The following is a 70,289-nucleotide window of genomic DNA, read 5'->3' as shown; positions in this document are numbered from 1 at the left end:
GTGTTGATAAGAATTATCAACGTTGAAAAGAGTGCAATGGTGGTGGTGTAAATGACCATAATTAGGCCTGGACAAAAAACCGGATCCGATATCCAAACCAAAAAAACTGGGTTGGGGCGGGTTACGGTATTCGGAAATTACCTCATTGGGTAGAGTATTGGTCAACCCATGGGTATCGGTTCGGATCGGGATTACCCGTTACCCATATAGGGTACCCATAAACCCAAAACTGAAGACATATGTGTTTATATACGTATATAGATATAGTCATATAGTCTTATATAATGGTGGAAGATGAGCTTATGAGAGATATTTTTCCAGTCATCACCCATCTATCAACTTCCAACAAGGCTACAATCCTACTTCTAATTCTATCTAGTTCAATGTTTTTGATATTTGGATAATCGGATTTATGTTTTCATATTCATATTCGGGTTTCTCTACTCTTAACTCTTAAGTATTAATCATTGTGACTTTGGATTGGATTTAGATGTCATGTTTATGTTCTATTCTCTTTATTTGATGTTTTGTGCATGTAAAATGGTTTAAAATTTTGGGTAATGGAGAAATATTTCGGGTTTATGGGTAATTTTACCCATTTAGACCCGAACCCAATGGAGACCCTAATTTTTTGGGGTTTTTTCGGTTCTCATACTTATTACTCAGACCGACCCGAACCCAACGATACCCGAACTGGACTGGAACCGAATATTTAGAAATACCCGAATGGGTCGTAAATTCATTACCCATTTAACCCGAACCTGAACATGTTTTACCCGAACCCGAACGGGTTACCCATATGTCCAGGCCTAACCATAATGGTGGCAATTATGTAGCAAGTTTAGTGTTGAAAATTATCAACAGAGTTGATTAATTTTGAGTGGCCACATGGAACACACTGATTGGTTGCTTAGATTGTTGTTCTTTTTCTTTTTACCTCTATTATTTAACATAAATTATATTTTAATAATAATATATTATATATGTAATTGTTCCAAAAAAAAAAAAAAATCCTCAAAAAAGTATATTTACCCCAAAAAAGAATATTCTTTGAGGGCTGTAAACCTAGAAACTTGTACTATATATGCGTCGTTTTTACAAGTCCCAAAGTTGTACAATTGTCATATCCCATCTTGCTCTTAATCTCGCAGCGCAGTGACGGAGACGACTCGAGACATGGACAAGGTAAAGCCGAGATCTCCTCCACTCTGTTTCTGATGTTGAATCTTTCCCTTATCTGTTTAATCATTTTCTTTGCTTGATTTTCTCGATTTTGGTTAAACATGGACTCTAGCTTTTCTTTGTTTAATTGTTTCTTTGCCATCTTGTTTACTTTAATAATAAATAGTTATTAAAAATAGTCGATTATGAAGCTTGAGATACTCAAAGATCGAAATAGAATCTGGAGATCCCGAGATCTCTAGCAGAGATCTGAAGAATGAGGGATTTGTTCTTTGGTGAAACCCTATTGAAGTATTTTTTTTCTTCTGAGGAGAAGCCTTAACTTATTCGTTATGTTCTTTTTCCTTTACATGCCTGATAAAGAGCTTAGATTAGTCCAGTTTTAATGATTTTGTACATTCTAATATAACTGTTTTCTGAAGCATTGCATCATTGAGTTTGATGGAGCTTCGAAAGGAAACCCAGGAAGAGCTGGTTCAGGAGCTGTTCTGCGTGATTCAGATGGAACTGTCATCGCCTCCTACCGTGAAGGATTAGGCACTGCAACAAGCAACCAGGCGGAATATCGAGGTCTGAACCGTGGTTTGGAGGCTGCTCGCGAAAAAGGGTATACACACGTGAAGGCCTATGGGGACTCTGAGCTTGTCGTTAAGCAGGTCAGTTGCCTTACAAGTATCTATCTTCTGTTTACTCTCTCGAAGACCTTCTGATAGCTATCTTGAAACAGACGCGGGGTGAATGGCAAGTCAGACACCCGAGAATGGCAGAGCAGTGGAAGCAGACGAACGAGCTTAAGAGCCAATTCAAGTCATTCGATATCACGCATGTTCCCAGGGTATGGTATTATTGCACAGATCCTTTCATGTTTTGAACAATCGACAACCGCTTGTCTAATTTCCAAACTGCAGGAATACAACTCTGAAGCTGATAGCCATGCAAACAGCGGGACCTATCTCCAAGGTGACTGATTTTTCGCTTGCAATCTGAATTCAATTATATTTCCCAGGGGAATTTAGTTAAGTTTGATCTTGTTTCTGCTCCTCTTTGATGCCCTCTTAGATGGCCAGGTCCAAGAGATTCCAGGCAAGAAGAGCTACTACTGAAGTAGAGAGAGATCTTCATCTTCCACATGCTTTGAATAACATGCTTTTCCTTTTCTTCTTCACTTCAGATAAACATGTTTTCAATCTCCCTTTAGAATTACAAAACAATGTTTTTTTTTTTTTGAAATTATTAGCTAAAATTTACTGCTTTTCTTGGTGGTCACTGGTCAAGAATTATATGATTCACACACACTACAAATTCAAGGAACAAAAGAAAGTAGTCAGAAAGAATTTAGATTCTTGAATCCAAACCCACAAGTGAAATTAGAATATTATGAACAGTGCTTTCACCTTTCTCCTGGTCTTTGGTCCTGTATGGCCAACAATGTTTTCTTCTCACCTGTTCCAGGAGAACCATAAATACAAATCTTTTCTTCTCACCTGTTCCAATGTTTAGCCCAAGAGCCCTTCGCCTCTCATCTAAAAGCATTCCTTTAGCCCATTTCCTCATTGTGTCTTCAGCTCGCGTAAACCAACAATATTTGATAACTCGTCCATCTTGGCTTTTGTCTTACCACATTGCTCAAACGCACTTCTTTTCCTCTGCTCTTGGAGAAACCAGCGCAACAATTCCCGTAACTTCTCACCCCACAAAGATGGATTAAAGGAAACGAGTAGGAAGGAATTTGACCAAAGAAAATCAGCAATTTTGACAAGTCCAAGATCAGAGAAAATCACCTGATTCTTGATCGTATCGAAGAATTGAGCTATTGGTAAAGGCTTCTTTCGTATTATAATGATACTTTAAAATTTGTTTATGTAGATTCATTTTAGTTTTAAGTTTACATTGAAAAAATCATATGATATGTAATATTTTAATAAAGAAAACATGATACTATAAATTGTTAAACTATATAACTTTTTTCATTGTAATTTATATTTATAAAATTTATTTTAGTTATTTATTAATAGTCTATAAAAAAAAATTTATTCCATACTTAGTTGTAAAAATTAAGTTTTAACTTAATTGGCTTCTTCATATTTTGCAGCTTTGGTGTTCTTTTTATAAGTTGTTTTAGGATTATTTTTTTTTGTAGGTTGTACATCTTCAAACGTTTTTTTGTTAATTAAATGTATTTTGAAGTCGATAGCTTATATTCTAATTCAATTCTTTAATTTGGAAAGCCTGCGTAAGAACAGAAGATTTTATGTTTTTCTTAATGGTTTCTGTTGCTACTAAAGTCATTTATATTTGAACATTATGACACACTTTCAAATACATTATTTGAGAAACCATACCTTTTTAAAATACAAAGTAAAAAAAAAACTCAGACATCACATATCTAACAACTTACAATTAGTAACTCCTAATCAAGCCATACCTCACTTAGGCCTCTCACCATCTTATTTATTTGCATACTTATATGCTTTAGATGTAAATATTCTAAAATAACTTTACTATGTAGGAGTCAAACATATGTCAATATAAAGCATAGAAATCCAAACCGATCGACGTTCGAACTTCGAAGTATGTAGGAAAATAACCCCCATGATTGGACACATTTTGTAGTAAGTTCCATGTCCATGGAAAATTTATATTTGATGTTTTTGGCATGACATTACAAAGTTAAGAGTAATGGATACTTATATGCTTTAGATGTAAATATTCTAAAATAATTTTACTATGTAGGAGTCAAACATATGTCAATATAAAGCATAGAAATCCAAACCGATCGACGTTCGAACTTCGAAGTATGTAGGAAAATAACCCCCATGATTGGACACATTTTGTAGTAAGTTCCATGTCCATAGAAAATTTATATTTGATGTTTTTGGCATGACATTACAAAGTTAAAAGTAATGGACCATATATTTTGTACTCAAACGTAATCCACATTCTAATATTGTCAAGTGTCAACACCAATATTTCTTGATGATAGCCAACGTCGATGTTACGCAGGGCAACGATAGGGATTCTCAGGAAAAAGTACATGAAATGGTTTCTCCACTTGATCCATTTACCTACAAAAAAGAAAGATAAGTTAGTGAGATATTAAAGAAATTAGCATTCAACTAACTTGTTAACCACGTGGGTATATGTATGTTTACTGAATCTTTTGGTGGCCTCTTCCACACCCTTCTCTGTTGATGACACATGAATAGAAGTTACTCCCCATGGGTTATCAATATCAAATGTGCATGCTTGATACACCGTTAAAGAGAAAAGTATAAACCAATGTTACATTCTTCACTCCAAAGGATGTATAAAAGTCATAGCTTCCCTAAAGATCATAGGCTCTCGTGTGATTGCAAACCTCCCAGAGCAATCTGAATAAGACTTCTTCTTTGCAAAAAGTGTTGGATAATTGAGGGAGATTGAAGAACAGAGTAAGAGATAATATCTCTTCTCTTTTGAAGAAGACAAGAACGAAATAGAAAACTTTTTATTAAACTGAAACTTGTTGTTTTGTTAAGACAAGACATACACACTTATATACATGTTTACATAACTACTCCACTTAACCGTTGGTAACAGTTGTAACTTCTCCGACAAGTTACGTCTCTTACTCACACCCGTTCGTGGTAAGTCACATGTAACACATTAGATCCGTTGCCTTTACATACAAACTAACACATATGATATTAGAAGATTTAATCATGGACTCAATTCTAACACTCCCTCTTGAGTCCTTTGATTAAATCCCTAGTTTCAATCTAGGGATTTCAATCCCATAGTTTCTTCTTCGCCTCTGGTGCCACTTCTCTGGTCAAATCCCTTTCACGAAGATGGCATAGTTTACTAGTAAGCTTTCCTTGTGTCTCCCTCTTGATCGCATGCTTCATTCATCGGTTTTCCTCTTTCTTTTCTGCAGATGCTGTGAAGTTGAATCTCTATATCCTTTGGATATCATTTTAAAAACACTCAACAGATTTCTCGCTAAACCCGGAATTAGAAACACCTCTTTGATGATCTTCTCTTCTTGGCTTGTCATCACTTGGATATTTCCCTTTTCCATGTCTCATCATTCACGTTTGATGATGATCTTTCTTCAACTGCACTAAACAGTATATGACCCTCATCATCTGTTTCTTCTAGGCTTAGGTACGCTCTCTCGGCCTTCCTAACCTTTCTTCACCACGTGCCCTGGCTTGTTACGTGCAGAGCACCTTCTTTGCTACTTGTATTTGACGTTCCACACTGTTGAGATTTCTCTTTCCCACAAGGCTTCTCCTTTGTCACCTTCAAAATTTTTTTTTTTTGTGATCCTTTGTCACTTTTTCGTCGGCTGTCCTTGCAACATTCTTTCACTCCCTTTCTCTTAGGTGAGCTTTCTTTTTATTCCCTTTTTGTGTCCTCTTGATCACCAAATATGTGATCCTTTGATCACCATCACGTCTCTGTAACTTCTTGTGCGTGAATCTTCTCCACGTCTTCTTCGATTGTCTCTACAACAACCCAATGCTTCCTTTCCCTCTTAGGTAAGCATCTCTCCTTTTTGCTTGGTGTCTTCCTTTGATCACCATCACGTCACGTAGACGTCTTGTGCGTGAACATCGTCACGTCTTCTTCGGTGTCTTCTTTTGATCACCATAACGTCTCCATGACGTCTTGTGCGTGAATCTTCTTCACGTCGTCTTCGGTTTACTCTTCAACCGACTTATGCTCCATTTTTCTCCGAGGTAAGCATCCTCTTGTGCTCCATTTTTCTCCGAGGTAAGCATCCTCTTATGGTGTCCTCTTTTGATCACCATCACGTCTCGATGACGTCTCATCAGTTCCCTTGAACCTTTTTGCTGAGTAGCCTTGCACTGTTCTCCCAACAGAAGCTTACTCCGTGTTGCAGTGTTCTTTACAATTCAACAACACCTTTTGATACTAAGCCTTGCTCTGTTTCTTACACAGGCGGCTTCCTCCGTCTTGTTTCAGTTGACTCCTACTTCGGATTCTCAACTTCATCAAGTGATGTCTTCTTTGCATCCTTGAACTTCACCAAGACCTTGTTGAACAAAGTTTCAGAATTCTCCTTCCACAACTCCAAATCCACATCCGTTTTCTCCGTTGCCTTTAGAAAAGATTTCCTATCTTCTTCATCGCTTTTGGAGCCTTCTTCTTGAAGGAAATGCTTGTGAATACGTTTGTGAAGGTTGATGGTACCCTCTCTTGTCACCATCAATTTTTTTCTTCCTTCCCTGTTTCTTCTTCTTCTCCTTTTTTTTTCTTTTCGGTTTCTCACCGTTAATTTGTTGTCTCCATCTTTCTCTTCTTCTCGCAGCGGAATTTTTTCTTATCTTTGTTTTACTTGGACAGGCTCCAAGACCAAATAAGCTCTGATACCATGTTGGATAATTGAGGGAGATTGAAGAACAGAGTAAGAGATAATATCTCTTCTCTTTTGAAGAAGACAAGAACGAAATAGAAAACTTTTTATTAAACTGAAACTTGTTGTTTTGTTAAGACAAGACATACACACTTATATACATGTTTACATAACTACTCCACTTAACCGTTGGTAACAGTTGTAACTTCTCCGACAAGGTACGTCTCTTACTCACACCCGTTCGTGGTAAGTCACATGTAACACATTAGATCCGTTGCCTTTACATACAAACTAACACATATGATATTAGAAGATTTAATCATGGACTCAATTCTAACAAAAAGCACTTAAAGATCATCGAAAGTTTTTCCGTCCAGTATTTTGGCAGGTACGAAGGTAGGCAAAGCTGTCATGGTTAGTTTTCTGAGTGGCTTAACAACGATTTGGTGGTGACGGTTGTATTACGGAGACGCAGTCACGCATATTTTATAGGATCTGGGAGGAGGGGTTATCAATGATAATAGAGTGGCCATTTAAATCAAGGAAAAGTGGGCAATTAAGAAAATTAAGTGGTAACGGGGGTGCTTAATTTCAGATATGGGGAAGGCGAAGCGGTTTAGGTTCTTCAATGGCGATGTAGGTTTAGACGTTAAAGAAGAAGAAGAGTCTTGTTGTGTCTTATGCTCTAGTTGGGTTTTGTTTGTTTGAGCTTTTGAGTTTTTTGGGCTATTTTTTTTGAGTCATTAGTTCAGCCCATTAATAATAATATATGTCTTTATTAACTATTTTTTGCGTGCTATTAAGGATCTCAAAGAGAGATTTCGTGAAGTAGTCGCTGACGTGGCAGATTGTGGGAAAATTTCATTTTGCTGATGTGGCTAGGCTGAGAAGCCTCAATGAAATAATTGTTTCAGACTATGCTAATTGACCGGAAAAACTAATTCGAGAACGGAAAAATAAATTAATTTATCGATATATTAATTAATTGAATATTAATTTATAGAAGTTATATTTTAAAGCTAATTTTTACCATTTTGTAACTAGTAACCACTAACCATACTAATGGTTTAATCCCTACAACAACGATAATTGAATACCATTCACATCTAAAGTGATTGTTTTATTAGCAACATGAACGAACCGATTATTTTTTTCCATAATGCAAAATGAGAAAATTTATAACACCGACAGCAACACAACATATATCCGCGTCCAGCTTTACCTTTTCGTTCTATTTGGCTCCACATGTGTAACAAAACGAATATCCACATCTATCCATCAACCATTAACACATTATTACAATTTTGGAATATAACGATCACTCCCAAAATCATTTTTCTATTGGCATTTGGCAACATGAACGATATATGCAAACGCAATTACTTATATATTATATTCAACATGATAAAAGGTCTTCTAATTAATTGGTAATACAAAATGGTACAAAAATTTTAGTTATTAAATTACGCCATAAGCCCATAAGCCATAAGGATTAGTAGAGAGGCAATTATCAAAACGAGTACAATGCAAATTCCACAATTGATCAGCCCGTGCGTCACTCGATGAGTGCAACCTCCTTCCTTCCATTCGGCTCCACATTTATAGCAAAACTTATATCCGCATCTATCCATCAAACCAAAGCAAATTAAATTACTATCTTAATTAGGCCAAAAAAAAAAAACATAATCATATTCCAAAATTATAATAGCTAGAGAATGGGAGGATGATGATACCTGCAGATTACTACGTTGCATCCTTCGATACGTGCAATCATGTGTTGGCACTTTCCACATTGACGCCACTTTTGCTGATTTGCCAAAACTTTTAGCTTTATATCATTTTTTGTAGGATTTGGACCCAATCTCTTGTAATCATCGCATGACAAGTTACTATGCCACGGAACTTTGCAGTTGATGCAAAAGGGTTCACCGCATTTGACACAACAACTCCTACTACCTCCATCTTCTTCAGTTGAGGTAGAAAGCTCGGTTTTCGACATTAATCCCGCGCACGTCGGTTTTGGACAATAAACTCTATCCGGCACAGGAATCAATTCCTCTTCGATCCTTTGTTCTCATATCGCTTTTAGTTTAGGTGTTAAAAGATTGTCACAACTTCTAAGAGTTAGCTTAGACTCGCATTGATAATGAAGACATGTCGGTACACTTCCCTCGACTCTGTTTACCACTGTCAATCTCCGTTCTTCAATCATCGTTTCGGTATTGTTGATTTTTGATACTTGTTCTATGTTAATTGCTTTACAAATATTAGATTGTGCCCCTGTTCAAATATTCAGGTCCTACAAAAAATGGGTTGCGTTAGCTAGAAGCAGACGGTATCTGTGACGCATGATCGATTACTCTCAGGCGTCTTCAAGGAAAATGAGAGACTTGTTCAAAGAAAATTCCTGGGATTCTTTTTTTTTTTTTTTTTTTTGTAAGGGATGAAAAAAAGAAGTGACGATGCATATGACGATGAGAACGAAAGAGTGAAAGAACGATTTCTTCTTTTTTTTGTGATTTTTTTTATAAAAACAAATTCTTCCAAATACCACCTCTCATGGTGTGATTTTTTCAATTGGATTTCTTATGTTAAAATGTATAGTCTCCTAAAATCAGTGTTGTAGTTTTCTTCAAAAAAAAATATTATGTTTTGAATAACAGGTGATTTGGTATAAGTTTTACAAATTATTGTTTGAATAACAAGAGATTGTGAGTGATTTTATAGAAATTGCAATTTCAATAACATTGGATTTAGGATGGGATTTAAAACTCACAAGTTCAATAACAGAGGATTTTAATAAAAAAACAAAACCTTCCAAAATCCTAGTTACAATACACCCCCCTTAATGTTTCTTTGGAATTCTCTGCGGGATATGATGGATTCGAGTTTTATTGACCAAATAATCAAAAATACTTGAAAAATCTATAAAAATAGTAAAAATACTCAAAAATTACCGAAAAATATCCAAAAATATTCGAAAATACTCAAAAATAACCGAAATATCCGAAAATATCCTAAGCAAAATAACCGAATGGATACTAAATTTTAAAACCGAAAGAACCGGAACCAAACCGAAACCGAACCGAAATTTCAAAATATCCGAATGTATGCTGCAAGTCGCAGGCATATGTATGCTGATCTCCGAAGCTACTGTTTCTATTGCAAGCGTATAAGCACAGCGAATTTGATCTCTAGTCACCAGAATAGGAGTACTATATGTCAATTGTTGTCTCATGCGTTGAACATCATTCATTAGCAGGGCAATGCTATCTTGTTCCGGGACAGATCTCCCCATGACCTAATACCATTCAACGAAGAAAAAAATCAATTATGTAAAGACATGTGAGAAACTTAAAAGCCAAGGAAAGACTTACCAATTCGTAAATATGATTATGATCGCAACAGATTGAGATCTGATCAAGACCCAACTTCAAAGTTGCGGTTAGTCCTCGTTTCAATGCCGTAAGCTCAGCTTCCACAACCGTAATGTCCGAGCCATGAATTGGTCCCTTCATCTGAAACAAGAGATTATCGTCTTGGTCGCAAATTGCAACCCCAAATCCCGCCAATAACTGCGACGTTTCGTCGCTTACTAAACCTTTAAAGTAAAGCCTGTACATGTCACGGGATGGTACTAAAGTGCCTTCCTCGTCCATAGATTTGTTGTGAAGTTTCTTCTATATCATAGTGTATAATGTATATATAGAGAAAACAGAAACAGAGGACATGCTTTACTCGTAACTCATGAGAAGAGGACAAAGTTCCAAATCCAATTAGGATTATGTCTTCTAGATAACTAATATGAGCCAAAGGTTTTAAAACAAAACCTTCTTTTAACCCAAATCTCTTTCTAGAAAATTAGGTTAATTGTTGGCGGTTGGTTTCTTATTAATCTATAGAAACCTTTGTATAGGTCTTCATACAACTTAATCATTACTCTAATGCATAAAAAAAAATTTTTTAACATAAAAGAAGAAATTATGAAAACCAAAATCATAAAGTAAAACACCAAAACTAGTTAATTAAACCGTCATAACCGTGGCCTAATCAACCTAACCATAGTCACGTATCAATAACTTTTCCTACACGTTTTCACTTCACATATATATCCAAAAATTTTTACTTGGTTTGGATATAACAAGAATCAAAGGTAATACTAATAACTTTGCAAATTACAGTTTAGGAGAGACAAAATCTGCCATTGGTAGGCATAGGCTACTTCTTTGGCATTGACAGAAAATAAAAGAATATTGTCATAGTTTGTGGTTCAATTAGAAAAATAAAACTGGTTTTCTTCGTGAAATTTATATATACTAAATTCATAACAACATAGTTTATTTAAAATTAAAATTTTATGTTATTGTTTTAAATTATGAATTTTGCGATAGATATAAAATAATGTATGATAATTTAATAAGTTTAACCTTCTTTTTTTGTAGGTTTCGTTCATTAATCAAATTTTCCATTTATATATATATATATCTTTACCCATAAAATTAATTAATTTATTTTAAATAAATCTATCTAAAACATAGAAAGAATAAAAAAAATATAAATAAGAGGTGATAATCAATCTTCTCGTTTTTTTATGACAAGAGAATATGACAAATGAAGTAAATCGGTAAAAATATTTAGCTACAAACAACTTTTTTAAAAAGGCTAATTACTGAAATATTTGTGGAAAAAAAAAGAATTTAATAACTAGCGTTGCTTGTTGAGTTCTTGGTTTATCTTCTCGAGACTTATATTTCTTGGCTCAACTCCGACGCTTAGGGGGGTGTATTGGAGTAAAGATTTGGGAGGATTTGGTGGAATTTAGAAAATTTTGGATTTTGAGATAGTTAAGTGAGTGTTTTTTTTTTTCCACTGAGATAGATTGATATGAGAAATGAAGAGGTACAAAGTTGCAGAACGAAAATGAGAACAATAATTAAACAACCCAAAGAAAAAGAAATAAACCCAATAAGAGTTAACCAATGGAACGACGATCTTTGTCGATACGATCTTGAAGCCATGAAGGTCCTCCTAGTGCCAAATAGGAGGTGAGGCGTCCGTCTCTGGTGACACTGCAGGCTATCTCCCTAGCCAATGAATTGGCTTTCGGTGAAGAGAGCTTGAAAGACACCTCCCCCATCACCCGTACAACCTGCAAAATTCTTCCAAGGACAAAACGATATTTTGGCCATTCATGTGGATTCTCCAGGCCGGAAATTGCAGCCGCGCAATCAGTCCACACCTCACAGTAAGAGATATGAAGATCATGAAGGCTTTGTAGAGTCCATAAGATACAGTGGAGCTCCGCTGCAATTCTGTTGAAAAAAGGTAAAAAAGCATCCCGTGCATGGAACAGAGCATCACCCGTATGTGTTCTTATGATCCAAGCCCCTCCACAAAAGCTATCCTCATTTATCCAAGACGAATGTAAGTTACACTTAAGAACTCCAATAGCTGGTTTAGTCCAGAACCGATGGACTCGGCTACGGTTCCTTGAATCCCACTCCCGCTCATGCGAAGTTTGTTGATTCTGTTGTAACCATTCCTCTGCTTCTTCTAACGCGGTAGCGATGACAAAGTGGTGATCCGGAGTTCTGGCTGAGTATAAGACAGCATTCCGAGCCTTCCAAATCTCCCATAAAAGCCATGGTAGTGCAGATCGAAAACGCGGGTCTAACTCTGTTTTTCCAATCAGTCCAAACACATATTCCAGATTCTACGAAACAGATTTAGAGAAGCCTTGGCTTGGTACTGGGACATTGAAACCAGACCACACCTTCGCAACCATAGAACAGGTGAATAGTACATGAGACACTGTCTCCTCTCCTCTGTTACATATTGCACACATGGGTTGGATGTTGAGACCATGCTTCCTTAAACACTCCCCTACAGCTAGAGCCCCAGAAAGAGCACGCCATAGGAACAACTTGATTTTAGGAGCTGTTATGATAGACCAAATCTTTTCCTTTAGCTTATTTAAGCTCTGTATATTTGCCGGGACCAGCTCCATGGCTGTTGCTTCTCTTCCCAAAACCCAGTTCCCGCTTTTTACAGAGTATCGTCCATCTTTAGTGTAAGCCCACACAAATCTATCCTTTAGAGCCGGGGCTGGGGAAAATGAACTGATCTGAGTAACGTCACAAGGAGGAAAAAGCTCCCTTAACCGGTTTAAGTTCCAACCGCCCTGTGATGTAATCAAAGATGAGACCCTGAGGTTAAGATCCATCATCAACTCTTTATTAATTGGTCGTCGTGGGAAGTCATCTTTGATCCACTTATCTGCCCAAATACTTGTGTCCTCTCCATCCCCAATCGATTTCATGAGCCCTCTCTCTAGCAATTCCCGACCAAACATTATGCTTCTCCAAGCATATGACGGTCTATATCCAATTTTTGCCTCCAAAAATTTTTTCGTAGCAAAGTATTTAGCTTTATAAACATGGGAAACCAAGGATTCCGGGGCGTCTAGGAGTCGCCAAGCTTGTTTCGCAAGTAAGGCTTGGTTAAATCTACCAATGTCTCTAAAACCCAAACCCCCTTGTGATTTAGACTTACATAGCTTCTCCCATGAAACCCAATGCATTTTGTGCTTGTCTGCACATGCATTCCACCAAAAGCTGGACATGGCGCTTGTGATTTGTTGGCATTGATGCTTTGTCAAACGGAAACACGACATTGCATACACCGGTAACGCCATAGCCACTGATTATAAAAGAACTTCCTTCCCTCCCAAGGACAATGACTTTTAATACCAGCCTCCTAGTCTCACTTTAAGACGATCCGTAATGAAACCAAGAAGCTCACGCTTAGAACCGCTAAAACATTCTGGGAGTCCTAGATACTTACCCGCACCACCTTCTTGGTCGATGCCCGTGAATAAACCAAGTAGTCTTCGCATGTAAGGATCAAGCCGCTTACCAAAAGTAATTGACGACTTCTGGAAGTTGATTTCCTGGCCCGATGCCTTACCATACAAGTGAAGACATTGCAAAAATTCCGAGCATTCTTTAAAGTTGGCTTTACACATGAACAAGCTGTCGTCTGCAAAAAGGAGATGTTGAATCGATGGGCAGCTCTCTGTCAAGCGTAAACCGGTGAGTCTGCCTTCAATCTCCGCCTTATTCATAATATGCACCAATGCTTCAGCACATAATATGAAAAGGAAGGGTGACAATGGATCACCTTGTCGTATACCTCTTTCCGGTTTAATAAAACCATAAGATCCACCATTCATTATAACAGAATATGAGACGGATCTCACACAACTCATTATCCAAAGAACCACCTTAATATTAAAACCAAGCTTAAGAAGTAATTCCTCAAGGAAATTCCACTCCACTCTATCATATGCTTTTGACATATCAGTTTTAATCGCTAGGAAGTCTTCATCGCATCGTGGATTGGTACGCAACGCATGAACCATTTCATGTGCTAGGAGGATGTTATCGGAGATTAGGCGTCTTGAGACAAAGGCACCTTGAGTGTCCAACACGATCAAGGGTAAAAACTTCTTAATCCGAGAACACAGTACCTTAGAGACGATTTTATACATGATAGAACAGAGACTTATGGGCCTTAAATCCGTCATCTTGGAGGCATTAGGTTTTTTGGGAAGTAGACAAATCTGAGTGAAATTCCATTCCGAAGGAAGAACACCCGATTCAAAAAACTGTTGAACCTCTTGGATCACTTGAGGTCCTACAATATCCCAATACTTTTGATAAAAATGTCCAGACATACCATCCGCTCCAGGTGTACTATCTCCTTTGATACTAAAGACTGCCATACGGATTTCCTCACCAGTTACCGGTCTAGTGAGGTCAACATTCATTTGATCTGTTACTCGTGGAAGCATCCCCTCTAAGGATTCCGCCACAGAGGAGGGGTTCGATGTAGAGAACATTTTACAGAAGTATTCCACCGCAATCTCTCCCTTTGAACCCTCTGAGAATTGTTCAAGCCCGTTGTCGTCGAAAAGTGAAACGATCTGGTTCTGAATTCTTCTCTGTTGTACACTTCCATGAAAAAAACTTGTGTTGCGGTCTCCATCCCGCATCCATTTTTCTTTACTTTTTTGACGCCAATAGAGTTCTTCCTCTCGATAGGCCTCAGCCAATTCCCACTTTAGATCGCGTAAGAGTGATAAATTTGGGATAACCTTATTGCCTTCATGTTCAAGCTTATCCCGAAGGACTGTTATACGCTCCTTGGAATTCTGATTAGTTGCTTTTTTCCATTGCAATATGAAACGGCGGCAGTCTGATATTCTTTGCATGATAGAAGTCTGTCCCGACAGCTCAACTTTGGCCCAGCCCGCTTTTATAACTTCTGCAAACTCTGCTTTGGATGTCCACCGTTTGTTAAACATGAATCTTCCGGTGCGGGACATGTTTTCATTAACAAATCTAAGTAGAAGCGGCCGATGATCAGAACCAATTCTTTCTAGATATTCAGCTTGAGCTCGTGGAAAGAGTTGAAACCATGTTTCATTACCAAGAACTCTATCAAGACGACATTGTATCCACATCTTATTACGCTCTCCAGCCCATGAAAACTTGTTACCAATGCTTGGGACCTCCCGTAGATGACAATCATGTATCATGTTCCTAAAAGGATAGAACGATGATTCCACCCGAGCCGGGCCACCAAGCTTTTCTGAATTATTCATGATTTCGTTGAGGTCTCCCAAAACTAACCATGGGTCATTCCTTAAGATGCTAATGTCAATCAATTTGTCCCAGACAATTTGTCTTAGATGGGTCACCGGATCACCATAAACACAAGAAATGTAGAAAATGAGTGAACCAAGTTTGACTTTAGCATCAATGATTCTTGAATCTGAAAATAGAATGTCTACATTGTATGAATCTTTCCAAAATAAAGCTAAACCCCCACTTAAACCTTCAGGATCGACGATATGCGCATTCTTATATCCCATCCAACGTTGTACCTTCAACACGTGACTACTGGAGTTTTTAGTCTCCATGAGGAACAAAAAATCCGGGAAATGTTCACGACGCATTCCTTTCAACGTGGGAATTGTCAAGGTGCCCCCCAACCCTTGACAATTCCAGCTCATAAAACTCATACTTGGCTCGGCGGTTCCTCATACGAAACCACCTTTCCATCATCGCAATTAGCGATTTTTGATGAGATTATAGCTTCATCAGCAGCTTTTCTTTTACTGGGTACACCATCTTCCCCTGCCTTTGATGTAACCAGTTGGCTTGTAACTGTTCCTTCTTTTATTTTCTGTGCAGCTTGTGCTTTCCTCTTCCACTGATTAGGACGCCGGCGTTTCTTCAGTGACTTGGAGTTGTTCCCGGTCAGTCCAGCTGAAAAGCTTTCCTGCATTACCGTAGGATGCAAGTCATTCTGAGAAGCCGTAGCGTACGAAGCAGAGGAAGATTGCCTTGTCATGGCTGCACCTTCTTTGTTAATTGATGTAGCATGTGAATCTCCTGTTTGCGAGTCAGAGCTAGAGGCCTGAAAATCCATCACTACACCTTTCCCTTTATTAACATCCGCTGTAAACTGAACCGGAGCTTCCAGTTGTAATAATGTTTTCCGGCCCTGCGAATCTCCATCTAGATCCCATACTGATCTACGGACCCTCTCGATACGAACTTTCCTCTCCTGCGGATCAATCACCGAGAGATACTGTCGCATTTCATCTAGTACTGGTTTTGCGATTTTTGGTCTACCAGTATCATCAAGGCCAACATCATCATCTGTTAACACACCAAACAAAGGGTCATCTTTGCTTATTTTAGGGATTAAGCGAGATGGAACAGCAGGTCCAATCTTTCCCCTTCCCGTAGCAACAGGTTGCCGGTTTAAAGGGTTGAAAGGGCACCTTTCTTTGTCATGAGTCAACCTTAAGCATTGATAGCATCTTTTACGAATCCGCTCGTACTCAATTCCAATGTCAACCACTTCCCCTGTGTGAAGCTGAAGTGCTCTGCTATTCTTCAATGGTTTGTGAATATCAAATAAAATTCGGACCCGCGTATACCCTTTACTCTGCGGCTTAAAAGGGTCAAAAGCTACATGTGTGACGCGCCCAATATGGTCTGCAATCTCCCGGGCTGTTTCTGCAGTATTATGATTCACCGGGATGTTACGTAGACGGATCCAAATTGGTATCACTTTCAAATAGTCTGCCGGCGGATTCTCCACCCACCTTTCGAGTGCGAGACTCCAATCATTAAAAGTCCAAGCACCGGTCTCCAGAACCCGCAATAGATCTGTCTCAGAATCAAAGATGAACTGAAACTTATCATTCGGGAGAGCAATCCCTCTTGCTCTGCTAAACACTCTCCAGGACTTTGGCATCTCATGAATCAGACTAGACATCTTTTGATTTTCCGGGCAAAGTAATCTTCCTATGATGCTGCAGCCATTCCTTTCGCACGAGCTGAATTTGGGATGGTTTTGTAGCATAATCGGCTTATCATCTTCCAAGGACATCTCTTCAAGGGCTTTGTCGAGTGCGTACTCCATTCTCTGCGTCTTCTCTTGAAATCGAATACCACAGTTTTGACGGCGCTCAAGAGGAGGAAGAACTAGGTTAAAACTTTTCTAAAAACTTCAAAGATTTTGTCAATATCTTGCTCAAAAACAGTCAAATCTTTCTCAAATCCGGCGAAAAAAGGATATTTCCCGGTTTTACAACGCTTCCTTATTAGAGTTGAAACCCTCTAATACAGAAAGAGGTACCTAAGCCCACTCTTGGGGTTGATCAACCATCCAAATAAAAATATTTTGTTATGATTTTTCAGTTCGTTAAGTGAGTGTTTAGAATACTTTTTGTGGAATTGTTAGAATTTTCATTTTAAAAAGGAAAACTAGTTTGTTATTTGGTGAGATTTTAAAGAAATAATATTGGATGATTTGGTGAGATTTTTAAAACAAAAATAGGAAAAATTGGATTTACAAAAAAGCTGACTTATTGGCTAAATTTTTTTGGATTCTCTTTGCAACGTTTCTTTACAGAAAATTGAAAAATTGGATTCTCTCTGCAACGTCGTCTCACGTCTGTGTATTGAATTTGTTATGAATTAAATATTAGAAAGACGAAGATGTTTTGATCGTGAATTTGTGCGTGGACCACATAACAATCACCGGCACCAACGATTCACGGACAAGACGTCATGCTGATCAAAGGACGTCACCGAAGGAAATACAGAGGCTAAGACATCTGTGTATTATTTGTCCCTGTTACCACCTATCCTCCAACTTGGGATCTTTTTTCCTCATGGATTGTTGCACAGTTTTGATCGTAACGTCCAACAACCTTCGAGAATTTCAGTCTTCTTCATAGTCTGGACAAAAGTAATTTTGTAAGGTCATCTTTTGCTCTTGAACCAATCATAAAAATAGAGTATTTTGGTAAAACATTTTAGAGAAACGAACAAACACAGTTATAAGACAAGCTGAAGATGTAGCTGTAGTCTGATGAAGTTGTTGAATGAGTTAAGAAGTAATACAAGTTTTTGTCTGATGGAGTTCCTGAATGATTCAAGAAGTAAGTCAAGATGCGACTGTTTTTGTGTGTGTGTCGGTTTCTAGAAGGTTTGATAAGATATGTTTGGAGCGTGTTTAGAGGATGAATCACAAAGGAAAAAGGACTTAAAGAGATTTGGAAGACTTGATGAAAGTGGAGTTTGATGAGAAAAAGGAAAAGTATAAAAGGAAATTTACTTTTTCTTATGGAAATTGGAAATCTTCTCCTATGGTGATTAGGAAATCGTTTTGGCTATATAAGGAGGAGCTGAGGACGTCTTTGAGAAGCAAGAGAGCTGAGGCATAGAGGCAAATCATTGAGAGCTTTCGGAGGGTGTGTGCGACATAGTTTCGCGGTTTTGTGCAACTTAGTTTTGCGGGTTTTGTGCTTGTGTGATCAAGTGGTTTTGTTTTGAAGTCTAGGCTCAAGGGGAGTTTAGCTCAGGGTTAGGTTATCCTGATTAAATCTAGACTCAAGGGGAGTTTAGTTAAGGGTAGAGATTATCCTTAAGGTTTCACATTATAGAAGGGAGCGGTAAATCAAGAGGGTTGGGCTTGTTTTACGCGTTTGCGAATTGGTTTTAATTTGCTTTCTTGTTCTAGTGAAATCAAAATCTGGACTTGGTCCCGGGGAGTAGGAAAAACCGAACCTCGTTAACAAATTTCTTGTCTCGTTTACTTTCTACAATTGATCTTACCTCATCCGCACTTACAATTGGTATCAGAGCGGGTTCTCGATAGAGATTTAGTCTTGTTTCGGGTAGATCAGGGTGAGGTTCAGGAGATTGTTCAGAAGATTGTTCAGGAGATCGTTCAGAAAGTAAGACAGAGCTGAGAATCGTATGAGATGGAGTCATACAAGGAAGGTACGTCTATGACAAGACCACCACTTCTTGATTCAACAAATTATGGATATTGGAAGGTTCGTATGCAAGCTTTTATTAGTAATCTTGATGAAGATTGTTGGAATTCAATTGAACTTGGTTGGGAGGCTCCTAAAGTTACGGATGATGATGGAGTTGTAAGTCTCAAGCCAAGAGATAAGTGGACTGCTGCAGAGAAAAAGCTATCAAGTTGCAATTCTAAGGCTAAGACTGCGATTTACAATGCTATTGATTCAAGTCGCTTTAAGTTGATTTCTCAATGTGCATCAGCTCAAAAAGCATGGAAGACATTGGAGAATATGTTTGAAGGTACTACAAGCGTTAAGAGAACGAAATTGGATATGTTGGCTTCGCAATTTGAGAATCTAAGGATGGAAGAAGAGGAAACTGTGGCTGATTTTAGTGCAAAGTTATGTGACATATTTAATGAATCGTTTGCTCTTGGAAAGGTCTACAAGGACAAAAAGCTAGTGAAAAAGTTGAAGAGATCATTGCCTGCAAAATTTGAGTCAAAGATTTCTGCAGTTGAAGAAGCTCATAATCTAGATGAGATGGCTTTTGATGAGTTTGTTGGAATTCTTCAAGCTTTTGAGTTAAGCAAAGCATATGAAGCTAAAGGAAAGATGAAGAAGGTAGATGAAGTGAAGAAGGAAGTTGACATTGGAGTTGCTCTTAAAGGATCATCAACTGAAGATTCAATGGCTATGTTGTCAAGACAGTTTACTAAATATCTGAAGCGAAAGGGAAAAGATAAGAAGGATAGAATTGATGAAGAGTTAAGAAGTTCATCAAAGAATGTGCAATGTTTTGAATGCAAAGGATATGGACATGTTCGTTCGGAATGCGCCAATCTACAAAAGCATAAGAAGAAGGCCATGAATGTTGTCACTAGTGATTCTGAAACTGATTCAGATGAAGAAGAAGAAGATCTGAAGAATTTTGTGGCTTTGACAACTTTCAATTCTAGTTCAGATATAGATTCTGCGTCAGTCTCTGAATTAATGTCTGCATCAGTGTCTGCAACAGGGTCTGCATCAGCATCTGCAACAGGGTCTGCATCAGCATCTGCAACAGGGTCTGCATCAGCATCTGCAACAGGGTCTGCATCAGCATCTGCAACAGGACCTGTAATTAAAAGTGAAAACGATGAATGTGATAGTGATGCAGAGAGTGTTGATGATGAAGAATTTGCTGAGAATTATAGAGCCTTATATGAGCATTGGCTTAAAATGGTTGAAGAGAATTCAGTGTTAACTAAGGAGAAACTCAAGTTAGAGGCTAAAGTCATTGAAGTACAGAAATATGCTGCAGAAAAAGAAGAAGAAGCATCACAAGCCAAAGTACAACTTGAAGAAACTCAAAAGAATTTGAGGATGCTTAATAATGGCACAAAGAAGTTGGATCATATTCTGAATATTGGCAAGATTGATAAGTGTGGCCTTGGATTTGAAGGAAAACTTTCAAAATCAGATCCAGTGTTTGTTTATGGTGGAAAAATCACGTCTGGATCAGGAAGTGTGTCAGAAACTGCAACTATGGCAGAGACTGCATCCGGTACAAGAACTACTACGAGAACTGGTACAAAGTCTGATACAGGAAAAGTTAAAGAACTGCAGAGTGCACCTCAACGAGTTTTTCGACCTGTTTGCCATCATTGTGGTATTGTTGGGCATATTAGGCCAAGGTGTTTCAGATTGTTGAGGGAGAGAAATCGAATGGAGAATGCTTAAGATAAGAGATTTCATGGTCCTACTTTTAATCATTGTGGAGTTCAAGGGCATATTAAGAGGAATTGTTTCAGATTCATTCGAGAATCCAGTCATGAAGGCTTAAGGCGCAGGAAGATTTGGGTTAGGAAAGATGATTTCTATGGAGGTGGTGTACTAGGCTATCAACCTCATATTGCAAAGCGGGGAGAATTTTCCAAGTAGTTTTGACCATGTTGTGACTCATTCAGGGGGAGAATGATGATGTGTTTCGTGTTGTTGTTTTGGAGTTAGAACTGATGAGTTCACAAACATAGTCAAAAAGGGGGAGAATGAAGATGTAGCTGTAGTCTGATGAAGTTGTTGAATGAGTTAAGAAGTAATACAAGTTTTTGTCTGATGGAGTTCCTGAATGATTCAAGAAGTAAGTCAAGATGCGACTATTTTTGTGTGTGTGTCGGTTTCTAGAAGGTTTGATAAGATATGTTTGGAGCGTGTTTAGAGGATGAATCACAAAGGAAAAAGGACTTAAAGAGATTTGGAAGACTTGATGAAAGTGGAGTTTGATGAGAAAAAGGAAAAGTATAAAAGGAAATTTACTTTTTCTTATGGAAATTGGAAATCTTCTCCTATGGTGATTAGGAAATCATTTTGGCTATATAAGGAGGAGCTGAGGACGTCTTTGAGAAGCAAGAGAGCTGAGGCATAGAGGCAAATCATTGAGAGCTTTCGGAGGGTGTGTGCGACATAGTTTCGCGGTTTTGTGCAACTTAGTTTTGCGGGTTTTGTGCTTGTGTGATCAAGTGGTTTTGTTTTGAAGTCTAGGCTCAAGGGGAGTTTAGCTCAGGGTTAGGTTATCCTGATTAAATCTAGACTCAAGGGGAGTTTAGTTAAGGGTAGAGATTATCCTTAAGGTTTCACGTTATAGAAGGGAGCGGTAAATCAAGAGGGTTGGGCTTGTTTTACGCGTTTGCGAATTGGTTTTAATTTGCTTTCTTGTTCTAGTGAAATCAAAATCTGGACTTGGTTTCGGGGAGTAGGAAAAACCGAACCTCGTTAACAAATTTCTCGTTTACTTTCTACAATTTATCTTACCTCATCCGCACTTACACAAGCCTCTGAATAAATATATGCAAACCCAAAGACAAAGAATTTAATAACAAGTTCAGTCTTAGAACAGATCAAGACTAGGGTAGAAGGAAACACGCATCATCTACAGACTATGAAGATGTTACGAAGTAATCGGAATTCTGTAAAAAATGTTGGAACTTGTTTTTGACAAAAATGGTTTTGACCATTGTTACGGTGGAGTTTCCGGTGAAGACGTTCATCGGAATGACCGGTTCTTGGGCACGATGGAATCGTTGCTGCGAGCACTACGTGGTGGTGTATTAGAATGTCAAAAACGGAGTTCGTTTGAATGAGAAATGGTGGTCTAAAGTGGCTAGCTTGGAAAGCTTAAAATTTGACTAAGGGTCAAATATCGCACTTTGGAAATTAAGAGAAGAAACCCAAACCGCACATGTTATTGTGTCGAACCGTGTCGTACCGAACTAGACCGGATTTGGGAATTGAGATTTGAGATTTGAGTAATGGGCTTACAACCCAAATAACTATCCATAGTTGCTCAAATTTGTGTAAGTCATTTGTTTGACTAATTCAACAAATATCTACTTTAAAAGTTGATTTTTGTAACGACACAATCTCAATGAATCACAATTAATGTTGAATATCAATTCTCATCCAATTGTCATTAACGTGAGATTCTCCTCTTGATTACGTCATTGAAGGCTTTGGCTTTATAAGCAAAGTTTCTTCACCTCATTTGATGTAGGTTCAAACACAACACAATCTCCTTCCTCTCCTTCTCTTTTCTAGTTCTAGTCTGAGAGTACAACACAAGGCTAGTGTTCGTTCAGCTTTTGATTTGAGTGTTGCAATCAAAAGAAGAAACAGTTTTATCCTGGGACTCTAATTGTCATCAAACCGGCACACTACGGGGCGATTTTTGAGTTAAGGAGAGAGATCATCAAAGTTCTCGACTCTGTTTACCACTGTCAATCTCCGTTCTTCAATCATCGTTTCGGTATTGTTGATTTTTGATACTTGTACTATGTTAATTGCTTTACAAATATTAGATTGTGCCCCTGTTCAAATATTCAGGTCCTACAAAAAATGGGTTGCGTTAGCGAGAAGCAGACGGTATCTGTGACGCATGATCGATTACTCTCAGGCGTCTTCAAGGAAAATGAGAGACTTGTTCAAAGAAAATTCCTGGGATTCTTTTTTTTTTTTTTTTTTTGTAAGGGATGAAAAAAAGAAGTGACGATGCATATGACGATGAGAACGAAAGAGTGAAAGAAGGATTTCTTCTTTTTTTTGTGATTTTTTTTATAAAAACAAATTCTTCCAAATACCACCTCTCATGGTGTGATTTTTTCAATTGGATTTCTTATGTTAAAATGTATAGTCTCCTAAAATCAGTGTTGTAGTTTTCTTCAAAAAAAAATATTATGTTTTGAATAACAGGTGATTTGGTATAAGTTTTACAAATTATTGTTTGAATAACAAGAGATTGTGAGTGATTTTATAGAAATTGCAATTTCAATAACATTGGATTTAGGATGGGATTTAAAACTCACAAGTTCAATAACAGAGGATTTTAATAAAAAAACAAAACCTTCCAAAATCCTAGTTACAATACACCCCCCTTAATGTTTCTTTGGAATTCTCTGCGGGATATGATGGATTCGAGTTTTATTGACCAAATAATCAAAAATACTTGAAAAATCTATAAAAATAGTAAAAATACTCAAAAATTACCGAAAAATATCCAAAAATATTCGAAAATACTCAAAAATAACCGAAATATCCGAAAATATCCTAAGCAAAATAACCGAATGGATACTAAATTTTAAAACCGAAAGAACCGGAACCAAACCGAAACCGAACCGAAATTTCAAAATATCCGAATGGATACTAAATTTTAAAACCGAAAGAACCGAAAACCGAATAGACCCAACCGATAACCGAACGGATAACCGAAAGTCCAGGCCTAAGCAAGGACTCGAACTCCCTAAACTATAGATTGATTTAACCACTAGAGTAAGGGAAATATTTATTGCCGATTAAATACTTAATAGTATGAGGGCCGCAAGCCTAGGCTTGTCTTGCTTGGCCTCATGGGGGGCACTGTCTACAAAACCGATTATTTTTTACCATAATGCAAAATGAGAAAAATTATAACACCGACAATTGAAATTGTTAGCAAAACGAGAATACTAACACATGTTGTAACAAAACGACATATATCCGCGTCCAGCTTTTTCTGATGAGGGCAACCTTTTTCGTTCCATTCGGCTCCGCATGTGTAGCAAAACGAATATCCACATCTACCACATTAACCATAAACATTACAATGTTAATTAGGCGAAAACATAATCAAATTCAAAAGGATTAGATAATGTGATTAAGATATGGTGATGATACCTGCAAGTTACATGGATGCATCCTTTCGAAAGTTCGATCATGTGTTTGCACTTTTCACATTGACGCCACATTTTCTGATTTGCTAGAACTTTTAGTTTTTCATCATTTGTTGTAGGATTCAGACCTAATCTCTTGTAATCATCGCATGACAAGTTACTATGCCACGGAACTTTGCAGTTGATGCAAAAGGGTTCACCGCATTTGACACAACAACTCCTACTACCTTCATCTTCTTCAGTTGAGGTAGAAAGCTCGGTTTTCGACATTAATCCCGCGCACGTCGGTTTTGGACAATAAACTCTATCCGGCACAGGAATCAATTCCTCTTCGATCCTTTGTTCCCATATCGCTTTTAGTTTAGGTGTTAAAAGATTGTCACAACTTCTAAGAGTTAGCTTAGACTCGCATTGATAATGAAGACATGTCGGTACACTTCCCTCGAGTAGCCTCACTTCTATATGTCGTCTCACGCACTCGACACAGAATTGATGACCGCATAAGGGAACAGAATACATCTGCTCAGCTTCCAAATCATCATTGAAACAGATGCTGCAAGTCGCAGGCATACGTATGCTGATATCCGAAGCTACTGTTTCCATTGCAAGCTTATAAGCAAAGCTAATTTGATCTCTAGTCACCAGAATGGGATTACTAGATGACAATTGTTGTCTCATGCGTTGCACATCATTCATTAGCATGGCAATGTTATCTTGCTCCGGGACGGATCTCCCCATGACCTAATACCATTCAAGGGGAAAAAAAAATCAATTATGTAAAGACATGTGAGAAACTTAAAAGCCAAGGAAACACTTACCAATTCGTAAATATGATTATGATCGCAACAGATTGAGATATGATCTAGACCCAACTTCACGGTTGCGGTTAGTCCTCGTTTCAATGCCGTAAGCTCAGCTTCCAAAACCGTAATGTCCGAGCCATGAATTGGTCCCTTCATCTGAAACAAGAGCTTATCGTCTTGGTCGCAAATTGCAACCCCAAATCCCGCCAATAACTGCGACGTTTCCTCGCTTACTAAACCCTTAAAGTAAAGCCTGTACATGTCGCCGGATGGTACTAAAGTGCCTTCCTCCTCCATAGATTTGCTGTGAAGTTTCTTCTATATCATAGTGTATATATAGAGAAAACAGAGGACATGCTTTACTCGTGAGAATAGGACAGAGTTCCAAATCCAGTTAGGATTATATCTTACTCGTGAGAAAGAAGACGAGTTCTTAAGACTTGTTTGAGAAGAAATTCTCTTTTATTAATCAAAAACCGCCGTTCAACATTACATGAATAAAGATACTTATACTAATCTTAAAAGTAAAAACCCTAGGTTATTAAACCTTGTCGGCAAAGCAACGTAATTAAAAGAAATACCCAACGACATAACAAAAGCCCAATAGAAATAAAAACCAGCAAGCATAAACTAGAATATGGTAAGAGTAGAGAAACGGTGCTACATCAAATTCTCATTTCAACTTTTTCTACCAATACATTGCAAGTTACTGTCTCTCAAACCTTTCATATATTTAACATGAAACAAGGCGCTATATAGATTTACAAACACTTGGTACAGAGTTCTTACAAGGTCACCCCCATTCTTCTTCTAGGGTTCTTCAACTTCTTTTTAAGTGCAATTGGTGTCGTAGCTCGCAAGACCTAGTAGTTCTGGTCCCTCCAATCTCAGGTTGTTCTCAAAGCTGTAGCAATGGGCTTTGTGTTAGAAAACAAGTTTTGTGTTAAGGGAAAATGTTGGTCATAAAACAAAGGAAACAAAAACAGAACTTACTTTTGCATAGGAATGTGTTCAAAAGGTCCTTCTACTGGGATCGTTCCACACAAATCATTGCCGGAGACATCACTGCCAAAACAAAAAGACAAAGAAAGCGTATCTATATCAGGTGAACGAAAAGACTTGTAGACTTGTGTGGCACAGTAATTAGCAAACAGAAGCGATACATTGCTGGAAGTAGTTGAACTTACACAACTTTGAGGCATGAGATAGCCGTGAGTTCTCTAGGAATTGGACCGGTCAATCGGTTTTCGTTAAGCCGTCTGTGTCATGTCAAGCAATTACTTAGAATGTCATAACACAGAGAGAAAGCAAAAGCAAGTAACACCTACTCAACTACTGATACAAAACTCCATATCCTTTCCCCAAAACTTACAGAAAGACAAGTGACTTCAATTTTCCCAAAGACGATGGAATTTTCCCGGTGAGATTGTTGTTGTACAGATCCAAACTGATCAGACTCTTCAGATTTCCAAGCTCAGAAGGTATAGTTCCTTGAATCTCGTTTTTGTAGAGTTCACTATATGAATCAAAGCAAAATAAAACAGTTAATGATTAGTCACATAATGGGAACTTTTGGTTGGTAATCGAAAAGTAAGTTTTCAGATAATCAAAAGGCAAAAGAGTGATGATTCCATACAGATATTGTAAATGTTCAAGCTTCCCAAGTTCAGGTACTAGATGTCCAGATAAGTTTGAATTCCCCAAATCCCTGCCAATAAAGAAGGTAGAATCAAGATCGATATCGAGAACATACTAACAAATCGTTATATCGAAAAGTAACAAGACAATTCCAATCCAAATAGGTCACATAATTGAGAAAAATTAAGAAGAAACTGTTTTTTTTTTTCTTCTTGTTTGTGGTAATTTGATTCTGTAGCTGTCACAAATATCATGTCATGACGAATCTTAAAGAAACCAGATTTGATTTCGAATACATTATAAAATCAAGAACCCTAATTTAAGGGCACAACAGAGACTAGTGTTGAATCAGATAAGTAAATGAAGTTCCAGAGTTTCTCAAAAGGAAGCATTTTTGTCTCTTCTCTATATCAAACAATCAAATCCAGATTACAGTGATAGATTCCAATTGAAATTGAACAACTTGTACAAGAAGCGAAATCAAGAACCATCAAATCAAACGAGTACAAGGAAGAGGATCTTACAGTCGAGTGACTTGGTTGTGTTGATTACAAGTAACATGAAACCAAGTACAAGGATTAACAAGAGTTGGATCCCAACTCTGAAGAACATTGTCTGGATCTGATAAGCTCCGGCGAAGAGCGTGAAGAGCGTCGCCTTCGGAGTTTGCTTCTGTTAGACGAATTAGAGCTAAGGTTAGGATTAGAGAAGCTGCTAGAAGCTCCCGTCGACTGTTTTGCGCCACCATAGTTGTTGCCGGAGGTTAATCGGAGAGAGAATTAGGGTTTCGTAATCTCACTTTTTCAAACCCTTTTACAAGTTTGGTCTGAAGAAGAAGAATAAAGGACCAGGCTCTGGTCTGAAATGTACCTTCCTTTTCTACTTTTTTTAATTGAGTTATTGTTTTGTCTTTTTTGTTTTTTTTCGGTTTTTAAATGTAAGAAATAATCATTTTGATTTCTGATTTTTCTCAGTGTTCAAATTTGAAAAATTTGAAATTACTTGTGGGAAAAAGGTATAAATACATACAATAGGTTTGCAGTATTTTATGAAAATACCAGACGACAGTGGCATTGATAATTTTAAACAAAAATAAATATAATAATTTCTGTCAAAAAAAAAAAAAATTGATTTAAATTTTCAAACTGACATGTCAAATACGTTACTTTCTCTTGGTCAAACAGAAGACTTTGACTTCCACATATAGTTACATAATAAATAATTATTAAATTTTAAAAATCACTACGTTTAAAAAATAAATCACGGAACGTGTTAAGAAATTACATGACGAGTTATATTTCAGAACGGGGTTATATGACAGAAAGGTTTGAATCAATATTTATAAAATTTTAAAATATCATTAACATACCGCTTTAATACGGGTCAAATCCTCGGTTTATTAACAATTATCCCATTGACTCGTACTTAATAACAATTGTAAACTATAAAATATAAATATCCTTATAAATAGATACAATTTGCAAACTTTTATATATACTAACTTTAAAAAATAAATTATCCCGCTTTATACCGCAGATTAAAAGCTAGTATAGTACTATTTGATTAAAACTTTATAGCCTTAAATTAAAAAAAAAAAACTTATGAGAGTAAAGTTCTTAGCTCACTTATTAAGCTTTTCTATATATAAGAAAAAATAAACTTGTTGAAAAAATTAAAAATAATCTATAAAATAATAACAACCCGAATAAAAGTTTTGTAATTGTGAACAGTTACGACTTTTTTTCTTGAATAATAGTTTCGCACGACTCCAGCTCCAACCTCAAAAGTTCATGATTTTTGTCCATTTGAGTTTTCAGGCCTTCATTGCTCTCCTTAAGCTTTGCGTATATGTTTTCTTCTAGTTGATTAATTGATTTATCCACTTATGCTTGTTTAGCAACATAAGCAACAACTCTCTCAATATCAGTTGCCACTTTCTTTCCTATAGTTGGACCAATAGTATTGAGCCTATCTTGTACAACTTTCTGAAGCCTTTTATCAAAATCATTGTAAAAGAATTCTTTTACAGCCTTTAGGTTCTCCTCCGAATTGGTGAATTTGTCCCTCATCTTCTGCATAAACTTCTATACTTTTTCATCGAGGTTGTTGTGAAAATGCAGCAACTGATTCATTTGTTCTTTCATCTCTAAACTGGTGGATTTTTCCTTCATCTGATATCTCCTAAAATGTGAGGAAGTGAATTGTGCTCTCTTGGTTATTTTTTGGCGGAACAATTCTTGGGTTCACCCCTAGGGGTGAACCTCTCTTAGTCACCCCCTTTTAATTAGTCAATCAAAATCTACCATATAATCTAATTAAACAAACTAAAACAACCAATATTATCTAAATAAATAAAAATTAATTCATTAAAACCCTTTAAATCGAATTTACTGTAAAATATAAACCCTAACAATTTTTTTATAAACCTAAACCGACATATATTTCCATTTAATTCACTACAAAAAAAGTCCACATTGATAGCACTAGACGATAGCGCATTTTCCCGAACTGCTATAATAGATGAGTTCGTGATTTTGGTTACCTTTTAATAGCACCTGATAAATGCTAAGACCGAAAATACTTAAGCGGGAAACAAAATTGACCTATACCGCCAACACTTAGAAAAAATTTATTCACTTAAGCGCCTTTTGTCTTTTATTTTCCCTCACACTTCGCGAAACAGAACAAAATCGCCTTTGGTCAGTCTTCTGAGTTTAACTCTCAGATCCACGAGTTCCTTCGAATCCCAGTGAATTCTGTCAAAACAAAATCGATTCCAAGCCTAGCCAAAACTACTGACCTTGTCGCCGGCCATAAAATCGTGCTCCTCCGCAGACACATTCTTCAGCTCCGCCGCCAGTGAGCTAAAATCGAAGGCAAGTGTTTCTTCCCTACTCTAATTTCCTTCTTACTCTCTTTTCCATGTGATTTTGAATTGCTCTTTGCGATTTTAGGGTTTAGATGTGATTGCATTGTTTCAAATTATCGATTTTAGCTAGGGTTCATATGCAATGATATGTTTCTTTTTTTTTTAATTCTTCTTTGCGATTTTAGGGTTTATATGCATTGATCTGTTTCTCAAGCTAATGAATTGGATTTTGATTGAAAATAGGGTTTCGGGTAATTGAGAAGTTTATAGACACTACAAAAAAAATCCACATTGATAGCATACGAGGATAGCTCATTTTTCCCAATTGCTATTGAAAATAAGTTCATAATTTTTGTTATTGTATAATAGCGTTTAATAAACGCTAAAATAAAAATAGCTTTTAGTTAATGCTAAGATAGAAAATCTCTAAGCGGGAATGTAAAATCACTTATGCCGCTCAACATTTAGCTAAAAATTAAAAAAAAAAAAAACTTCACTTGTGCCCGCAAACATTTAACACTTTAACCAAATATTACACTTTTTTACCTCCAACACTTAATAAAAATCACAAAACCCACTTCGACCTAATTACAAACCATTCTTGCTTCTCTCCCGGCTTGACCCGTCGTCTCCAATGGCTCCGCCGCTCCGGTGAAGAAGAAGAACAAGAAGCCTCTAGATAAGGCAAAAAAGTTGGCGAAGAAATCGAAGAGGAAACCCAGGAGAATCAACGAAATTCCTTTGGATCCGGAGGCTATCGACTGGTGGGATACTTTCTGGCTCTGAAACTCTTCTCTCTCAGGTTCTCTTCTGTTTTATTTTAGTTTAATTCCTCTTCTTCTCAATTACCACAAGTCAATGTCGTTGCTAATGCTTTACTAGATTGTTACAGCGTCGGAAGCCAAAGCAGCGGCAAATCCAGCGTTCTCGTAGCACTCGTCGGCTGTGATTTTCTCCCTCGTGAGAATGAAGGCGAGAAACCCAGATTCTGATAGATCTAGTAATGGTGAAGATGAGACAATTAAGAACGGAGAAGATGATTGGGTGACAAAGTTTTAGAGATTGTAAAGAGGTTTTTGTGATTTGGTCATTACTTTTCTCTTTGCTTCTCATTTACGTTTTTTTTTTGAATTGAATTAGATGTTGGGTTTGTTTTTTTTATTTGTCTTCCTCTTGATCAGATCTGCTATGAATTGAATTAAAGGAGTTTCGATTTGACAGAACAAATGGAGTTGCGACGGTCATATGCGGAAGATGCCGAATAAGAAGGAGAAGCTGAGAGGCGGGTAAGCAGATCTTCGTGATGGTCTTTTATATTCTCTGAAACTAGGATTCATAGGACTAGAGTAGTGGATTGTGAAAGTAGAACTCAAGAAATAAATCAAGTAACATAGAAGACTTGAGATTACCATCGTGCTGTTCATGTTTGGATTTTTGTGGAGACTACTCAACAACTACTTCTCCAACTCTGATCTGATGATAAAGATTCATGGCCTGGACAATGGGACATCTCTAGTGCTGGCCATATATCAGATGGTGATCCATCGCTTTTATCCGCAAAGTAAGTAAATCCCATTCTACTTTTGTTAGTTCTTCTATCTGTTTACTTAAGGTTTCATGATAATTTGTGTAGGCGGGAGCTCCAGGAAGAGCTTGGCGTCAAACTCCCAAATGATGCATTGAAAAGATATTCGTTTTTCTGCAGGAATGGTTTGTTTCTTGGCCAAAAGTAAAATCTCCCTTCTTATCATCAACGTTTATTTTTTCTTAAATAATAATTCAAGAATCCATTTCATCTTTGTTCTGTTTTTAAACAACATGGGTGTTAACGTTGCCTGTGGGAATGAAAGACGAGACAAAAGGAAGCATGGTTCTTCTCATAAGAATGTGTGTCACATTGTATTTTTTCTCTGGTAAGTATAGATCAATCGAATCCCATTTGCAAAGATGGAAAACAGGTTAATGCTGCAAGGTATGCTTATCTCATACGAGAGCAGCGCAAGGTAATTCATATTTCCTTCTTCTCTAATCTATGGTCTTAGTTTTGCAAAACTGATTTAGTCTGATGCTAGGTCGTACTATGTTAGTTGTTTTCTACTCTTGTTGTTATGATCTTGGTGATGTATAGTTCTTTTGTTAAGGGGGTAACACATATACGTTTGACCTGATATGATAGTGCTAGTGTTATGGGACTGAAACTATCTTGGTTTAGTGTTAGATGCTTCTCCTTTCATATAATTTCCAAGCTTATCTTCAACTCCTCCAACAATCTCAGTCTTCTTCTCCAACTCAGAGGTATCCACTTCCATGGACTCTTTCTTGTCCGTCACAACTTCTCATCCTCTTTGCTCAGATTCAAGTATGTGTTCTTTGTCTATATGTTATTCAGTTTCCAAAACTCTAGAATTGTTAGTTTTTTTTTCTGGATTAGGTTCTGCTTTTTGTTTTACAATGGGAAAATGGTTGTGATCTTAAAAATTTACAGGAATTCAACATTGAGAATTTTGAGGTCGTTGAAGGAGAGAATAAAAAGACTAGACAAGAGTAAGAGAAAAAGAAGAACCAAATGGATGTCAAAAGGAAGATGTTAGCAAGGAAAAGAAAAAGAAAAAGAAGGAAGATGTGAGCTCATTCTACCGTCCTTGTTAGATAATGATTCTGGTTTTGTATGACTTAGTTTGAAACTTGTAATGTATGTTGTGGATGATTTATGAAATAAAATAATTCTATGAAAATTGGATATTTTGAAAATTATATACAAATTGGATTGTAATAGTAAATATTATTGCATTGACAAAATTGTTACAAATCAATAGATCATAGCCTAAACAATGAGCTATAATTTGAAAGAGTTATGAAAGAGTAGATTACAGTGTTAATCCAATGCTATAAGGTATATAATTGTAGCATTCAGTTAACGCTATTATAGAAAAACATATAATAGCACACCAAAAAATGCTATTATATGGGTGACATCTACCATAGCTGCCGATATCATAGCATTTGTGAATTCGCTATGTTATATGTATGATAGCAGATTTTTTGCGCTAACGATGAACATATTTCTTGTAGTGAGATTTGGGTATTTGAGTTACAGATTTGGGTACATATTTGATCTGTTGTATATGTTCTCTCAATGCATGTCAAGTTCTTTCTGTTTTGTAAGATTGTTTATGCTTTAAACAAAGTCTGAAATTATCTTTAGATGCTTTAATTATTGCTTAAATGTAGACTAATTATGCTATTTTCATGTGAGGGAGATTGCAATGATGGGGAACTGAAGCTTTTCTTGTTGTTGGACAGCCACGACAGGTAATCAAATTATCTGCATGTTGTTCTTTTTGTCTGTCCTTAAACTATGAGATGTATAATAGTTAAAGTTGTTGTTATGTCTTGTTGTTTTCTTTTATGGCTGAGGTTGTGTAATTAGGCTATAGACAATTTCAGACTTTGTTTATTTGTTCTTGACAAATTTTTTGACTGTTGTTTTGTGTTTAGGTTGAGATACTGTAATTTGTTAATATGTGTTTACCATTGTCTACTTTCTTAATTTTCTGAACATGATATGAGATTGGTTTGATAAATATTGGTGTAAGAGCATGTATTTGTGATGTGGTCTGAGGTTGATTGAGTTATTGTCTTAACTGGAACACTCTTTTAATTTTGCTTTTGGTTTGAATTGTTGATACTAAGGTTTTAATTAAGCTTAGACCATATAATGTTGGACAAGTCATGGGTGCATCTATGCAGGTAAGACAGTACATTATATAGGTTAGGTTTCATATGGGGATTGGTTATTTTAAGAGTTCTTTTTTTTCTTTTACTTCTTCATTGAAGAGCTGATCCTGGTTATGAGAGAGGTGCTCGGAAATTTGTACGGGATGTGGCTGCGGCGTTAGGTGACATTGACATGATAATATGTCCCTGCAAAGACTGTCGTAATGTAGAACGACAGTTAGGCAGTGATGTGGTAGTTCACCTTGTAACTAAGGGGATGGATGAGGCTTACAAGATGCAAGTTGATTGGTATCACCATGGAGACGTGAACTCAGTGGCTGAAGGTGAAAGCAGCAATGTAAATGACTGGAATGAGGAAATTTTGGAGTTATACAAAGCTAGTAAGGCTGGATTAGGTGATATTCCAGAGGCTGAATTAGCTGAGATTGCAGAGGGTGAGGACAAGAGAGAAGATGAGTTCCTCGCAAAGCTAGCTGATGATGAAACACCATTATATCCAAGTTGTTCAAATCACAGCAAGCTGTCCGCTATTGTGACTCTGTTTAGGATAAAGACAAACAACGGCTGGTCTGACAAGAGCTTCAATGAACTGCTTGAGACATTGCCAGCCATGCTGCCCAAGGACAATGTGCTTCACACATCACTGTATGATGTCAAGAAATTTCTGAGGAGCTTTGATATGGGATATGAAAAAATTCATGCATGTGTAAACGACTGCTGCCTATTCAGAAAGAAGTATAAGAAGCTCGACAAATGTCCCAAATGCAATGCTTCGCGGTGGAAGATTAATATGCACAATGGTGAAGTAAAGAAAGGAGTCCCACAAAAAGTATTGCGATACTTTCCGATAATCCCACGGTTGAAAAGAATGTTCAGGTCTGAGGACATGGCCAAGAACCTAAGGTGGCATTATACTAACAAGAGCAGTGATGGAAAACTCCGTCATCCGGTAGATTCTGTTACATGGGATAAGATGAATGACAAGTACCCTGCATTTGCAGCTGAACAACGGAACATGCGGCTTGGACTTTCAACAGATGGATTTAATCCATTCAACATGAAGAACAGTAAGTATAGTTGCTGGCCTGTTTTGTTAGTAAACTACAACTTGCCTCCTCACCGAGCAGTGATGGAAAACTCCGTCATCCGGTAGATTCTGTTACATGGGATAAGATGAATGACAAGTACCCTGCATTTGCAGCACATCAACCTGGTAATAGTATAGCAGAAAGCATGTGTTCATGTGTCATAGAAAGGGTTTGGCACCATCACATAGCTGGCCTGTTTTGTTAGTAAACTACAACTTGCCTCCTCACCTATGTATGACGAAGGAGAACATCATGCTAACGTTGTTGATTCCTGGTCCACATCAACCTGGTAATAGTATTGATTCCTGGTCCACATCAACCTGGTAATAGTATAGCAGAAAGCATGTGTTCATGTGTCATAGAAAGGGTTTGGCACCATCACATAGGTATAGGGAAAAGAAGACTTGGTTCGATGGAAAAGTTGAACATGGAAGAAAGGGTAGAATTTTAACCGGTCATGAAGTTTTTCAAAACCTGAAAAATTTCAAAAATGACTTTGGTAATGTGAAAGAATATGGGAAGAAGAGAAAAAGGATTGACTGTGTTGAATCTGTCTCTGATAGTGATGGTGTATCCAGTGAATCCGAGGAAGATGAGGAAATAGAAGTGGATGAGGAGGAGTTATCAAGATGGAAGAAAAGATCAATTCTTTTCAAGTTGTCTTATTGGGAGGTATGATTAGTGTTTTTATTTTTAGAATTGTTCAATTAAGGTACTCTTAAGTTGGGATCCTTATGTACTGTTTTTCATCTGTTTAGGATCTCCCGGTAAGGCATAATTTGGATGTAATGCATGTAGAGAGAAATGTTTGTTATAGCATTGTCTCTACATTGTTGCATTGTGGAAATTCTAAGGACGGTCTTCATGCACGGAGAGATCTGCAACATCTTGGTATACGGAAGGATCTGCATCCTAACACACAAGGAAAGAGAACATACCTTCCTGCAGCACCATGGTCACTGTCCAAGGCAGAGAAGAAAATATTTTGCAAGCGCCTATTTGACTTTAAAGGTCCAGATGGATATTGTTCTAATATATCCAGAGGAGTTTCATTAGAGGAGTGTAAAGTAACAGGACTCAAATCACACGATTATCACGTATTGATGCAACAACTTCTTCCGGTTGCACTTAAAGGATTGTTACCAAAAGGTCCAAGGACAGCAATCTTACGCTTATGCGCATTCTACAACCATTTGTGTCAGAGAGTTATTGATAGAGAGGTTATTTCAGTAATGGAAGCTGAAATTGTGGAAACTCTTTGTATGTTTGAAAGGTTTTTCCCTCCCAGCTTCTTTGATATCATGGTACACTTGACTGTACATCTAGGAAGGGAAGCTCGCCTTGGAGGACCAGTCCATTTTAGATGGATGTACCCATTTGAGAGGTATAGTTTAAGTGTACTTTATTCTACAATTTGATTTGTATTGACTGTCTTTGATCTTCCTAAAAGTTATAACTTTGGATTTGCAGGTACATGAAAGTTATGAAAGACTTTGTACGAAATCCTGCAAGACCAGAAGGTTGTATTGCTGAGTCATATCTCGCACAAGAATGCATGCAGTTCTGTAGTGATTTTCTGAAAAAGACAACAAGTGTAGAAGAAAAACCAGAGAGGAATTTAGAGTATGTGAACAACTCTATACTGGAAGGCCGTCCTATATCTGCTGGATCTTCATTTACTTTTACTGAAATGGAGAAGAATATTGCCCATTTAGCTGTCATTCAAAATACTGCAGCCTTGGATCCATATGTCGAGTAAGTTCTGTTTGTTTCATACATATACCTTGTCATTTACACTGTTAATATATCAGACTGATATTTTCTTTTTGTATTTCTCTTTTGCAAGCATGCACCTGCAATATCTTCAAGAATCAGATCCAAGGTGTAGACGTGATGCTGGTTTCTTATGGAATATGCATGCTAAGAATGTTGATTATTAATATTAATTGTCTTTAGGTTGTGAGTGACAAATATAAAGAAAGGAGGAAGAAACAGATACCTCACACTACAAGCCGGAAAGGAATGGTCAGGCTAGCAGAAGAAATGGTAAGCTTACACTATCTTTGTTGTTTCCTCTGAAGAAATATATCTACTCTGAATGGTTTTCTGATTTTCACACAGAAAATTGAGAGTGGAGATCCATCTGAAGTGACAAGGCTAAAGGTTTGGGTGAAGTCGCGTATCAAAAAGGATGGTACGCCAGTGAATACAAATGCTGCAGAAAAGATTGTAAGTTGAAAATATGTTTGACTGTCTTCTAGAATATTTTCCATTGCTTCTCTTCCACAATATATGGATGTTGTTTTACAGAGGAAGGCAGCTGAGCTGGTTGGAAGTGATGCTCCAACAGATACAACAAATCCGGAGGAGGATCACCTCTCTCAACTGCTAGGACCTGACAACCCTGGAAGGCTGAGAGCAATGGGTAGAGGCATGAGCAAAACCAAACTAGCTTGTTTCCAGGTGAAGACCAAGTGTATGACTGATATGCAAGAGAAGCAAATTCAGTTAGTAAAAAAGGTGCATGAGTTGGAGGATGAAATTAGCAGAATGAAGAATCAGGTTAGAAACATTAAGAGTTCCCTGATTATTCATTAAGCAACTGATGTTTGAAATAGTTATTGAATTGACTTTCTTGTTCATTTTACAGAGACATGAAGCTGAAATTGGTGAAAACTCAGCTGCAAGAGTAAGTGATTCCTGCTGCTTGGTTTTGTTAGATCAGTTTTCCCTTCTGACCTATACTTGTTATTAACATTTTGTAGAGTGTAAACAAAAGAGCACACCCTAAGTGTGTGTTGGTTGACTGGTCGGGTTCTGATGATAACATTGGTGAGGGCCGTATTCTTTCTTCTGATCCTGATGACATAGTGAATGACTGTCGTCTAGGTCCGACAGATCTCAAAGTCTTGGTTGAAACTGCTACTAAACCTGATGCATTCCTGTGGAGACCTGCAACAAAAATATTTACTATTGAGGAAGCTGTTGGACAAATTATTGCATGGCCAGCCTCTAAGTGTGTTCTTGTAGACAAAGAGCTTAATATAGAAGACATTGCGCCAACGGTAAGTTTTGGTCAGCCTGCTAATGAGTTGATATTTTTATGAGCTTTAGTAGACTAATTATCCTTTTTCTGAATGTGTTTGACAGGGCCTAAGAACAAATTCTTTGAACAAATGTAAACTGTTGGATTTGTCTACAGATGAAGTGATTGTTGCTGAGGGTCGTTGGCAGACACAAGAACCAACTGCATTAGTTAATGGTCTTCCTCTAGGACCAAAGGCTGTCAAAGTTTTTGTTGATTCAGTGCAGATACCTGAAACATTTATATGGAGGCCTACAATTGAAATGACATACCTTGAGGACTGCTTGATGGCTTTTGTATCATGGCCTGTGAATAAAGTTGTTTTTGAAAATCCTACAACTACAACTGGTCAGAAATCTCCTCTTCAGAAATCAGCATCAACTGATAGGCCATCAAGCTCTAAATCTTCAGATGAGACAAAGTCTGCAGCCACAGAGGTAAAAGCAGCATCAACAGTGTCTAAGTCTCCAGCAACAGGTTCAGAATCTCCTATTGAGGATGCAGGTGTTCAAAGCTCTCCTATAAAGAAAAATCTACTAAATCCACAATCTCCTCTCCGGAAATCTCAGGTATAAGTTTTGTAAATGTTATGAATTAAGTTTCTTATGTCAAGTCTTCTGAGTGTTGGTTCATTGTTTACATGGCAGCGTCTTAATCCAATTGTTTCCAAGGAAAATAAGAAGTGCAAGTTGATGGATATTACTGGAAAGAAGCGAGTTGTTGCTGAAGGACGCTGGGCTACAAACGATCCAGCACAGAAGGTTCACTTTGTTCCCTTGGGTCTTGATGCTGTCAAAGTATGGGTAGATATTGTGAAAGTCAGCGATGCATCAGTTTGGAGGCCATCAGAGGAAATAGCCATAATGGAAGATGCCCTTGGCACAGTCATTGCATGGCCTGAGGACAAAGTGATCATGTCTTAAGGTTTTCTGTCCTCCTACTACTTTGTTTTGGATACTAAGTAGAACTTGGTCTGAGACTTGTTGTGTGTGTTCTGGATTTATGCTACTAATTCGTTTTGGATACTAAGTAGAACTTGGTTTGAGACTTATTGTGTATGTTCTGGATTTATGCTAGTGTTTAATATATGTTGGATTTCGAATCATTGATGAATCAGGGTATTATATGAAACAGGTTTGGTGTCTATCTCAACCAGAAACAATTGTGATCAAAACGCATATAATAGCATCTAAATAACTGTTAGAAAAACTGCTATGTTAGAAAAGTCTATCATAGCTTTCAAAACGAGTAATTACATAATTTTTTCTTTAAATTAAACGCTATGATATACTGAATCATAGCATATACTGGAGCTATAAAAATTAAAACTAAAGCTTTTTAACATAGCTATAGTATAAACACCTACCATAGCATGGAAAATGACTAATTACATAATTTTTAAAAAATAGAAAATCCTGATAACAAAGCGTTTAGATAATGCTATGGTAGAATACTCTAAGATAGCATACATATCTGACGCTATTGTATGTAGGGGTTCTACCATAACAGGGGCCTAACATAGCATTTATGAAAACGCTATTGATTACTTATAATAGCGTTTTTCTCAAGCTAATAATGGAGATATTTCTTGTAGTGATTATAAAATCTAAATCATAACCACTATTTTATAAACCCAAACGGGCATATAATTTGTTTAATTGTAAAAACTAAACCCTAAACCTCATTTTATAAACCCAAATCGATATATAATTTTGTTTAGTTATCAAATCTAAACCCTAAATATTCTTTTATAAACCCAAACCAACATATAATTTCGTTTAATTGTAAAATCTAAACCTCAATCCTCATTTATAAACCCAAACCGACATATAATTTTGTTTGATTATAAAATCTAAACCCTAAAAACTCATTTATAAATCCAAACCGACATATAATTTTGTTTAATTGTAATAACTAAACCCTAAATATTTTTTTATAAACCCAAACTGATATATAATTAACCTTGCTTAATGTTAAAATCTAAACTCTAACTATTATTTATAAACACAACCCAATATTTAACCTTGTTTAATTAAAAGTATACATATTTTGTTTTCTTATTTTTTTTTTAATTTTAATTTTTTTAAAATATATTATGACATGACATATTGTTTTATTTTTATTGGCTAATTAAAAGGGGATAAATAAGAGAAGTTCACCCCTAGGGGTGAACCCAAATATTGTTCTTTGTTAATTAATTTTGAAAAAGTTAGAACTAAACGTTAGTTAGATAACTAGGGTAAACTCATGGATTTGCTTTGTTGCTTCTCGTAGTACTCTCTCGTTACATTATTTCTGTGTTTGTGATTGTTATGGTTTACGGTGATAAAAAAACAAATCTTTTAACATTTCTAATTATGGTAAAATTAGTCATGCTTTTACTTTCTTTTTTATTTACTCTATTTTTATGAACACTAGGTTATAACACCCGCTACGCGGAGGTTTACTTTTATTGATTGTTTTAATATATTTTTGAGCTTAGTAATCAATTAATGACAATAATGTTTCATTTTTAAATTCTTTTTAGTTTAAATGTTGTTTTATTAATATTTTTAGTATCATTTATGTTGGTTAAAAATTTGTTTTAATAAAAGATAGGATAAAAGTTTGTATAAAATATATTACAAATGTGATGTGTCATATTTCAAACAAATATATAAAAAAGACTTCATAATTTTGGTAATTAAAATGTTCTAATATCCGACCATCAAACTTGAAACATGAAAAATTACCAATCAACATTTAAATGAAAAGAAACAAATAAATAAACTTACACATGTTACATGTATATATTGCATACTTTTTTATTATTATTTTCACATACCTCTGATTGATTATTCTATTCAAATTTTTTATTTATTTAACCCAGTTATAAAAATTTTATTTTTCTTGCTTTAGATTATTACCATTCTTTCAATTTTATAAATAATTTCTTTTAAATAACAAACAGAATCAAGCCAAACCAAATTAATCCAAACTGAATTCAAATGAACCAAAATGAGTTTGATTAGAGACTTGATGCTTTATTAAAATTGAAATAACCGAATGAAATTTAACTCGACATCAAACTAAAATGCCGACCCCTAATTATGATTAAGAAGGGATATGGCAAATTTGGTGGGACTATGCTATTATTTTATATATTCTAATAAAAAACATTTATATTTTTCTTTTTTTGCGTATGTTTTTTTTTAAGTTTACATTTTTCTCGTTTCCATATATATATATATATATATGTATGTATTTATTTTTTTATAAGTATCTTAATTTTCTATTGATATTATTTTATATATTCTAATAACAAGATTTTACATTTTTTGTTTTCCCATGTTTTTTTTCTTAGTTTACATTTTTCTTGTTTATATATAATATATATATATATTATATATATATATATATATATATATGTTGTTTTTTCCTTTTCATAAGTATCTTAATATAGAAAATTATTAGAATCTAAAATTGCTAATTACTGAGATTTCTAATCGTGATTAGTCTTTTAAAATTTTGTGGACAGTTTCAGAAGCTTATAGCTTCGATTTTTATGTAGTATAGAAGATAGTGGTTTCGACTTAAGGTATGAAATTTTTATAGCTTTTATAGATTCAAATTTATAAAATTATGGTCTCCAATAACTCTAAATTTATGAAAATTTTAGATTACTATTTACAAATACATAAACAAATAACATCAAACATTGATAGAGTTTTGAAAAATCTTAAATTGAATAACAATAGAATCTTCATAATATTTAAATCTACTCTTTCATACTTGTCTTCTTATTGATGATAAAAAGATACTCAAAAATAATACGGACAATTACAAAAAAAAAAGTCACTTGTCATCATTAATATAATTGTCATCGTAATCGGTTAGATTTGGCAAACAAACACGCCAAACTTTGGTTTCTGAAGAAGCCTTCTATGGTTAAAATAATAATTCAAAAATAGAGAACTCAAAATATCAAACGATTATAATATATAGAACCCTATATATAATAAAAATTGTTTTTTTAAGAATGACCTTTTTGCTTCTCTTGTTGTTCTTCTTCCATATATAATTTTTTCACTTTTTTATTTGATTACTGTGCTTTCCACATGCGAACTACTTTTCATGCATAAATTAAACATAAACAATTTAAAAATGTCCACACAAAGAAATAATTTGAAAGCTACATAAATTTTAGGATCAATAATACCTTGTAATTGATTTAAAAGTCACAATTAAATGAACCTAGACTCGAATCATTAGTGTAACCTAAAATACAAATCAAATAGTCTAAAATAATCAAAATTAAACTATATTTATTTATAGTTCATAGAGAAATAAATTAAAAAAAATAGGTAGCACGAGAAAAAAATCAAAGCCGCAGAATAGTAAATTCGTTTGAAACTGAATAGTAATTAATTGTGTGCTCGAGGTTCAATATTTATAGTTTAATGTCTAGAGCATATCTTCATAATTACCTTCTGTAATTTTACATTTTTTTAATTACAAAATTTCCAAATAAAAATATATTCGCTGCATAATAATATTGAAATCTATACTTTTACATATTTTTTTTTCTATATTTTGTTATTTCAAAAATTCACATATATTTGATAATGAAGCACTATATATAAATCAGCATTTATATATTTTTGAATTGTAGCTAGTATATATAAATGATAACGAGCATTTATATATTTTGTAAATTGTACCTAGCATTTGCTACTGATCTCTACTTGCAGGATTAACTCATCCCCTACGACGAGACATTGAGATGTGTTAAAACGTATCTTCTATTATCTGCAAGGTACGATTGACTTGGGTTTATTTTCTTTTAGAAACCCCAAGTTTGGTTTAGTTGGTTTTTGCAGATGGAGGATCTATATCAGATCTATATAAATATATATCGCAAAACAACAAATTCGTGGCGTTTCCAATAACAAATTTTGGTCGTCGCTTGTTCAAGCCATACCAAAATTATTACGCTCCATGAAGCATGTTGAGAATATGTATAGCTCATATTGATGTCCTCAACATATACAAGAAGCAAGCAATATAGTCACCATTGAAGAGCCAACAATATTGTTTGAAGACAATGTTGCATATGTCGCCCATTTCAAAGGAAGCTGTGTCAAGATCGATATGACAAGACATGTTCTTCCAAGATTCTTCTCATGCACTTAAGAATCTGAGAAGAAGCAGGAAATTGATATCTAGTACATCCGGCCAAGTAACAATGTAGCAGTTTTAGTTCGAAGGCGCTTCCTGCTACAACATTCAGAAGACACCTTCAAGGTTCGAAATGCATCTTTTGAAGATGATGCTTCCAGGGGAGACACATGATGGTGTTCGTGGCTGCACTCTTTTTCCTTATCATGGTTTTTATCCCACCAGGTTTTTTCATGACAAGGTTTTTAACGAGCCAACAAATAACATGCAAAAGATAGACATCAAAGTGAAGGTCTATCTCTTTTCAAAATATTTGTCATACATCGACGAGATCAGAAAAAGCGAAGAGAATGATCGAGATGCATAATATACGAAAGCTGTGAAAAGAACAATATTTGTCTGTTCCAAGGGGAGATTTGCGTCACTGTATTCTTTTTCTCTTATCATGGTTTTTATAATATATTGTTTTTTTCATGATAAGGTTTTTAACGAGACAGTACGCAATACATTAATGATGATGGATAATCAAGTGGGAGTATTATAAAATGGATAAACATTTTTGTGATTATCCATTGTTAGAGATTATGTTTATCTATATGGCTTACTTCTTTAAGTAAGTATAAGAACTTGGAGTCCAAGTAATTAATAGTTATCTCTTTTCTACCTTTCTTATATATATGATGTACGATCAAAGAGAAAAACAAGAAAGTGATGAAGAGTAATAATAAGAAGAGTTTGTGTTTGTTTAAGTCTTTCTCTCTCCCTCGTCTCCGCCATTCTCTTTATACAAATAAAATAATAATATATTTATATGCGTTATATTTTATAACAAACTAGTCAAATTACAATTAGAATGGTTTGGTACAATCGGATCCAAAGCACACTAAGAAATCACTTTTAAAAAGTATACCAAACAAACACATAAGAAAATTTTAGAAATTCATGTGTCATCTCCAAAGCTGTATTAATTTTTATACTTTAATTATTTATAACTTTTATTAAAATGTCAGCTTTTTGGCAATAGAAATATGTTGACATATTGGTGAAAGAATATTATTTTATTTTTATAATATTGATTAGGAATTTACTATAAACGAAACAAAAATGATTTTGATTTGGTTTAATTCGCTTTCATTCTTTTTTTTTTCTCATCATTTTTAAGAAAACTGAAAAAGAGGAGACATTTTATTTCAACTAAGAAAGTGGGGAACCACAAAAAATAACGTTAAGAACGTGAAGACCAAAACAGCTGGAAGTTATGAAGATGGCCATGCCCATGTGGTTGCTTATCTAATTCGGTAAGAGAATGGTGGCTTCATTAATTACATCTATACCTAAAGTTTTATATTTGCATATAGTCACATCTGTTCATTATGTTTGTGAACAAAAATAATGCCGTTTTGAAAGATGTAGTAATATATTTCATATTTGTCTTATCATATTCGTAGAACATGTGGTCTCTCTTTAATGCGTTCAAACGCTTTTCGACGCATCAACTGTCTACTCAATAGTCAATACTCAATACAAATTTGGTGTTAAAATTTGATGTTTTGGTGTTCTATGGAGTTGCTCTAAGACCATCTCTAAGGAGACACCAAAACACCAAATTTGGTGTTAATTCAACTCCAACGTGACACTATAATGGACACCATCTTTTTTATTTTGGTGTTTTATTTTGGTATTTGGTGTAACACTGTTCACAAAACACCAAAAAAAAATTATTAGTTTATTTGTATTTTTTATTTAGTTTTATATTTAAATTATTGTTTATCAAAGAAAAGACAAGTATACCATCAACATTTTGGTATGTTCTCATATTTTATAATATGAAATTTTAATTAAATTAATATGAAAACTTTTAATTCTGAGAATTAGTACAATGTAATGTATTTTCTATTATTTTTAGTTTATCGATTGTAATCTTATATTAATTAAAATAAAATAAATCAGTTTTAAAGATAATTAGTGTTTATCAAACTATTAAAAATAAAGAGAATTTTAAATTTAATAATAATATAATAAGAAAAGTTTTGTTTTTGGTGTGAGATTTGGTGTTTATGGTTGGAGATAGAAAAAAAAAATAGAACACTAAAACACCAAATTTGGTGTTAAAATTTGGTGTTTTGGTGTTCTATGGTTGGAGTTGCTCTAAGGTCGGTAAGCACACGGAGATTAATTTTTTGTTTTGGTGGAAAGGTAAACACATAGAGATGGAAATTATATTTAGATTTTCTACGAGTGTTTTTCTTCTAGTTTCTAATTTAATGAAAAAAATCAGTTAAGTAAATTTTAGTCTTTCAAATAAAATGAAAATGTTCAACAAATGTTTTAACTAAAATCTTGATTGGATACTGAAATAAACTTTTATAACATAAAATCCAAATACTTATTTAACTACTATCATTCATGGTCTAATCCAAACTAAACTTTCTAAATATCAAATAAATCCACTTCGAACCAAAATCAAACTAAACCAAAATTTCAAATATGTTAAAATATTTTTCAAAACATTTACTGTAGATATATTTTTGTTCAGAGAGATTATTTTAAAGTAAGTTCTACTTGTTATTTGTAATTTTGTTTAATTTTTTTGTTCTACTTTAGCAACAGCACCATTTTCTAAATCTAACAAACAAACAAAAACCAAATAATTGAGCCGACCCAACAACAAGAACCAAAATTTCATCTTAGCAAAACACTTTTTAAATTTTCACATATATTATCATCAGTATGTACGGTTTGTGGTTCGTTATTTTAATTTGATGTAAATATAACTATTCTAAGAGATTGGTACAGTTTGTGAATTGTGATGGTTTTCATAGTACTATCACAAAAATCTTACACATTTTTCCAACTCATAATTTCCTATTTAACCACAAAAGAAAAAAACGCATTATTCTTTGATTGATTTGATTTTGCCACCACAGCTCCTTTTATATACGGCAACAAATTAATGCTCCTTCTGTTTTTTAAAAGTTGTCGTTTTAACTGTATTTGGACAAATTAAGAAAAGGTATACAATGACTATATTAACCTCATAAAAATGACAAGTAATTATTTACAAATAATTTGTGTTCAATAAAATGAGTGTAATTTGGGTAGTTATTGGCATAAATTACATTATTACCTTAAAACGACAACTAATTAAAAACAAAAAAATTTCTCTAAAACGACAACTATTCGAAAACAGAGGGAGTAACATTTTATGTACTTTAAAACTTTTTTATTAGTTATTTTTTTTATAATAAGAAACTTTAAAATACAGGGAAAAAATAAAATAAGAGAGGTAGGTGGAAGTTATTAACACGCATTAATGGCAACTAACGAAATCCTTTAATATAGCTTTGTTTCCGCTCACAAGATTTATATTCACAATTCTTTTCTTCTCTCAAACCAACGCAAAGAACAATGTCTAACGTTGTAGTAATCGCCGTTGTTCTCATCACAGCCTCGCTAACAGGACATGTGTCAGCACAAATGGATATGTCTCCATCGTCAGGACCGTCGGGAGCACCAGACTGCATGGCGAACCTAATGAACATGACAGGCTGTCTCTCGTACGTTACGGTCGGAGAAGGCGGAGGCGCGGCTAAGCCGGACAAGACTTGTTGTCCGGCGTTGGCGGGGCTGGTGGAGAGCTCGCCGCAATGCTTATGTTACCTTCTCTCCGGTGACATGGCGGCTACGCTTGGAATCAAGATTGATAAGGCAAAGGCTCTCAAACTTCCCGGAGTTTGCGGTGTCCTCACTCCGGATCCATCACTTTGTTCTCGTATATTTCTCCACCTTCATTCTAAGTTTTGGTTTTCAAATTCATGGAAGTTGTTAAGTAAATAATCTTGCATGCAAATATAGTTATACGAACACTAATGAATATTCATGACCAAAAATAACTCAAATGTATAAACTTATAGTAGTCAAAAATTTGAAAATAAGAAGCTGAGTCTATTAGGAGATAGATATTTTGAAACTGAAGTCTACGAGATAGAAATTGAAGGAAAATATAGACAAATCTTTATAAATGAGTTTTTCAAAAGCATGAAATACAGTGTACTATATGTTAATGTTTATGTATATGTTAATTGATAGGTGATTTTTGATTCATATAAATACTTAATTTTCTTTGTGAAATTCTAGAAAATGAAATAATGTGGATCGGATACCTAAACTACATAAATTGAGAAATATCTTAAGAATGAATCAAATTATTCCTGTATATGTCACTAATGTTTGAATCTTGTTAAAATTAATAATCAATAGAAAATGTGATTTCATTTATTCTTATTGGACGAGCCATCCAACTTTACTAATTACTCAACTACTTTTGTCAGTTGCCGAAAAGTATCACATGTTTTCTTCTTTTTGTCTTATTTTATTTTCCTTTCTTGATGTTAAAGTTACTGAATTACGAATTTAGACCATAACTTTATAAATCATCTACTTTGAGCTCAGATTCATGCAAATTACACGAACAAAGTTCATACTAATGATGAGTGACTCAAAAATAATTCTTTTAAAAGAGTTCTAATCAATTTTCTTTTGTTACCAGTTTTTGGTATTCCAGTTGGAGCACCTGTAGCTATGGGCAACGAGGGAGCCTCCCCAGCCTATGCTCCAGGTTCGATGTCAGGTAAACGATCCACTTCATTTTGCATTTAGATTCTAGAAATGGTTTGGTTTTTGTTTGTTCCGGTTAAAGAGAAGATTCACCACAATTAAATCAAACTTTTTTTTTTTTACTTTAAAAAGATTATTTTGGTTTGGTTTAGTTCATTTCAGTTTGATACTTTGCTAACTCATTAATCATAATGATTGAAATTTGAATAGGTGCGGAATCACCATCACCAGGAGGATTTGGGTCGGGTCCTTCGGCTAGCAAAAGAGCAAGCGGTGCATCAAGCACCGCATCTTATTCTCTTTTTCTCAATCTTATAATTTTCCCATTAGCTTTTGCGTTTTATATCTATTGCTGATTTCTTTTTCTTCCAACCATTAACAACACCATTATTTGTAATGTATTTTCTTAAAAGAGTACTGTTGCTTTTGTAGGCTATGTTCTTGAATTTATTACTTTGTGTGTCCGCGGATTATTTCTTCATTCATCTTATTGAATAAAGATTGTTTTTTTTCAATAACCAGAAGATACCGGACCGAAACCCAAAATCATTTACTAGGATTTGCAACCGTTAATCGCTATGTGAATTTTTATAAGGACATTTCTCATAATCATGGAATATGTGATGCGTGGTGGTATACAATTAGATGATGAATGTTTGATATGGTCATAAGGATCCGTAAGTATCAACCATGTTTATCAGAAAAGTTGCATACTATCGCAAACAAGTGATAAGCTGAAAATTTATCAACAAATGCTATGGATCAGTTTGATAGAGAAAAAAAAGTCTACGTCTAATAACAGGTCGAGACTTTTAATAGAAATTTTATATTGAAAGTTAAAGGAAAAAAGTAGGATTGCTTAATAATTTTTGTTCCCCTTCGTTTTAACAAAAGCTTTCACGTATTATCTAGACAGAGGAAGACACTCACCAACTAAATAAACAAGATTTACTCATTCTCCCTTTGTCGTTTTCTATTTCTTTGTTTATAGTTTCTTTGATTGATTTCTGCTACCAATTCTAATTTGAGTTCTTCCACAAGAGAGAAAAGAAGAGGTCGTAGGCAAACTAGGGTATTTGCTTTCTAATTTTTAAGATTAATCATATACTTTGACGAAATTCCAATATCCGGTATAAGAAAATAATATCTTAAGAAACAAGACTAACGGTATTATGACAATGTTACTCGAGCGGGGTTTATTAATTCGATTCTTCTATGTGCAAACATCCCACATAGATCATTTGCCTATTTAAGATTTGATCTAGGGGTTTTAATTAGTCTTCTTGTGGTGCTTTTGCGGAAAAATCATTTTCAAAGGACTTTCTCAACTCCGAAATTATATCATAAAAATGGTAATGTTATAATCACCCTATCAATATAAATGTTGAAGACTTAGCACAAAGTCTACACAACCCTTAATTAACTGACCAATTATTTAGTGTAATCGTTGCAACTTTTCCCAACAAGAACAATCCTCCTTTGAAACAGAGCAACCACCCAAAAAATGAAGGCTCCTAATGTGTTTTTACTACTCTTGATCACAGTATTTTCCATTTTTCAATCAGCCCAATCTCAAGATGAGTCAGGTTCTTACTTTGTTTTCTTTATCCTTTTCTGGTTGATGGCTTTGATTGTTATACACCTAAACCTAAAGCACCCTTTTGAAGTTTGTTTCTTTGTGATAAATCTTAGAAGAAATTTTATTGTATTTAGAGTTAACAATGATAACACCCATATATAATAGAAAATTTTCTAAATTAGTAAATTTTAATTAATCCTCTATCATACAAGGAAATACTCCATCTATTTCATACTAAGTCTTGTTTTATAACTTAAATTTTCTTTAAAAATAAATGTCGGTTTATATTCTTTTTTTTTTTAACGTCTGGATTTATTATTTATTGCAAATTATGAGAACTGTTACATAGACGATTCTACAACGGACAATTCCTTCCGACCCTTATTAGATCCACGATAGACGACACCTTCTTCTTCATACTCACCTCCTTCACCTCCTTCTTTATGCTCTTGATGGACACTTCCCTCTCTGCGTAGAATCCTGGCGAACGGCTATAATTGTACATCGCTGGAGATCTCCTGCACACTTGCCTCCAATAATCTGCAAATTTATTAATAAATCGCAGTATCTGGGACTCGAACCCCAGACCTCTGGGTGTAGAAACATTAATTAACCCTTGTTCAGTCGGTTTATATTCTTAATGCAGATTTTTGATAAAATTTAATTTTATCGTTACTATTTTAATGTATTAATCAATAAAAAAGTTATATCGTGTATTAACAAGGGATTAAAATGAAAATTTAACATTTTTATTGAGAAAACCCTTAAACCACACCTATAATGAAACAAAATAAATATATCATAAAAATACAAAAAAAAAAAGTTTCCGAATTCTAGAGAAGATTCATCCGTTCACGCACTTGTAATTGACTAGTCAAGTTGGGGTTCACGAGTTTTGACGGTCCATGATTAAATGACCTCAAATACTTGATACGAAAGTTACATATATTGCTACCAAATTTACCTATAAAACTTATATTTATTAAGTTTTTCATGAACAGGATTCATCAGTTTGGATTGTGGGTTGATCCCAATAAACACAACCTATGTGGAGAGGTCGACAAATATAACATACATATCAGACGTGAGTTACATCGACAGTGGAGTGGCCCGGAGGATCAATAAAACGTTATTCACTCAATTTCAACAACAGACTTGGGAATTAAGAAGCTTTCCAGAGGGTCAAAGAAACTGTTACAACTTCAACCTCACAAAGAACTCGAAATATCTTATAAGAGGAACCTTTTTGTATGGGAATTACGACGATTTGAATCAACTTCCAAGTTTTGATCTTTACATTGGTGCTACCAAATGGACTTCTGTTTCAATCCAAAGAGTGGCAAGTGCATCAATCCACGAGATCATCCATGTCTTAACACAAGACCGTCTCCAAGTTTGTCTTGTCAAAACAGGAGAAACGACACCGTTTATTTCGTCCTTGGAACTTCGTCCGTTGAACAATAATTCCTATGTCACTCAAAGTGGATCGTTGATGTTGGTGAGCAGAGTTTACTTTCCACCGACTGATCCAACTCCATCATTCATCAGGTACATTTTCATAAAGATTTTTTTTTTGGTAGGCACATTTTCATAAAGATTGTATCCTTTGTTTCTGGTTTTTTGGTTTTGTGAACTTGTTAATTTTGTAGAAAGTGAAACCAAATAAAGTTATGTAGTTTTGTTTCATTTGGTTGGAATTTGGTTAGGTTTTAGTTAAAAATATATTAAATATAAATATATAATTAATGATTTAATTAAATTTCTATTTTATAATATGATTATACCAAACAACTAGATTTTAACCCGCGGTACACCGCGGGATGATTTATTTTTAAAGTTAGTATAAAAATAGAGAAATTGATAAAAATGCCTCTTTTTCAATACCTCTTTTCAAAAATGCCCCCTTTGAGAGTCCATTTTTAAGTTTGCCCTCTTTTAATTTTTAATGACCATTTTACCCTTATTTGAAACAAAATTAGGTCCACAAAATACAAAATATTTTTTGGCGGGAAAAGTGATCCCGCAATTTTCCCGCCAAAACACTTGTAAAAACCTTTAAAATACCTTGTAAAATTTTCCCGTAAAAAGTTTTCCCGCCAAAATTTTTTTTTTTGGCGGAAAAAATTGACAAGGTATTTAAAAGGTTTTACGGAGTATTTACAAGTGTTTTGTAAGGTTTTACAATGTATTTTAAAAGATAAACAAGGTACTTATAAGGTTTTATAAGGTATTTATAACTTGTAAAACCTTATAAAAAAAACCTTATAACTTGTAAAACCTTATAAAATAGCTTGTAAAATCTTATAATATCTTATAAATACCTTATAAATACGTTGTAAAACCTTTTAAAATACATTGTAAAACCTTATAAATACCCTGTAAAAAACCTTTAAAATACCTTGTAAATTTTTTCCGCCAAAAATTTAACGCCAAAAAAATTGCGGAATCACTTTTTCCGCAAAAAAAATTTTTTGGCGGGAAAAAATTTTACGGGAAAATTTTACAAGGTATTTTAAAGGTTTTACAAGTGTTTTGGCGGGAAAAATTGTGGGATCACTTTTCCCGCCAAAAAATATTTTGTATTTTGTGGACCTAATTTTGTTATATTTTCTTATATATTTGTGATATCTTTTATTAAAAGAAGGGTAGTTTAGTCATTTTGTACATAAAAAGGGGTATTTTTAAAAATGGACAGCCAAAGGGGGCATTTTTGAAAAAGGGTATTGAAAAAAAGGCATTTTTGTGAGTCTCCCATAAAAATATATGTTTGTTAGATTTATTATTTATTTCAAATTATGAGAACTGTTAGAGCATATATGTACAGTGGTGAGTCTCTCAAAAGTCTCTCATGTACAAAAATATTATTATTTAATTACATGAGTTAAAAAAGTAGAGATAATCTCTCATAATCTTTCATTTGAGAGAATCTCTTCATTTTTTTTGAGAGATTATGTAATTAAATAATAATATTTATTATTTTAGTAATACTTTTGTATATGAGAAACTATGGTGAGAGATTACCACTGTACATGCTCTTACATAGACGAGTTGTATGTTGTGGATCTAACATTTCAATATAGTTCAGTTTACTTCTTTTTTTTGGTTTGTTTGTTCTTCGTGTTTGAAAGTAACAAAAGGAGCCTCTCTTTTCTCTATAGGTACGATAAGGATATCCATGATCGAATGTGGGCGCCATACTCTGATGACAAAACAATGTCGTTAAGCACGAATCTTCCTGTGGATACAAATAACTTGTACAATGTTCCTCAACTCGCAATGAAAACCGTTCTTATCCCTATTAATGCTAGTCAGACTCTAAACTTAGGGTGGACTCTCAACGACATCTCTGCACAGTCACATATATACATGCATTTCGCAGAAATCCAGAATTTTCAAGCTAATGAGATCAGAGAGTTTGACATTACTTACAATGGTGGCTTACGTTGGTTTAGCTTTTTCAGGCCAGAAAAACTCAGTTTAACAACTATATTCAATCCAAGAGCTGTGAGTTCTTCAAATGGAAAATTCAATTTCTCTTTTGCCATGACCGGTAACTCCACTCTTCCTCCTCTTATCAACGCCCTCGAGATTTATAAAGTCTTGGACTTTCTACAACTTGAGACAGATCAAAATGAAGGTAAGCTAACTTAAACATGATTTATTGAGGATTATAAATTCCAATTTAAATTTTCAAATGCTTTTTATACTATTGTTGAATTATCTTCACTTCCGATGTGGGATATTCTAACCGATCTTTTGTCTCGGATTTTCTAAATAATGATTAGTTTCTGCTATGATGAACATCAAGAACACATATGGATTAAGCAGAAAGATAAGCTGGCAAGGAGATGTATGTGCTCCTCTATTCTATCGGTGGGAAGGTTTAAACTGCAGTTATCCTGACTCTGACCCACCATTTGTCATATCCTTGTATGTTTTGTTTGTTAATCATCAAAAAAATTTGTATTTTCCGTGTTTTCTTTTTCACAAGTTTTAACTTTTTTGGGTCTACTTTGAACATTAGGAACCTGACGGCGAGCGAATTGACCGGTACCATAACACCTGAAATATTCAAGCTAACAAAGTTGAGAGAATTGTAAGCATATGAAACTCTAACACTAAGTATTCGGTATGATTTATCGCGTTGAGAGAAGGACAATAACTTTGCAATCTTTCTCTCTTCAATGTACAGAGATTTATCAAAGAATGATCTATCAGGAGAGATTCCGGCGTTTTTTGCTGATATGAAGCTGTTGACATTCATGTGAGCTTCTATTTTTTACACCCTCTCTCTCTATCTCCCTCACTCTACTCTTTTTTAAAAGATTCAATCGTTTCAATTGCAGAAACTTAAGCGGAAACCCAAAGCTCAATCGCACAGTTCCAGGCTCTCTTCAGCAAAGAATAGAGAGCAAATCTTTAACACTATTGTTGTAAGATTTTCATGGATAAGTATATCAGGTTCCTTGTAACAATATTTACATGTAGTGTGACTAATGATTGCAGCATATTGTTTTTATTCCCCCTTGTGGCTATTCTCCCATGTTTGTTTAATTTTGTACATTGTATTCCATGTCGTGTGTGTGAATGTTACGTGTAACAAACTATATTATATATATAACAATAATAATCCATGTCAGTTGAAATGTTAAGAGATATATATGGAAATGAAAAAAATCATTGTCTGTGTATCAAGCTACTTGTTGTCTTTGAGAAAGACCTTCGTAATGCATAACATGCTTTATCGCAAGAAAATGTTATTCAAAACACAAGAGAAAGACCTGAGTTGATTATGACTTTCCTGTGATAAAATCAATGCCACATAAAAATTCATTACTTTTTGTCACTCTATTTTGGACACAAAGACAGATGTGGCTATACTGTTGTTGCTCTGTTTGATCATTCTGTTTTGATATGCGTTGGAGCATCGTATTCAAAGATTTTTCTACTTCTGTATTAAAAGAAAACATTTTTCGTCAAGATTTCTAGCCTCGGAAATTTGTTTGAAACAATTAATTAATTTCATCTAGTACACAACTTGAGACATGATTATATAACCCAAACAAAACGTGCCTTGTTTGTCGCTAGCAAAACAGAGGAGTATAGACGAATTGTATCATAGATTCATAATAGATTAAGGTTTCTCTTACCTCTAAATCTATACATAAAGATCTTAATGTTTTTTTGATCAAATACATAAAAGAAATAATGTGAAAAGTAGATCAATACATAAAAGTATTAAAAATTTCTAAAGTAGATAGATATATGTACAAAATAAAAAGATAAAATCAGTTTATTGTTTCTTGATTCGTCTAGCTCTTTTGTTGGTAACAGTAAGAGAGTCTTGTAAAACTTGAAGTCGAAGAAAGAGTTTATTATATTCATCAGCGGTTCCAGTTTCATCTGCTAGCACTTTTCCACACCAATTACACGACCTGCGAAAGTAATTTATATATCCAAATTATAAATATAAAACTTAACAATTAGAAAGATAGATGGAAAAAGAATTTGGTGAGAGCACACATACTTGACGGAACCGGCGATCCCTTCACGGCGGATTGGAGTTTTGACGCCACAGTGACCGCACCACATCCTTTCTTCACGTGTTGTTGCTTTTGCCATCTTGGTTCAACACAAAACACTAATTAGAACTCGATTATGATCGTAGATGTGTTTATATAGAGATACCAATTCAAATCTATCTGATTTCCTTTTAGGTTTTGAAAAGTTGTTTGATAAAATAAAAGGAAACTTTATCATAGCTAATAATTTGGTAGATTTTGTTGTCTTTTTAAGGGATTTAAATAAGTTTTATGTGTTTATTAGTCTTTGCCTTGGAAAGCAAGCAATTTTAGTTATTTATTGTATTATGTATTCAATGGACACGAGTTTGACTTTGAGGTCTTTGTACATTTTTTTTTCTTTTTCCCCTCTTCTTTATTTTTGGCATTATTTAAATGAAAAATAAAGACCTGGAAAAAGGAAATTTTAAGTAGCGTTGGGTCCAAGTAATTACTGAAGTCATACATATTTATATTTATACATTTCAACTTTGTAATATTGTACTAAAAAATTACACCTAACTGAGGTATCATATTATTCTTAATACACACGACATCATTTGTAGTTAATTAATGAGCAAAAACATGACTTATTGTATGTGTTTTGAGGAAAGCTACTAAAAGTTTCAAGAATTTTATACAATTACAGGGCTCAACTACAAAGATGATGAGATCTGCGATTTTGATAAATGGAACGATGATCATGTATTTGGAGTAAAAATTGTTTAACATAAATGAAATTATTAACATAAAGTTGCTTGACAATGAATGTTCGGGCAGTGATTTTGATGGTGGTGCCTATTTTTGTATCATGGGATAGTGATTTATATACCCTCAGACACTTATGAACCGATGGACTATACTCTGCTAGAAGCTTAAATTTTTTATCACGAAGTTAAGATTGGGGTAAAAAATATTGAACAACTTAGTCATTATTTTTTTTAAAAAATTGTATTTTGAGAAAGAATGTTATATATCGGTCCAGGAATCAAACAATATATCACTAAATACAGTGTTAATGATACCTTGGGAACCATTGCAAAAGCCCACATTGTATTTGCGGATAAAGAAATGCTTAAGGCTATAAGTGCTCATGCATGGAGCTCGCATATATGTTTTCGATTACAGTTAACTTTTCAAAAACAGATAATGGAGTGAAGATTCGTCAACATCTTTACATTAAGGATTATCCTGATTTCATGAAAAAACCTGAAAATTCGACATATGAGTCGGTCAACGTAATCAGGAAGCCATTTAGAGAGATAAAAAAAAACTTACCTCCATTGATCTCGATTAATTCCTCTATTAGTGATGTGGCCTTGGGCTTTTATGAAATAGACATGGAAGTTATGGGATTTGTGGACTATGTAAATGAAACTTCTGATTACGAGTGATAATACTAATCTAAATTAGGTTATCTAATGAAATCAACGAATTAAAATCATACATCTTGATCTTCTAGTTTAAATTTCAAGTTTCGGTTTCTCCTTCCGCTAGTTCGTTTCTTCAAGATCCAACTCAAACATTTCGTTTAGTATCTCCATCTATAGTACATTGTCAATTTTTTCAAGTTGTTGGATGTGGCTACGGAATTCAGCTCGAAATTGTCTCGCTTTCGTCGCCATAGATTTCAAATAACATGCAATATAAAAATATTTTAAAATATTATAATTATTCTTTGTAACATGATGTAGAAAACTTAAGAAATTTGTATTTATTGTATTTTAAAAATGGACAAAAAGTAGTATTTTTGAAAAATGGTGTTATCAAAGTATTATTTTTGAAGTTCTTCCTAAAACTTTTGCTTATTTTCTATAGTTCATGTTTATGAATGCGGTACAAAGAAACAAAAGTTTTTGCATGCAAAAATACAAACTTATTTTAAGTGACTTAAGTTAAGTCGTTTCTTGATTTTTCTCTATGTTTGTCTCATGATTAAGTTCAAACTGGTTTTTCTTAATCAATCCAAAATCAAAGTGAACATTATCACATATCAGCATTATAGATCCTTTTTTGGAATTAAGTTCAAGTACAATAGTTAGAATTTTGAGTTTGAATGTCCAACAACAAATCAAACATGATAAGCGATAAAATTAATTTTGCACATATTTAGTTAAAACATGTATAGCATAAAGATCCAACCTCGCGGATCCCCATGTGATCAAAAGTCCTCCTCGGAGATAATGAATCCAAGTCCACAGTATCAAAAACAAGCATCTCCCAATAAAAATATTTCTAAAGGTATACGTTTTGCTGGCGTCAAATATAGTATAGAGAAACGACTTCATGAAATTAACTATGAACTTTAATTAATGGGAAAGTTCGAATTTAAGTTCGAGCTGCTACAAATTTATTTCTACCATAGATTTTTCTTATAGATTTGTTTATAGGTTACTACCAATTTATAGGCTGTCACAGATTTTATTTCTACCGCAGACTTATCTTACAGATTTTGTTGAGGACACCGGATATTTTCTTTGTCTCACAGATTTGCTTCTGCAGATTTGTTTTTCTTACAGACTTATTTTCATTCCCGTAACTGCAGACTTATTAATAGTTACTACCGAATTATGATAAGTCTGTATGTTGCTACAGATTTGATTGACTAAAAAATAATTACTAGATTGACTCTTAGTTGTCACATATATACATTTATTATGAATCACAGAATTATTTTTCATCATGATAGATATATTTGACGAAGTAGTCACAGACTTATATTCTACAGATTTGTTTGTAACATCCCAAATTTTCCAAATTGGTAGTTGGACCATTTGTAAAAATAATAATAAAAAAAAAGACAAAGCCCATTAAAAGCTCAAGTAACCAATAAAATCGAGAAAAGAGTTTTGTACGTGTGTATACATCTTCTTGTTCATAAGCCGCAAAGAGACAAAAGGTTGAGCAACCCACCCGTAGTCATGAGATCGCCGTCGTTGATTAGTTATCAAGCCGTTGACGTATTGTTGTCGCTGTGAATCTTGTGGAGGAAGAGGGAGGTCTCACTTGGAAACGTGATGGAGGGAGGTGGTACTCTCTCACCGGAAAATGAAGAGAAAGGAAGGAGAAGGAGAGTGGAGAGAAAGAGGAGAAGAGGGAGAAGGCCACCAGATCTGAATCGGAGAACCACCGCAGCCACCGTGTGTCACCGGATATTGACACCACGAGTCATACGATGTCAGCCGCTGTCATCGGAGTAACCGTCACCATCGTCGAAACTGTTAAGGGTAAGGAAACCCTAGACTTTTCTATAACTTGCGCAGGAAGTTTCTAATGTTGCCTTGCTATGTTTCCTTTGGATTGTTGAGTGAGTCATGTGGGCCTAACCGCCTTGAGCTTGAACCGCCTTATTGAACCGCCTAGCAGATCCGTGGAGAGCAATCGCCGAGAAAGGTATGCAGCAAAGGCAAAGCTAAAGTCTCTCGTGTCGTCGTTGTTGTGTTGATTATTGAACCACATATTAACCAGTTTAAACCGAAGAATCTTAATTTAATTAAGACAAAAACCGTAACTTAATTCACGTGGACGTGAGTTGACTTGTAGTTATGTGGTACGTGAATAGAAGTATGGTGTTATGCGATCATATATAATTGGGGATTATATTGGTTTTGTTTAATTATTAAACCGTGGCGTTGGAGCAGTGGTCACATGATTGTTATCGTAGAATTATTAAATTGGGTTGGTTTAATCTCTAAACCGGAGCTGATTGATTTAATTAGAGAAATACCAAAAATCCATTAAACCAAGATTGTCTCATTAATTGATTTGGAGAATTTGATCATAGATTATTAATTGGAAAAATAATCTTTGATTGGTTATGTAAACCGTTGCAGATTGAGAAGTGTTGTTGAACCGGTCTCACGTTGTTTCTAGTACTAAACCGAGGAATCAACCCGAATAGCTAAGGTGAAGACTAGTTAGTGTCACTTTCATATACCGATATGTTTAGATAGTTACTTAGTTTAGGGTTAAGCCGAACATATTTGGGTGGTGATTGTATATTATATTTATACGTATTTATATGTAGATATATACCTATTTATAAAATGAACTAGTATTTTAGAAAATGAAAATAAAATAAAAATGAATATTTTAGTGCGGGTTGTGTGATTCGTGAAATGCATGTTTGTGTGGTAAATAAATGTTGTGTGATGAGAGAATGTGCTAATGACACGATTATGTGGTGAGCCGCAGAGAGAGTCCTATATGAGAGATCCTTGTAGTTGTGTGATGGTCTATGGACGCGGGTTGCAGATAGATCAGGATGGCTGACGAGCCGACAAGTATGAGGTGCACGGAAGAAGTGCAAAAGGCACGAGGGATCCGGTTGCACGGAAGAAGTGCTCAGGCACGAGGGATCCAGTACGTACGGGTAGACGGCGTGTGTTATACGTTCGTATCATACATGCCTTTATGGTAGTGGTTATGGGACGTAGTCTCATTTGTTTGATGTGTGTGTATCTTTGACACGTGATTGCATGCTTGTCTTAGGTTTAGACTTTGTAATTGTCTAAGCGTGTTTGTGTATGAGGACTTCGTGAGCCCTGAGGCTTGCCCTCACTGAGTGATTTTTAATTGCTCACCCCTCTCTCTTTTACAGGTTGGTTAAGTCAAGAGTTATTTTTCCGTTGTTATTGGCGGGTTTGCATATAAAGATAGTTTGGACCAGACCAGGAAGTCAACCAGCTCTGTGTAGCGGGTATGGGTCCTTTCATTGTTGATACCCTTTAATTACAGATTTATATTCACAGACTTATTTTAAGATGCTACAGATTTGTTTGCTAGAATCTACTATACGATTTAGGGTTTTATCCTTATATGCAATCAAATATGCGATCAATTAAACAAAGCTGTAGAAAACAACAGCAAGTGTCCATGTAAAAATTGATCATCTGCTAGTTAAAGTGCAAGCAAACGTTAAATTCATGTTTCAACATTGATTCCATCTTGATTGAAATATTAAGTATACATGCGATATATAAAATTTGAGTAAGGTGATAAAATTGGTTAAACATAATTATTTTAAACACTTTGCTAAAATTTGAGATAATTGGCTATTTGTAAATATATTGACTTTAAAACAAATAATTTTACTACAAACCGTAAACAACTTTGTCATCAATTAACCAAGAACTATGCTACCAAATGTTTTGACTTAAATCCATTGGGATATAACTTTATTTTATGTTTTAGTCAATACAAGCTCTTAAGACCGATACAATAAACTCAATAGAATCTCTTAAGACCAATACAATCTCAATAAACTCTAATTATTAAATCCAATCTCAAGAGAAAGACCAATCAATACAAACTCAACTAAAAATAAACCTCTTACATAGAACTATGACCAAAGCACACAACCATATTTTTGAAGCTCCTTAACTCTTGTATCTCTTTCTCATAACAACTGAACACAACTTTTTGAGCTCTCCAATATCCTTCTCACAACCTTGTGCTTTGATGGCTTGATCAAGTATGAAAACAGAAAGTTGGCTTCAATGTTAGTGCCACACAATACTTGAGCCAAACGACCAAGAGCAAAATCTGACATTTCCATGACTATGACTAACGAACACACACCCACACAATACTTGAGCCAAACAAACAAACTTGCAAAACTTAAAAAAAAAAAATCTACAAAGCAAATAAAGAATTCTTAAGAACTATAAATAAATTTGCAATCAGATGAGCAACACATAGATCTGCTAAATAAATCTGCAATATCTGAGAAAAAAAATCTAAAACTACAAATAAATCTGCAAACAAATGGAAAACAAACAAACAAACCTGCAAAACAAACAAATAAATCTACAAAGCAAAGAAATAAATTGGTAATCAAAACAACACAACCAACAAACAAATCTGCAATACAAAATTGATAAATCTACAACGACCACCATTAAATCTCTGACCTAACCCACAAATCTGCAATCAAAAGACTACTAATCTCCGAGAACTATCGACAACGGCGGAGATCTCCAGTCGAGAACAACCCTAATTTCCACCGGAGACGAGGAGGAGACACACTGGAGAAGAATGAGTCACCGGAGACACGCTTGAGAAAAGAGTCACAGGAAAATATAAAGAAGACGCCAACCGAGAAGAAGAGTCAACGGAGAAGAAGAACGGAAGCATCACTGCCGGAGAAGAAAACTCAGTGAGAAGCAATGTCAAAGCACTCACCGGAGAGTAGCGTTGGGTCGCCGGAGAAGCAGCATTGAAGATCTTGCCGGAGAATAAGAATCGAGAGAATTGGCTTTTCTGTTTTTTCTTTCGACGACGGAGAGAAATGAGGGGGAAGAGGAAAAATTTTTAGGTTCAAAGTTTGTGTTTAATTGATTTACCAAAATAAAATTATTTTTGAAAATTAAAATAAAGAGATAATTGGGTGTAAGGTAACCGATCTGGGCAAATAAAATTTTCGGGGTTATGGAAAATTGTCCAAGACATTAGTAAAATTTAGCCCACGTTTCTTCCCATTTTGTCCTCACGCACTTGTGTAGTAGCCATGTTGATTTATCTTCATCTTTGTCTCATATTTTCTCTCTCTGAAACCTTTCTCTTAGTCTCGTCGTCCTTTCATCTTCGTCTTCGAGAACTTGTTTTTGCTCTGGTGAAGTACATAATTCCCGCCGTTGTCACTATTAAGTCGCCGTCTCAAAGCGTATTCCTCTCTAATTCGGTAAACCGGAGGATAGAATTTACACGAAGTTTTGTTTCTCGATTTCTAAAAACTAATTTATAGTTGAATATACTATATGTGAACCAATATAAGGTGAATAAAGGGTAGATTTTGAGAGACGACGAGTAAATCATAAAAGATAACGAGACAAATTGTACTGAAAAGTGTGAGCAATGTTTTACTACTTTGGAAAGATAATGAACATGTGTAAAATAAAATCTTTCAAAATTCAAATGAATCAATTTATGCTCAAAAATTCGAATTGATAAAAATTTAAAATTAAAATCCCGCGCAACGCGCGGATACATAATCTAGTCATAAAAATGATAGCATCTATTTGAAGGATTAATTAATATTAATAATATTATCATTAATTAAAAATATAAATAATATAATGGGAAAATGTAAAAAAAAGCATGAACTTTCAAATTTGAGACGAAAAAAACATGAACTCTCGAAATACCATATCAATCGTAAAGTTCGTTGACTTGGCAATTTCGGGCGTGACGTTAAATTTCCGTTAACCTTAAACATGAATTTTTTTTTTAAGTCAAACCAAACTTTACGATTTGTATGACATTTCGTGAGGTGGTTTTTTTGTCCCAAATTTGAAAGTTCATGTTTTTTCAATATATATATATATACACGTATGTATATACGCCTGTTTACTTAAAGAGTATCTATAAAGTATGACAATAGAAGATTCAATAATTAGTTCATTCTCTTTGATACTATTTGATATTTTCTGTACATGTGGAAAAGACAACTCCATCCTTTACTATAATTAAACTATTTATTTTTAATTTTTTCTTTTTTTTTTCTTCCTTTCTTCTTCTCTTCACGGTTATGTGCAGACCAAAATCAAATTTTTTTGGGTTTTGATTATGTGAATACCAAAATCAAAATTGGGGTAGATTCTGTGATTTATAGATGGTAGTGGTGATGATCATACCGATGGCGATAGATGATGATGATACCGATAGTGATAATTTTATCGGCGGTGGTCATAGTTGAAATATCGGTGGTAGTTTCAGTGATTTACAGGTGGTGGTGGTGATGATGATATCGGTGATGATGGGTGATGATGATATCGACAGTGATAATTTTACAAGCGGTGGTCATAATTGAAATAACGTCGGAGAGAGTCCGACGGCTAAAGGATTCATGGTGGATTGAATAGATCGAGCTGCGAAGTCTAAGACCTTGACGGAATTTGCCAATTAGAGATTTGATGAGATTAATTGATCAAGGTAGGAGAATAGGTTGTCGACGGCAACAACCATTGTTACATTCTTCTGGGTTCAATTTCATAAACGGATAACAATTTCATTAGCTACGTATATAAAATGCTAACATATCTTAAACGTAACAATTATATTATCATGATAAATGAATACGCTAATGTATAAGTTAACGGAAATAATTAAATTACTAAAGTAAATAAACCGGTTAATACATAAGTTAGCTGATATAATCATATACTCCCTCTGTTCCTAAAAGATTGATGTTCTAGCTTTTTAATTTGTTCCACAAAGATTGATTTTCTAGATTTTTGTTTTATTTTTTATTAATTGATATTAATATATCGTAAACTTCAAGGTGCAATGATTATCTGTTCTATATTACTATTGGTTCAAACTTATTAAAAAATGTTTGATATAAAAAAATAATTGACAAATAATTAGACAATGATTGTTTCTTAATATATGTAAAAACTCTAAAACATCAATCTTTAAGGAACGGAGGGGGTAATAAATATTTTAACACGATAAATATTAGTTTACCATGTAACTTATAAACTTATCGCGATATAATATGATTTATCGAAAATTGAGTCATAATCGAAAATTTGACCGAAACTATTATCTGAAATTTATGTCTCGTCGATATCTATTTTGTTATAACGTTAAACAATTTGTTACATGCGGAGGGGTATTTTTGTCTAACTTATACAAGTTGATGAGAGAGAATTAATTATACAAAAAACATGTATATATTCTTAATTTTTCAGTCATCTGTGTATTTAGATTTAATTGACCCTTACTTAAATGTTTATAAATTGAATTTAATTTTCTATTTCAAAAGATAAATGTTATCAAAAGTAAATTTTAAACTATAGATAACTAATTTCATTTATTTAAGAAAAATTATGGTATCTTTGAAATTGCAATTCTTCTTCAACAAGCTTAATAATATGGCATGTATATAAATCTCATTACTTATTTACCTAAACCACTTACTATATTTTTCTATAACTATTTTGAGATTTTAGGAAAATTAATCACCTTCGATTATGTTAATAAAACATAGTATGGATTTTTCTTTTAGATAAATATGTAAAAATTCTCAAAGATTTATTTAACAATACAGTATATAAACTCACAAAACACAATATATAACATCAATTTTGGTATGTTTAGCTCTTGTTGATGTGTTTTTATGTATTTCTCTTCCTGTAAGTTTGTTGATGCACGAAATTACACAAGTACGAATAAAGAGATCTCTAGGGAAGTAAGAAAAATCTTTCTATTAATAACGAGCCCGAAACATAGGCGAATCAATTGGACTTCAAAGGACGGTCTCTTCATGGTATAAGTTGAGGACGACGAGTCGATTGTGATAAAAGACATGCTTGATTATTGAAGACGAGCTTGATGCTTGAGAGCGAGCTAAGGAGCTCGGGAGCGAGCTGAGGAGCTCAGATTGTCCTGATAGCTACGCCTTGTATACAAGGCTGCCTACGTACCCTTTGAAAGGATCAAGCCGTTCGTAGTTCATGTTATAGAAGAGCCGAGGAGCTCTAGGACGAGTGGAAGAGCTGAGGAGCTCTGGGACAAGCCAAGGAATTCGGAGAAGACCTGAGGTGCTTTGGGACGAGCCGAGGAGCTCGGAGAAGAGCTGAGAAACTCTGGGATGAGCCAAGGAGCTCAGTGAAGAGCAAAGGAGATCTGAGACGAGCAGAGGAGCTTGGAGAAGAACTGAGAAGCTCTGGGACGAGGCGAGGAGCTCGAAGAAGAGCTGAGGAGATTTGGGACGAGCCAAGGAGCTCGGTGAAGTGCTGAGGAGCTCTAGGACGACCGAAGGAGCGCGGAGAAGAGCTGATGAGCTCTGGGACGAGTCGAAGAGCTCGAAGAAGAGCTGAGGAGTTCTGGGACGAACCAAGGAGCTCGGAGAAAAGCAGAGGAGCTCAGAAAAAGAGCTGAGGAGCTCGGAGAAGAGCTGAGGAGCACTGGGACGAGCCGAGGAGCTCAAAGAAGAGCTGAGAAGCTCTAGGACAAGCCGAGGAACTCGGAGAAGAGCTGAGGAGCTCTGGAACAAGCCGAGGAGCTCGGTGAAGACCTAAGGAGCTTTGGGACGAGCTGAAGAGCTCGAAGAAGAGCTAAGGAGCTCTGGGATGAGCCGAGGAGCGCGGAGAAGAGCTGAGGAGCTATGGGACAAGCAGAGGAGCTTGGAGGAGGGCTGCAGAGCTCTGGGACGAGCATAGGAGTTTTGGGACGAGCTGAGGAGCTCAAAGAAGAGCTGAGGAGCTTTAGGATGAGCGGAGGAGCTCGAAGAAGAGCCGAGGAGCTCTAGGACGAGCGGAGGAGCTCGGAGAAGAGTTGAGGAGCTCTTGGACTAGCTTCGAGCGTTTTTCCCTCGTGTCAGCGTGGATTGGACATAGATGTGACAGGACCTGCTTTCCTGTATTTATAGCGTTTCGTGTAGTGCGTACTTCGAGGGAATTTAACTGATATGCCCTTCGATTTTATGGAGTCGTTTGGTTGTCCATAGCGGACTTTACTCGCCGTGGGCCTGAATCCGATTTGGGCATTTGTCCCGATTTGGGCTTTGAGTAGGTTTTGGGCCTTCTATTGAATATGCCAAATTCATCCCCTAACAGTTGCCCCCTAATTCTGATTCGTCGTTGATGACGTGGATCAGGATTCTTGAAGTTTTTTCTTCACGAAATCTAACCATCATGAGTGTAATTATTGAGGGCGGGTTGCTCTTTGGTATTCTCGAGGTTAGGAAAACGGAAAGTTGTGCGTGGGGCAAACACGATGTTTGACTTGCCCATCATGATTTTCAAAGCTCGGCGATCGAAGCGCTGCACGGCTGTCAACATAGAGTATGTATGATGGTGACAGAAAACAGCAAAAGCTATATCAAAAAATGGATAAAGAAGCTCTTAAGTGCGTTGGTGTACTTATGTTGGAAGAAGTTGACAAGTAACGGAAAAAGCACAGCAAAGTTAAATTATCTCTCGTCTATAAAAACAAAGCGGGGGTCACAGAACAAAATCACAACAAAAAATAACAAACACAGAGCAACAGTAAAGATATATACACTTTGAAAGAAAGAGAGATAAAGAATGGGGATCATAGTATTCAATTGAGCAGAAAACCGTCTAACCGTTCTTCAGAACATAAACGATCTAGAATCAAGGACCGTAAACGCGGCTGCTTGGATTGGGAACGGCCACACTTTGGCGTATCTGGGCAATCACGACATAGGGACATGGATGTGATGCTCGGGAGAAGGCCGAATCGCCTTTCTGTTGGACTCAATTCCTTGGCCTCGTCACCCTACTAGCCGCGTAGAACATCTAACATTGGAGTTACTGGAGGGCAAGTATACTCCAGAACAATTGGCAGAATATGTGATCCACAAGAAAAGCGGTGGCCTCGCCTTCTATCTAGTTGTTGCTGACATATTCAGTACAAACTCCTTGTTCTTTATATGCAAGAAAACGAGGGATAACGATCACGTTACTAGGACAAATGTCCCTTATGGTGTCCCCTACCTAGTACACCAACTATTGATGCACAAAATCACACAAGTACAAAAATAAGGATCTCTAGGGAGGTAAGAAGAATCTTTCTATTAATAATGAGCCCGAAACTTAGGCGGATCAATCAAACTTCAAAGGACGGTCTCTTCATGGTATAAATTGAGGAGGACAGGTCGATTGTGGTAAAAGATATGCTTGATGATTGAACAGGAGATTGATGATTAAGATCGAGCTAAGGAGCGTGGGAGTGAGCTAAGGAGCTCGGGAGCGAGATGAGGAGTTCGGATTGTCCTGGTAGTTGTGCCTTGTAAACAAGGCTGCCTACGTACCGTTTGAAGGGATTAAGCCATTCGTAGTTCATGTTATAGAAGAGCCGATGAGCTCTAGGACTAGCGGAGGAGCTCCGAGAAGAGATGAGGAGATCCAAGAAGAGATGAGGAGCTCTAGGACGAGCCGAGGAGTTCCGAGAAGAACTTAGGAGCTCCGGGACGAGCCAAGGAGCTCGGAGAACAGCTGAGGAGCTCCGGGACGAACTGAGGAGCTCGGGGACAAGCCGAGGAGCTCAAAGCAGAGCTGAGAAGCTCTAGGATAAGAAGAGGAGCTCAGAGAAGAGCTGAGGAGCTCTAGGACAAGCCGAGGAGCTCGGTGAAGACCTAAGGAGCTTTGGGACGAGCTGAAGAGCTCGAAGAAGATCTAAGGAGCTCTGGGATGAGCCGAGGAGCACGGAGAAGAGCTGAGGAGCTCTGGGACGAGCGGAGGAGCTTGGAGGAGAGCTGCGGAGCTCTGGGACGAGCGGAGGAGCTCAGAGAAGAACTAAGGAGATCTAAGAAGAGCGGAGGAGCTCGGAGAAGAGCTGAGGAGCTCTGGGACCAGCGGAGGAGCTCGAAAAAGAGCTGAGGAGCTCTGGGACTAGCTTCAAGCGTTTTTCCTACGTGTCAGCGTGGATTGGACATAGATGTGACAGGACTTGTTATCTTGTATTTACAACGTTTTGTGTAGGGCGTACTTTGAGGGAAATTAACGGATTTGCCCTTCCATTTTATGGAGTCGTTTGGTCGTCCATAGCGGGCTTTACTCGCCGTGGGCCTGAATGCGATTCGGGCATTTATCCGGATTTGGGTTTGAATAGGTTTTGGGCCTTGGCTTGAATAGGCCAAATTCATCCCCTAACAGTTGCCCCCTAATCCTGATTCGTCGTTGATGACGTGGATCAGGATTCTAGAAGTTATTTTTTCACGAAATCTGACCATAATGAGTGTAATTATTAAGGGTGGGTTGCTCTTTTGTATTCTCGATGTTAGGAAAACGGAAGGTTGCGCATGGGGGAAACACGATGTTTGACTTGCCCATCATGATTCTCAAGGCTCGACGATCGAAGCGCTGCACGGCTGTCAACATAGAGTACGTATGATGGTGACATAAAACAGTAAAAGCTATATCCAAAAATGTATGAAGAAGCTCTTAATCGCGTTGGGGTATTAATGTTGGAAGAAGTTGACAAGTGAAGGAAAAAACACAGCAAAGTTGAATTATCTCTCGGCTATAAAAACAAAGCGGGGGTCACAGAACAAAATCACAACAAAAAAGAACAAACACAGAGCAACAGTAAAGATATATACACTTTGAAAGAAAGAGAAATAAAGAATGGGGATCATAGTATTCAAATGGGTAGAAACCGCCTCACCGTTCTTCAGAACATAGACGATATAGAATCAAAAACCGTAAACGCGGCTGCTTGGATTGGGAACGGCCACACTTTGGCGTGTCTGGGCAATCTAGACATAGGGACATCGATGGGATGCTCGGGAAAATGCCGAGTAGCCTTTCTGTTGCCCTCAACTCTCTGGTCTCGTCACCCGACTAGCCGCGCAGAACATCTAACATTGGATTTACTAGTGGGCAAGTATAATCCAGAAAAACTTTTGGAATATGTTATCCACAGGAAAAGCGGTGGCCTCGCCATCCATCTAGTTGTTGCTGACGTATTCAGTACAAACTCCTTGTTCTATACATGCAAGAAAACGAGGGATAACGATCACGTTACTAGGACAAATGTCCCTTATGGTGTCCCCCTACCTATTATGCCAACTATTAATGCACAAAATCACCCAAGTACGAAAATAGAGATCTCTAGGGAGGTAAGAAGAATCTTTCTATTAATATCGAGCCCGAAACTTAGGCGGATCAATCAAATTTCAAAGACGGTCTCTTCATGGTATAAGTTGAGGAGGATGGGTCGATTGGGGTAAAAGACATGCTTGATGATTGAACACGAGCTTAATGCTTAAGATCGAGCTAAGGAGCTCGGGAGTGAGCTAAGGAGCTCGGGAGTGAGATGAGGAGTTCGGATTGTCCTGGTAATTGAGCCTTGTAAACAAGGCTACCTATGTACCCTTTGAAGGGATTAAGCCATTTGTAATTCATGTTATAGAAAAGTCGATGAGCTCTGGGACTAGCGGAGGAGGTCCGAGAAGAGATGAGGAGCCTAGGACGAGCCGAGGAGTTCGGAGAAGAACTGAGCAGCTATGGGACAAGCCAAGGAGCTCGGAGAAGAGCTAAGGAGCTCTGGGACGAGCTGAGGAGCTCGAAGAAGAGCTGATAAGCTCTAGGACAAGCCGAGGAGCTCGGAGAAGAGCTGAGGAGCTCTGGGACAAGCCGAGGAGCTTGGTGAAGACCGAAAGAGCTTTGGGATGAGCTGAAGAGCTTGAAGAAGAGCTAAGGAGCTCTGGGATGAGCCGAGGAGCGCAGAGAAGAGCTGAGGAGCTATGGGACAAGAGGAGGAGCTTGGAGGAGAGCTGTAGAGCTCTGGGACGAGCATAGGAGATTTGGGACGAGCCGAGGAGCTCAAAGAAGAGCTAAGGAGCTTTAGGACGAGCGGAGGAGCTTGAAAAAGAGCTGAGGAGCTCTAGGACGAGCGGAGGAGCTCGGAGAAGATCTGAGGAGCTCTTGGACTAGCTTCAAGCGTTTTTCCCGCGTGTCAGCGTGGATTGGACATAGATGTGATAGGACCTGCTTTCCTGTATTTATAGCGTTTTATGTAGGACGTACTTCGAGAGAATTCAACTGATCTGCCCTTCGATTTTATGGAGTCGTTTGGTCATCTATCGCAGGCTTTACTCGTCGTGGGCCTTAATCCGATTTGGGCATTTGTCCATTTGGGCTATGAGTACGTTTTGGGCATTGGGGTTAATAGGCCAAATTCATCCCCTAACAGTTGCCCCCTAATCCTTATTTGTCGTTGATGACGTGGATCAGGATTCTAGAAGTTCTTTCTTCACGAAATCTGACCATCATGAGTGTAATTATTAGGTGCGGGTCGCTCTTTGGTATTCGCGAGGTTAGGAAAACGGAAGGTTGCGCGTGGGCCAAACACGATGTTTGACTTGCCCATCATGATTCTCAAGGCTCGGCGATCGAAGTGCTGCATGGCTGTCAACATAGAGTACTTATGATGGTGTCAGAAAACAGCAAAAGTTATATCCAAAAATGGATGAATAAGCTCTTAAGCGCGTTGTGGTATTTATGTTGGAAGAAGTTGACAAGAAAAGGAAAAAGCACAGCAAAGTTGAATTATCTCTCGGCTATAAAAACAAAGCGGGGGTCACAGAACAAAATCACAACAAAAAAGAACAAACACAGAGCAACAGTAAAGATTTATACACTTTGAAAGAAGGAGAGATAAAGAATGCGGATCATAGTATTCAATTGGGCAGAAAACCGCCTCACCGTTCTTCAGAACATAGACGATCTAGAATCAAGGACCGTAAGCGCGGCTGCTTGGATTGGGAACGGCCACACTTTGGAGTGTCTGGGCAATCTAGACATAGGGACATCGATGGGATGCTCGGGAGAAGGCAGAGTCGCCTTTCTGTTGGCCTCAATTCTCTGGCCTCGTCACTTGACTAGCCACGCAGAACATCTAACATTGGATTTTCTAGGAGGAAAGTATACTCCAGAAAAATTCGCGGAATATGTTATCCACAGGAAAAGCGGTGGCCTCGCCATCCATCTAATTGTTGCTGACGTATTCAGTACAAACTCCTTGTTCTATATATGCAAGAAAACAAGGGATAACGATCACGTTACTAGTACAAATGTCCCTTATGGTGTCCCCCTACCTAGTACGCCAACTATTAATGCACAAAATCATACAAGTACGAAAATAGGGATCTCTAGTGAGGTAAGAAGAATCTTTCTATTAATAACGAGCCCGAAACTTAGGCGGTTCAATCAAATTTCAAAGGACGGTCTCTTCTTGGTATAAGTTGAGGAGGAGTGGTCGATTGTGGTAAAAGACATGCTTGATGATTGAACACGAGCTTGATGCTTAAGATCGAGCTAAGGAGTTTGGGAGTGAGCTAAGGAGCTTGGGAGCGAGATGAGGAGTTCGAATTGTCCTGGTAGTTGAGCCTTGTAAACAAGGCTATCTATGTACCCTTTGAAGGGATTAAACCATTCGTAATTCATGTTATAGAAGAGCCGATGAGCTCATGGACTAGCGGAGGAGCTCCGAGAAGAGACGAGGAGATCTAGGACGAGCCAAGGAGTTCAGAGAAGAACTGAGCAGCTTTGGGACAAGC

At 36.0% G+C, this 70,289-nt stretch overlaps 6 protein-coding genes, 3 long non-coding RNA genes and 2 pseudogenes across 14 annotated transcripts; 5 read left to right on the top strand and 6 right to left on the bottom strand.

Annotated features, from left to right (window-relative positions):
* The first annotated feature begins 1,071 nt into the window (after positions 1-1,071).
* On the top strand, positions 1,072-2,404 carry LOC110228645 (uncharacterized protein Mb2253c-like). The gene is made up of 5 exons (XM_021026544.1): positions 1,072-1,185; positions 1,605-1,838; positions 1,910-2,017; positions 2,091-2,142; positions 2,242-2,404. The coding sequence occupies exons 1-5, from the start codon at positions 1,177-1,179 to the stop codon at positions 2,283-2,285; spliced, it is 447 nt and encodes a 148-aa protein (XP_020882203.1). The 5' UTR covers positions 1,072-1,176; the 3' UTR covers positions 2,286-2,404.
* Positions 2,396-3,059, bottom strand: LOC110228646. Its single transcript, XR_002332117.1, has 2 exons — positions 2,577-3,059; positions 2,396-2,477 (listed from the first exon to the last, which is right to left on the bottom strand). It is a non-coding gene; the product is annotated as an uncharacterized LOC110228646 (long non-coding RNA).
* Positions 3,060-5,529: 2,470 nt separating this feature from the next.
* LOC110228501 lies at positions 5,530-6,769 on the bottom strand. The gene is made up of 2 exons (XM_021026149.1): positions 6,164-6,769; positions 5,530-6,074 (listed from the first exon to the last, which is right to left on the bottom strand). Exons 1-2 carry the CDS (start codon positions 6,395-6,397, stop codon positions 5,853-5,855), a joined length of 456 nt encoding a protein of 151 aa, XP_020881808.1. The 5' UTR covers positions 6,398-6,769; the 3' UTR covers positions 5,530-5,852.
* A 710-nt stretch (positions 6,770-7,479) lies between these two features.
* LOC9311691 lies at positions 7,480-10,207 on the bottom strand (annotated as a pseudogene).
* A 9,047-nt stretch (positions 10,208-19,254) lies between these two features.
* LOC110228362 lies at positions 19,255-21,500 on the top strand (annotated as a pseudogene).
* A 2,329-nt stretch (positions 21,501-23,829) lies between these two features.
* Positions 23,830-25,448, bottom strand: LOC9311690 (potential E3 ubiquitin-protein ligase ariadne-2). The gene is made up of 3 exons (XM_002875576.2): positions 24,940-25,448; positions 24,126-24,862; positions 23,830-24,028 (listed from the first exon to the last, which is right to left on the bottom strand). The coding sequence occupies exons 1-3, from the start codon at positions 25,219-25,221 to the stop codon at positions 23,845-23,847; spliced, it is 1,203 nt and encodes a 400-aa protein (XP_002875622.2). The 5' UTR covers positions 25,222-25,448; the 3' UTR covers positions 23,830-23,844.
* Positions 25,449-25,571: 123 nt separating this feature from the next.
* Positions 25,572-27,389, bottom strand: LOC9313364 (leucine-rich repeat protein 2). The gene is made up of 6 exons (XM_021025572.1): positions 27,087-27,389; positions 26,561-26,632; positions 26,297-26,440; positions 26,112-26,183; positions 25,918-25,989; positions 25,572-25,828 (listed from the first exon to the last, which is right to left on the bottom strand). The coding sequence occupies exons 1-6, from the start codon at positions 27,308-27,310 to the stop codon at positions 25,756-25,758; spliced, it is 657 nt and encodes a 218-aa protein (XP_020881231.1). The 5' UTR covers positions 27,311-27,389; the 3' UTR covers positions 25,572-25,755.
* Positions 27,390-29,979: 2,590 nt separating this feature from the next.
* LOC9313363 lies at positions 29,980-32,182 on the top strand. 6 transcript variants are annotated; one of them, XR_002331595.1, is made up of 7 exons: positions 29,981-30,233; positions 30,324-30,503; positions 30,613-30,717; positions 30,917-30,992; positions 31,065-31,434; positions 31,644-31,790; positions 31,917-32,182. It is a non-coding gene; the product is annotated as an uncharacterized LOC9313363 (long non-coding RNA). The 6 variants fall into 6 exon arrangements; XR_002331593.1 differs by having other exon boundaries at positions 29,980-30,233; positions 30,324-30,517; positions 30,613-30,992; XR_002331592.1 differs by having other exon boundaries at positions 29,980-30,233; positions 30,314-30,503; positions 30,613-30,992.
* Positions 32,183-45,698: 13,516 nt separating this feature from the next.
* Positions 45,699-47,634, top strand: LOC9311689 (non-specific lipid transfer protein GPI-anchored 2). The gene is made up of 3 exons (XM_002877248.2): positions 45,699-46,271; positions 47,049-47,129; positions 47,327-47,634. The coding sequence occupies exons 1-3, from the start codon at positions 45,908-45,910 to the stop codon at positions 47,470-47,472; spliced, it is 591 nt and encodes a 196-aa protein (XP_002877294.1). The 5' UTR covers positions 45,699-45,907; the 3' UTR covers positions 47,473-47,634.
* A 448-nt stretch (positions 47,635-48,082) lies between these two features.
* LOC110228485 (probable LRR receptor-like serine/threonine-protein kinase At1g51860) lies at positions 48,083-53,267 on the top strand. The gene is made up of 7 exons (XM_021026124.1): positions 48,083-48,702; positions 49,697-50,243; positions 51,854-52,332; positions 52,481-52,625; positions 52,720-52,791; positions 52,888-52,959; positions 53,042-53,267. The coding sequence occupies exons 1-7, from the start codon at positions 48,621-48,623 to the stop codon at positions 53,130-53,132; spliced, it is 1,488 nt and encodes a 495-aa protein (XP_020881783.1). The 5' UTR covers positions 48,083-48,620; the 3' UTR covers positions 53,133-53,267.
* A 6,137-nt stretch (positions 53,268-59,404) lies between these two features.
* On the bottom strand, positions 59,405-60,973 carry LOC110228602. Its single transcript, XR_002332071.1, has 2 exons — positions 60,440-60,973; positions 59,405-59,720 (listed from the first exon to the last, which is right to left on the bottom strand). It is a non-coding gene; the product is annotated as an uncharacterized LOC110228602 (long non-coding RNA).
* Positions 60,974-70,289: the final 9,316 nt, after the last annotated feature.

The sequence above is a fragment of the Arabidopsis lyrata genome (assembly GCF_000004255.2).
Source record: "Arabidopsis lyrata subsp. lyrata unplaced genomic scaffold ARALYscaffold_5, whole genome shotgun sequence".
Taxonomy (NCBI): Eukaryota; Viridiplantae; Streptophyta; class Magnoliopsida; order Brassicales; family Brassicaceae; genus Arabidopsis; species Arabidopsis lyrata.
This window is presented reverse-complemented; position numbering and strand designations above follow the sequence as displayed.

Coding starts and splice junctions, on each gene's coding strand:
- LOC9311690 (XM_002875576.2), bottom strand. CDS start 25,221: ATGGAGGAGGAAGGCACTTTAGTACCATCCGGCGACATGTACAGGCTT. Junction 24,863..24,939: donor ATAATCATATTTACGAATTG/GTAAGTGTTTCC, acceptor GAATGGTATTAG/GTCATGGGGAGATCCGTCCC. Junction 24,029..24,125: donor TGCATCCATGTAACTTGCAG/GTATCATCACCA, acceptor TTAATGTGGTAG/ATGTGGATATTCGTTTTGCT.
- LOC110228485 (XM_021026124.1), top strand. CDS start 48,621: ATGAAGGCTCCTAATGTGTTTTTACTACTCTTGATCACAGTATTTTCC. Junction 52,333..52,480: donor TGAGACAGATCAAAATGAAG/GTAAGCTAACTT, acceptor AATAATGATTAG/TTTCTGCTATGATGAACATC. Junction 52,626..52,719: donor CCACCATTTGTCATATCCTT/GTATGTTTTGTT, acceptor TTTGAACATTAG/GAACCTGACGGCGAGCGAAT.
- LOC110228645 (XM_021026544.1), top strand. Junction 1,839..1,909: donor CTGAGCTTGTCGTTAAGCAG/GTCAGTTGCCTT, acceptor ATCTTGAAACAG/ACGCGGGGTGAATGGCAAGT. Junction 2,143..2,241: donor CAGCGGGACCTATCTCCAAG/GTGACTGATTTT, acceptor ATGCCCTCTTAG/ATGGCCAGGTCCAAGAGATT.
- LOC110228501 (XM_021026149.1), bottom strand. CDS start 6,397: ATGGTGACAAGAGAGGGTACCATCAACCTTCACAAACGTATTCACAAG. Junction 6,075..6,163: donor ATGAAGTTGAGAATCCGAAG/TAGGAGTCAACT, acceptor TGAATTGTAAAG/AACACTGCAACACGGAGTAA.
- LOC9311689 (XM_002877248.2), top strand. CDS start 45,908: ATGTCTAACGTTGTAGTAATCGCCGTTGTTCTCATCACAGCCTCGCTA. Junction 46,272..47,048: donor GGATCCATCACTTTGTTCTC/GTATATTTCTCC, acceptor TTTTGTTACCAG/TTTTTGGTATTCCAGTTGGA. Junction 47,130..47,326: donor TGCTCCAGGTTCGATGTCAG/GTAAACGATCCA, acceptor AAATTTGAATAG/GTGCGGAATCACCATCACCA.
- LOC9313364 (XM_021025572.1), bottom strand. CDS start 27,310: ATGGTGGCGCAAAACAGTCGACGGGAGCTTCTAGCAGCTTCTCTAATC. Junction 26,633..27,086: donor CACAACCAAGTCACTCGACT/GTAAGATCCTCT, acceptor CTTTATTGGCAG/GGATTTGGGGAATTCAAACT. Junction 26,184..26,296: donor TTGAAGTCACTTGTCTTTCT/GTAAGTTTTGGG, acceptor GACATGACACAG/ACGGCTTAACGAAAACCGAT.